The 72,089-nt window shown below is 47.3% G+C and overlaps 1 protein-coding gene across 1 annotated transcript; it reads right to left on the bottom strand.

The window, feature by feature from the left end:
* Positions 1-32,923: 32,923 nt before the first annotated feature.
* Positions 32,924-68,021, bottom strand: LOC119449732 (zinc finger homeobox protein 2). The gene is made up of 2 exons (XM_037713015.1): positions 67,976-68,021; positions 32,924-39,900 (listed from the first exon to the last, which is right to left on the bottom strand). Exons 1-2 carry the CDS (start codon positions 68,019-68,021, stop codon positions 39,395-39,397), a joined length of 552 nt encoding a protein of 183 aa, XP_037568943.1. The 3' UTR covers positions 32,924-39,394.
* Between the last annotated feature and the right edge of the window lie 4,068 nt (positions 68,022-72,089).

The raw sequence follows: 72,089 nt of genomic DNA, 5'->3' as shown, positions 1-72,089 counted from the left end.
AACCATCACGACGCCATGAATCCGGCCCACGATGAAGGTGCAACATCCTCAGTCGCCGCGCTCATTCTTCCCGAATTTGTCCCTCGGATTGTGAACTGTGGTTCATCCACATCGAGGCCCAGTTCCGCCGCCACCGAGTCAAATAGCAGGTGGCCAAATACTATTACGTCGTAAGTGCGCTCAAACCGTCCGTGGCACCTCTAGTGTTCGGACGACAACCTAAAGCGGTAGCTGTTCCAGCGCACCACCAACTCCGAGTCACGTCAGAGACAGTATAGCTAGTGTCATCCGAGGAACTTTGTGACCGGAAGCCGACGGAGCTGCTTCGCCGCATGACACAGCTACTCAGAACCAGTTCATGATCACTCGACTCGAAAATCTGCCCGAACTCTCTCTGCAACGCCTGCCGCTTCAGGTACGGATGATTTTAAGCGTCTCGCTTAATAGGACGTCTATCGAATTAGTAGGGCTATTTTTTTTATGCGAAAGCATCAAATGGTCCATTGAGCGAAAAAGCCGGCGTCTGTCGTTGGACAAACGGAAAACGGTGCCTAAATTCTGATTGGCTGCGACGCCACGTCACGAGCGCTCCTCGACGGAGCAAAGCGGGCGAAAGGAAACCTGCTTCCGATAGCGCGCCAAGTGTTGCGTGAGGGGCGAGGGCATCGCCGCGACGCCACGTCACCGTCGCTCTCGGAAGCCTGTGTTATCCGCGCGTTCCTTGTCCATGCAAGCTCTCGCTTGCGTTCTAACTACGGTGGCTAGATGGCGTAGTTCTAACTGCGCCTCGGTAAGGCCAAAGGAAAACGCGCCAAGCCAACGCGTTAGCCAAGCGTCTCAACGCACTCGCTTGCCCGCGGGTTCATAATTCGAAGGACCGCTCAGCGGCGTTCAATTGGACATTAATGCTTTCGCATTCACAACTCATAAGGAGTGCTTAGTTGTCCTCGAAAGTTTTACGTACACTGGCTACACGAGTGTAGCTAGTGTAGGAAGTCGCCATTTTTTTAATCAGTGTAGAAAAAGTGTAGCTCCGCCCACCTACACGACGCCATCTTTATAGCAGAAGTGTTGCATGAAAATTACACTTTCGAAGAAACACCGTAGTTTCTATGAGTGTGTATGCAGCAGATGACAGACAAACAGGCTGGCGTTGCAAACGCGTGGCACCATTTTGACTGCGACCGTCGGCTCTGTCGTGTATATATATGGCGACGACAGTGAACGTTCGCTGCAGGGACGCCAGCGAAGTGCTAGAGCAATTGTGTGTCAGTGATGAAAGTGATCTGATCTTTAAAGAAAATAAAATTATCTTACTCACGGATGGTGCGTATTCAGACTCCGCGCTGTATTTATATGAATGGAGAAGTTGCCTTCGTGCGCTGCGCAATCGCGATGTAGTTAGCTGCAGTATGTCGTTGCTGAAAGGAAACGAGGGCATCGGATTTTAGTGCGCAGACAATGGCATATACGCAGCCAGTGGGTACGGTGTCAGGTGAAGTGCGATGCCAAGCTCTTTTCGTCTGCTGAGGCAGATGACGACGCGCAGTCTGCTCTGATTGGCTACAGACCAGTCAGCCAAGTGCAGCACACGACGTCATAGCCTCCGCCCGACACTACACGCGCTTGCACGAAAATGCACGATCTGTAGGCAAAAAAAAAAACGGGCAAGTTTTCACTCAGTCGTGCAAAGCTTAGGCACGGCGAAACTGTCGATCCTCAAGTCTTACTGGCTGCTGCTGCTGCTGCTAGGTATTAACTGGGTTGCTGCTAGGTCTTAACTTGGTTTAACTTAACTACGCATGTATTATCGAGCGATCATTTTCGGAGGTACCTTCCCTTTCGCGTCATTTCGCGTGACTAGCGCTGGTCGTGTCGGCGCCTACGAGGGACAGCGTTCCTGGCATGCCACAAACGCAGGCAAGCTAACCAAGGTTGGCACAGTGCCAAGAAAGCCGTTGCTTGCCGACGCCGGACGCGTTAAAGGCTAGCCGCTCGATATCTAGCGAAAGTTGGCACTAGACGCAGCCCCTTTTATGGCAAACTCCGAGGCCAAGCGCATCCACACTGGGCGAAAGCTATGCACAGTGTACGGGCGGCACGCAGGGCTGGTATTTTGTAGCGATGCCTTTCCGGTGCTAATGCCTTTTCGCGCTTATCGCGCTTTATCAGTGGTCAGAACGACGGTCCGCTCGCGTTATCAACGGGATCAGCCGGTCATGAGCGGTGGATAATAAGACTAGTACAGAATAAGTCATAAGGCATCGCTACAAATACCGGCCCAGCAGACGACACGCCGGGATGACGTCATGATGCATGCCCAGTAGCGCGCAGCTGGCGGGTGCTCGGCGGAGCCGTGTCTGTGTCAGGCGAAGCGAGCGCGCACCTGCGCCGGTGGTTACTAGGCAACGTGAGGTGACGTCATCGCTACTCCTTCGGCGCATGCGCGGCTATGCTACGCGGGCGGCGTCGGCAGCAGCTTTGCGCGTTGCCTCGTTGGTGCTGCTACAATTTCTCTATCTTGCTCTCATTTTCTCTTTCCCTCTCCCGAACATGCTCTCCTTCCCTCTCCTTAACGTCCCATGTCATGGCCACATGTGCACGGCACGGAGAGGAGGCGAGGCACACGCCACTCCGCGAGGTGGTTGCTAGGCAACGCAATAACGTCATAGCTCGGCAAGGTTTTGCGGCAGCAGGCGGTACTTTTTACGGTTAGCTAGAACAGATTCGCTGTTAAAAAGATCCCTATTGGCATCGATGGCAGATAAGATCATGGACGTATCGCTACCCGCGATGAGGGGACCACCAGGCGGCGTCGACGAGTGCAGCAGCACCCACATCGAGCTCCGCAATATCCATGTTTTCGTTGGTTATAGTTCCAGTAACCGACTGAAATTGTGTTTCATCGTCACCGTGAACTTCTAGGGAACCCAGGGACACCATCTTTCTGGGCCTAGGTACGTTTTCGGTGGCTCCAGCACCTTGAGAAGATACCAGCCACGCAGCGTCGGAGGTAGCCCGAATCAGGGCTAAGGCACGGCGGTTGCCGCCGCGCCGCGTCGGTGCAGCGTCCGTCACACGACACCGACGCATATGGCGTCTCAACACCTCGCCTCTGTTGCGGCAGGCGACTCAAACGGTGCGTCGGCTCACCGGAAACTTCCCACAGAAGAAGAAGACATGGATTTCTCAGAGTCCTTGACTTCTCGGAAACCTACTTCTCCGACGCTTCTCCCGGACGCTGAGGATCTGCGGCCAACTACGAGAGAACCCGACGAAGAGGGATGGCAGACGGTGCTGACGCTTCGTCAAAAACGACAACAAGCGAAGGAACGCCTACAGGTGAAACGGAGCGAACACTTCGCAGAAGGAGCAGAACAAATCCCCCCCCCCCCCCCCCCCCAGCTGCAGACGCAGGGCGCGACGGAACAAGCTCCCACCACTGCCGCGGGACGACTTCAAGATTATTCTCCGTCCACACCAAGGACTTCCGTTGAAGACTCTGACCAGCCCAATGCTAGCAGAAGCAGTGATCGCAGCCTGCAACAACAAAGTAAGGGGTGAGCAATTTATACTGCGCATAAAACAAGGCTCAAACATCGCAATAGTTTCGACACCTGAGCAAGAGACTGCTGATCTCCTGCGCAAGATCACAGCCCTCACAGTCAATGGCAAGAAGCACGCGTTCAATGCCTACGCTGCCACCGTAGAAGGCGCCGTCAAAGGAGTCATTCATGGACTCCCCCCGCATACGCCCGGAGAGATAATCAAGGCAAACCTCCGAGTGCGAACACAAGGGATAGAAATAATCCAAGCAAGAATGCTAGGGGACTCCAAGAGCGCAGCTATCACTTTCCTCGGAACGGTCCTACCGCGGTTCGTCTACTATTGCGGTGGGGAGATGACATGCCATTCATACCGCAACTCGGTGCAAGTTTGCAAGACTTGTCACAGTGTCGGCCATCGCACGGACGTTTGCCCATAACCGGACACGAAAGTGTTAACAATCTGTGGGGTTCGCGAGCCTGAAGACACACACGACTGCTCACCATGATGTGTCGTCTGCGGGGTGCCCCTTACAAAAATTTTTGTAGAAAGTCTATATAAAGTGTGTAGACATTTGTCTATGAAGTCAACAGACTTTTTGTAGACATTTCTTTAGACTAGTCTACAGACAGTCTATGGACTTATGGCCATACACTAATTGTAGACTAGTCTACAAAATGTCTGAGTCTATAGACTGACTATAGACTGTCTATAGATCAATGAAATTTCACTTTTGTAGACAAATGTCTATAGAATGTCTATAGAAAAATGTCTATAGGCTTATATAGTTTTGCTTTTGTAGAAATAAGTCTATAAAATGTCTATAGACAGATGGCTATAGACTATCCATAGACTATTCCTATAGACCAGTCTATAGATAGTCTATGGACTTATGGCCATACACTATTTGTAGACTAGTCTACAAAATGTCTGAGTCTATAGACTGACTATAGACGGTCTATAGATCAATGAAAATTCACTTTTGTAGACAAATGTCTGCAGAATGTCTATAGACAAAAGTCTATAGGCTTATTTAGTTTTACTTTTGTATACATAAGTCTATAAACTATCTACAAACGCCTATAGAGTATCTATAGACTATTCCTATAGACCAGTCTATGGACAATCTATAGACTTATGGCCGTACACATTTTGTAGACTAGTCTACAAAATGTCTGATTCTATAGACTGACTATAGACGGTCTATAGATCAATGAAAATTCACTTTTGTAGACAAATGTCTGCAGAGTGTCTATAGACAAAAGTCTATAGGCCTATATAGTTTTACTTTTGTAGACATGTCTATGAAATGTCTACAGACTATAAACTATTCCTATAGACCAGTATATAGTCTGTCTATGGACTTATGGCCTTACACTTTGTAGAATGTGGTACAGTCTGCCTACAGAGAGTTCCTGTAGATCAGTCTATTGCTAATCTATAGACTTCAGCCTTACAATTTTACAGGGTGTCCCAGCTAACTTAAATTTAGTGAAGCTGTTCAATGAAAAATAATATTAAGAAAAGACACTGCAATAAGATCCGATTTTAAGACCTATGGCGTGCATTCGGCCGTGAATTCAGAGGTCTGACCTGTAGGTCTTTTTAGGATCATATATCTTGCACCGAGTTGTTTTTTAACCTTTCATTTTCATTGACCAGCTTGGCTAAAATTACTGGGACACCATATATACTAGATAATACACCACATTTTGCCAACTATGTTTCGGCAGGCAATGTTATTCTATAAACACTCGCTGCTGGGGTTTGCTAATAAGCAGTTTATTGGAAATGTCTACAAAAATTTATTGTACCCAGTATGCATATGGGAACATACATAGGGAACTGTACATAAAAAAGCATGCATGCAGATGGAAGCAGTCAAAAATCTAAAATGTATGCAGCCGTGAATCATTATGTAAAGCTGCATGAGCATTTGTGCAATTGCACATTGAAGAAAGTTTAGTTGCATGCAATGCATTCGCTTGAATGAAATCTACTATCTGCAAGTTAGTTAAAATTTTTGTTTACATATGGCAGCAACAAAATTTTGAACGTGTATTATGCATGTGCATCTGTTGCTTCCCATCTGCATTTATGCATTCATGTTAATAGATTATTAATGATCCTGAACCAGCTGCACTCTCATATGTTGCAGAAACAAATATTTCAAGCAATTCCACTAGTGCAGACTCATGCAGTGCAACAAAGAAAACACGTGCACCGATATTGAAATAACTGTTTTTATTGAACGATATAATACATTAATTTATTAAAATGCATGTCTTATGCTATCATCAAAAGAGAATATTTACATATTTACAGCTGCTTCCCCTTGGCAAGCATGGTTTCCAGGCTGGCCTTGACCTTCGTGTAAGCCGTTCCGAAGGTGCTGCAGGTGCATGCTGCAAATATGTAGATACAACAATGTGAGGCAAAAATAACAAATGTGTATTTTTTGTACGTTCATTAAGCAGCTTAATATATTCGCTCAAACCGCTTAAGTCAATCCTTAATACGGTTTAACTATGCCTAATGGCTGCTTGTCAATACAAAACAGTACCATCGCATAATGTTTCACTCTACCGTATGGTGAAAAATTAAACTGTGACAATTGCTGCTGGTGCCAGCAACAGTATGTTACATTTTTTGACAAGGCCATATGACACGTAATGTACTTAATTAGCCCAAATGACATCTATATTAATTGCTGAAACTAGGCTACCCAGTTGGACTGCTTACATTTTTGGCTGGTAATTAAATATACCCGCGCGGAATGATATGCTCAGAAGAGTGACTGGAGTATTGAACGTATCATGCCAAAGATTGTAATTTATTTTCCTTAATACACATTTAAATGTCTTTCTCGTACTCTTAACTGATACATTGGCCATAACTTCAATAGAAGGCAGATGGATTGATTGTGTCAATATGGTCACTTAGTTTCCTATAGATAATCATATCTTTCTGGAATGCTGACACGGTTGCAAGTTAGGTATACCACATGAGCACAAGAAATACCCCGTGAGCACTTTCTGTGTTGTGGCATGACACATATGCACCTTCTGGGAAACAAAACTGAAACTGTCATTACAATGAATGCTATCACAGTAAATAATTGAAGGCGCTCTATAACATAAGTATTTTTTCTAGAGTTTCGAGGTTCAGGACACTTACGTAATGCAAAACGATTGAGTAAGAAATGCCCCCCCCCCATGTCAGCATGCTACACTTTCATTTCTTTTTCAGAAAATCGTACCTATTTGTAATTTTTTGGGAGGTGAAATGCTTCAAAAATATGTTTAAGACAGCGATTCTCTGGAAACATTGTATGGAAATAACAAGACAGCATACCTATGTTGACATTTTCAATTTCCTTGGTGTTTTTTCAACCTTTCCCTGGCTGTTTTCATGAAAATTCCCTGGCAGTCTATGACACCCGCAGTTTAGGGGCAATAAAAATATTGTGGTTTAATGCTTGCCAAATTACTGCCAGTACATAATTATAATTATAACGAATAACACGTCAGTCACGTGAAATGCACTATTAGATTCAGCTGAATTGAAGCACTTGTTTAATAAAGCAGACAAGGGCTTGGCCAAGTTCGTAATTCATGGCAACACGAGCACAGCACAGAAAATCCTCAAACTCTCCTCAAACCAATGGTTTCAGTTTCAAACGTGTAAAGGGTGCTTCCCCGAACCACTAATTTATTGTTTTCCAATTCTTTCGGTTAAGTTGCGAAGCTGCGATTGACTGGGCTTATCGCGAGTTTCGTGCTCTGAAAGCTTTTGCGGTTATATATATTTATACTGGTTGCCAGGAGCCCCATAAATACTGCTACTTTTTACTTACGAAAACGGCAGCACACGCTGCTGATGCATGACCCGCAAACACGGCCTTTCCTCTGAGTACGCTAGCATTTATTCAACTGTACGTCTCTTTTAGACAATTCATCACTCTAGCATAATTTCGAGGTATATACATAAAGCGCTTTAGATGAGTTTTATTAGACAGGCAGCGCAGCGTTTATGGCCGCCGATCGAGCGCCACAAAACGAGACCTGCCCACAGTACGCCACTTAACACACACAATCCGCGCTTATTTCTGCTCAGTATCCACGTTAAACATGGTGTATTTCCTTTTTCACGGACATTGACAATGACGGTAAAAGGAACAAGCGCGAGCGATCGCTTGCCGTTAAACATGCCCTATTTAAAGTAGAATTGAGAACCCGAGCGCGTTTACAAACCAAACGACAAATCGACAGTACGCCCGAGTCGCCTACATTACATGCAGCCGGTTCGCGCTACGAAATACGCTCACCTAGTCATGAGCTAGTGACGGAAAACATCTTCGTTAAAACTTACCGTTCAGTGCAGTTGACGTGTGATGCCACAAAGTCGAGACGAATACACAGACACAAAGGTGCAGGCAGCTCACCAGCAGCAACAAGCGTTGACTTGCCTGGCGCAGCCGTTGAGAATTCGAATCGACGCGGAGAGATGGCGCGCCGCCGTTGCTGCCGCTGCGCATGCGCAAATGCTGAGGCCGCCGACGGCGTACGTGCTCCGAGAAACCCGAGCGCCCCTTTGCCCTTTTCTTTTTTTTTTCTTTTTTTTCCTTTTTTTATGGTCGCGCTCTCTCTCTCGCTCTCTCTTTCTCTGCGTTCCATGCGCGCGAAACTGGTTGCTTTCACCTTTCAGTTCTTTCCATGGAAGAAGGAAATGCTTTGGCGCGCTGTATTACGAACGCTGTGGGCTATCGCATGGAGCAAGAGCGCACACTTGGATGAACGCAGTGTTTGTAAAAACCGTTAGCACGCAAGTCAGGCGCTAGCATTATGGCCAACGACGATGAGTAATGCAGTGCATTTCTAGCATAGCTTCCAACATACTGCCAAATAAGATACCTGCGCACATGTTAGTGCACATTTGTCTGTTCCAGTGATATGTCAAAGCAATCAATACACTAATGACGCACGCATGTGGTCGGCCGCACAGGCATATAGCGCCTGGAAAGGACTGGGTGGGCTCAGAGTATCTGGCGCACATTGTAAGTGAACGAGAAGCTTTAATGAATTTATAGCGCGGGATATCAGTCTGCGAAAAACCACGCGATATTAGTGATGCAGCCTAGATATGGGGAGAACCTAAAGAGTATCAGAGAATCAGACGACACATAAGGCGCACACCTCATGCGCGACATCGGTTCATCGCACACTAGCAAATTCTGCGTTGTCAGCTATACACATTACAAGTCTCTGTGATGTTAGCTTGATGCCTGTTTGTAATCCGCTTCTTGCTAAAACTGGCATTCATAACATCTATTTACATGATTGGATCGGCAGTTTGTTTTCTTTATTTTACTGCCGCAAACGTAATGCTATGAAAAACAACTGTAAAGATTGTCTTGGGATTGCCGAGAGCGACTACGGAGGTCATATAATGTGGTGAACAAATGCGGAAGTATATACACCATATCTATAATAAACTCTACAAAAAGGCTTTAAAGAAATGTCAGCAGTATATACAATCCCAGTGGCTTATATCAAACGTTGCTCCGTATTATCCGCCTGTACCTCCACTTGGTTACAGCGTACACGGGTTGGGCCGAGTTTAACGACTTTTGTATATAGACGGCAAGTAAATCTGAATCAATAAGACGTTTACAATATCGGCTGTCCTTTAGTTCATCTCACAGCTTACTGCAATCGGTATACGGTCTGTTCGCTCGAGTTAACATGATCTTTGGTGATGTCCCACCCTATAGCGTTCATCGGGAGGGATATAGGAAACCATTAAAGAATAATTTCCATCACATAGAAGTATATATTCCGCCTCCGTGTGGTTCGCAAGGAAAAATTATCGTCGGGGATGCATTCCCGACTAACTAGGGTGCCGGGCCCAGAGGTTACATGTTAAAAACCAGTGCAATACTGGATGAAACTCGGCGAGCAGACTCTTAAACACCTAATTATCTGGTAAAATAATAATTAAGAACTGCGTAATTCAATGACAGAGATACCATGGTGACCTTTACTGCTTTTCTCTGTAGACATTCTATAAAGTGGCAATCGGCTAAATAAATAGCAAACAGAAAAACTTTTGCGTATAAACGGTGTATATAGACCACTGATATAGACAAAAAACACAATTTAACGACTTTTGTCAAGACTAAATTTATAGACGGGGAATAGATAAAAGAAGTAGACACCTTATCAACTTTCACCTATAGAAAATCTGTAAACCAGGCGTATACAAAAATAATCAACACCTTATCGACTGTCGCCTATAGACAGTCCTTAAACACAGAATCAAAAAGAATAATAGACACGGTATCGACTTTGGTCTATACGTAGTGTATAGAGCGGAAGATCACAATAAGAAACAAACAAATAATTGACTTCTTTCTGTAGACCGACTATAGAATGGAAGTAGACAAAAAGAAATAACAATAATTAATTTTTGTCTATAGACAATTAATGGACAAGAATAAATAGAGACTGTATCGAATTTATTTCTATAGGTTGTCTATAGAGAGGAAGTAGACAAAAATAAACAAACATCTTATCGATTTTTTTCTGTAGACAGACTATAGAATGGGAGTAGACAAAAAGAAACAAAAATCTTAATAACCTTTGTCTATAGACAGTCTATAGACAATGAATAGACAAGAATAAATAGAGACTTTATCAACTTTTTCTAAAGATAGTCTATAGATAGGAAGTAGACAAAAATAAACAGACAACTTATCAACTTTTTTCTGTAGACCGACTATAGAATGGGAGTAGACAAAAAGAAATAAAAATCTTACTAACTTTTGTCTATAGACAGTCTACAGACAATGGATGGACAAAAATAAATAGAGACTGTATCGACTTTTTTCTATAGATAGTCTATAGAGAGGAAGTAGACAAGAAGAAACAAACACGTTATCGACTTTTTTCTATAGACTGTCTATAGAAAGTGAGTAGACAAAAAGAAATAGAAATCTTATCAATTTTTGTCTATAGACACTCTATAGACATTGAATGGGCAAGAATAAATAAAGACTGTATCAACTTTTTTCTATAGACAGTCTATAGAGAGGAAGTAGACAAGAAGAAACAAACATCTTATCGACTTTTTTCTATAGACTGTCTATAGAATGTGAGTAGACAAAAATAAATAAAAATATATCAACTTTTGTCCATAGACAGTCTATAGATTATTTATCAACAAAAGAACAAATCTATAAAAAGGCAAAGTTGTCTACAAGTAGTCTATAGACATTCTACAGACAGTCTAAACTCATTTTTGTAAGGGGCAGCACCTCACGGGCGACCGCAGCTGCCAGAAACGCCTGAAGTGAACGCGACCAAAAGGTAGACCGACGAGCGCAAAGCACGGATCTGCTCAACAACACCGTTCACGGTGGTTTGCAAATGAAGACGAAGAATTGGAGCTCAGCGATTTCCCAGAGCTCTCTCAACGGCAAGAAAGGACCCGCTCTGACCCTTGGCAAGTAAGAGAATCAAGATCAAGATCGCGATTGACGTCGAGTACCAGACGGCGAAATCATCACAGATCTAGGTCCTCATCCTGGGCGCGCAATATCAAGACTCCAGCACCCAAACAGAAGAGGGCTCCACAGGCTAAATATCACACAGCGGCCACAGACATACAACAGGTAAGCTGGGCGCGAGTACTGTCTCCCACTGCCGATCCAATAACTCAGAGTCCAGCATATCAAAAAATTTTAGAGGAGAACAGAATGTTAAAAGCTAGTCTTGGAGAAATTCGAAGGGAGCTAGCTGATCTCAGGCAAAGGAATGGCTCCCATACAAACAAACCCAAGCCAGAAACCACGAACGCGATGCCACAGGCGACAGGAAAAGGAGATACGCTGGACAATATAGCGCAACAAATACAACTTCTTTTTGCGGAGTTGTACCAGCTCAAACGACAGGTAGAAGACTCCTCTTCCCACACCACGAAAGAGGGACCGAACAAACGCAGGAATGCCAGCCCAGGAACTCCGACACGCAGGCCCAAACAGATAGCGCTGACCGACAGCGAAAGCACTATCGATGGCTAATCACCACACGAGAGTAGCCGAAAACGTCGAGGTCTGGCAGTGTAATTGCAGGACTCTTAGAACGAAACACGCAGCACTTTCGCGTTTCATAGATGCGACGCCTGTTCCCCCGGATATCACATGCCTACAAGAACCCGGTAAGGGGATACCGAACCTTATTGGATAAAATATGCACACGCACCCTGACAATCCTCAGATAGTAATGCTGACACGGGCGGACATAGTAGTGAGCGTGGACTACGTCCCTAACTGCAGTATCCAACACCAAGTCCTCACGGTCTGGCCATGTAAGCGCGGCAAACCGAAAACAGTTATTGCCAACGTCTACAGCCCACCAAGAGACAGGAAGGCAAAATTCGCGTTCTAGTTATGGACACTTTGCGCAAAGTGAAACGAATAATAATATTATAGGGTTTTACATGCCAAAACCAGTTCTGATTATGAGGCACGCCGTAGTGGGGGACTCCGGAAATTTCGACCACCTGTGGTTCTTTAACGTGCACCTAAATCTAAGTACACGGGTGTTTTCACATTTCGCCTCCATCGAAATGCGGCCGCCGTGGCCGGGATTCGATCCCGCGACCTCGTGCTCAGCAGCCCAACACCATAGCCACTGAGCAACCACGGCGGGTAGTGAAACGAAACGACCGGGCGGTCATCCTAGGCGATTTTAACGCTCCGCACTCTGATTGGGGCTACGATTGAGATACAACCAAGGGCCCAAGGCTAGTCGACCTCGCGAAGGAGCATGAGCTGGTCTTGCTCACGAGGCCTGGCGAACCAACCAGTACGGGAAACAGCGTAGCAAAGGACAAGTCACCGGACCTAACTTTCGGAAACAATGGCGAGGCGTCACCTGGACCAACCTAGGGGAAGACCTCGGCAGTGACCACTGTATAATCAGTGTTTCAATTAATACAACGCGTGTTCGGCATAGATTAGGGAAAGCCACCATAACCGATTGGGTAGCTTACAGAGAGAAACAGAGGCAAACCGCACCATGTGATAGTACTAGAGAATGGACGGAATTCATGAAGGCCATACACAGAAGTACTACACGGGAAATTGCGACAACGGTCGAAACACCGGCAGTCGACGGGCACTTACTACACCTATGGGAAGCACGGAGAAGTCTGGAAGAGACAGAGACATAACAGAAAGCTCAGGATCAGGATAGCCCAGCTTACACAGGAATCCAATGAGTACGCACGGCAGCTACAAGACACCAATTGGCTTCATCTTTGTGATACACATAAAGTAATGCTTAGCACAAAGCGAGCATGGGCTATTCTCCGGAGTATGATAGATCCCGCAGGAACAAGGACCCCCACAAGCCGAACACTGAAGTTAATCGAACATGAATACGATGGCACGACCGATGCCCTCATTGAGGACATTAAAAGCATATACACAGGAGTGCATGACACAAAATCAATGCAATACAGCTATAAGGGACCTGACAACGCCGAGCTGTACGAGCCCATAACAACGGCAGAGCTCTATGCAGCCGCACAATCTTTCTGGAAAAACACCGCACCGGGTCCGGACCAGGTTACGAATGCGATGCTGCGCAACCTGAGCCGGGAGTCACTGAAGCAGCTCACGACCTACTTCAACAATAACGTATGGTCCGACGGCGGGGTGGTACCGGAAGACTGGAAAGAGGCTACAATCATACTCATACCAAAACCGGGTAAACCTAGAGATCTACATAACCTCAGGCCAATATCGCTCACGTCGTGCGCAGGGAAGCTTTTTGAGAAGGTGATCCAAACCAGACTGAGCAACTACATCGAGCGGCATGGACTTTTTCCTGACTCTATGCTTGGCTTCAGGCCACATGTTTCGGCACAGGACGCCTTCCTCATGCTCCGTGACGAAGTTTTGGACCCGCTACAAAACAAGGAAGCCAGGATAGTTGTGGCACTTGATGTCAAGAAAGCGTTTGACACAATATCTCATGAAACGATCCTCGAAGGCCTCGAAAACATAGGTTGCGGAAGGAGGGTGTTTCGGTACGTCCTTACCTTCCTTCGCGAGAGGAAGGCGACGATTGGTATGGGCAGCACTCGCTCTGACATCTTTGCAACGCCCAATCGAGGGACTCCACAGGGCTCAATCTTGTCACCGTTTCTTGTCAACGTTGGGATGAGGCGACTGGCCCTAGAACTTGAACAAGCACGAGACCTCGGATGCACAATCTATGCCGATGACATTACGCTCTGGGCACACCGGGGTTCCTATGGAGAGAAACAAGATCTACTACAGGAGGCTATAGACAAAGTGGTAAACTTCACCAAACACGCGGGTATGACGTGCGCAACCGAAAAATCTGAGTTCATGAAAGTACGTAGCAAGCGTCGTAGGAAAGTTGCCATCCCAAGGATTGACTTAAATCTGGATGGCCGCGCCATTCGCGAGGTCACCCACATGAGAGTGCTGGGCTTACTTATACAAGATAACGGCAACGTCGATGCCAAAATTCGGAGTTTAAAACCAACCGTTCAGAACGTGGCACGCATAATCTGTCGAGTGGGACGCAGCCGCAACGGTCTCGCGGAGGACGAAACTATCAGGCTGGTGCAATCGTTTGTGATTAACCGCATCACCTACGGCCTCCCTTTCCAAAACCTCAACAAAACTGAAATGAGGCAAGTGGACACCCTTATCAGAACGGCATACAAATCTGCTCTGGGTCTCCCGAACACAGTCAGCACGGATCGCCTGGAGCGCTTGGGTATATACAACAAATATGAAGAACATGCCGCCGCAGTTCTGATATCACAAAGAGAAAGGCTGAGCTCTACGCCGCAGGGCCGGTCTAACCTTCGACGGCTGGGATACGAACCTCGACCCCTGTTCTGCGGCGACGACACAGACTTGTCTCGAAATTTGAGGGACCACCTCTACGTCTCACCCATTCCACGAAACATGAATGCTAAATACCACGCAGGCCGCAGACAGGTCAGGACGAGGGCTCTGCAGAAGCGATTCGACAATGATCCGGCCGCCTACTACACGGACGCGAGTGCAACTACTCGCAAAGACTTCTACACAATCACCGCAACCAACCAAGTCACTACGATAACTGCCACAGTGAAGACTACCTCGGTATGCACAGCAGAGGCTGCAGCCATAACGCTGGCCATACGGGACGCCGACTTTAAGGGTCAACCGGCTTACGTGCTTACAGACTCGCAGGCAGCGTGTCGACTCTTCATGCGGGGAATTCTACCGCGCAGCGCTACAAGAATACTGGGCTCACGCCTAGACCTGGATCACCGCATAATGTGGTGCCCAGCGCACAGCGGACTGGATGGGAACGAAAGGGCAGACCGCATAGCTCGAGGAAGTAACAACCGAGCGGCGGCCAGAACCCCAGAGGAACCTCCGTCCGCAGTGCGCGACATATTGGAAAATCAGAGAAGGGAGAGACGGACATTCAGCCCTCCGCACTCCAAACTAACCAGAATACAAGCGCGGGACTGGCGTCGCATCCAAACGAACATATACCAACACCTATATCTCCTATGCAAGATGCATCCGGCGCATTACACAGACACCTGCCCGTGGTGTGGAGCAAAACCCACGCTGGCTCACATAATGTGGGACTGTATGGCTAGGCCGGGAGATATCAACTCACCCCTTCTAAGGCTGACAGACTTCGTACGGCAGTGGGAGGCACTGCTCGCAAGCGAGGAACGGGAGAGCCAACTGGCCCTCCTGGACCAAGCTCAGCGAGCCGCTAGAGCCAGTGGAGCCCTGGACTGAGGGCCCCACCCAGACCTGCCGTTAAACCTTTTACCTATTTAATAAAGTTTTTTTTTCCTCCTCCTCCTCCTACCCGCGATATTCACCACACTTGCCTGTAACGTACAAGCACCCGCCGTGGTGGCTCAGTTAGCTAAGTCGTTGCGCTGCTGAACACGAGGTCGCGGCATCGATTCCCGGCCACGGCGGCTCCATTTCGATGGAGGCGAAATGCAAAAACGCCCGTGTGCTTGCGTTGTAGTGCACGTTAAAGAACCCCAGGTGGTCAAAATTAATCCGGAGCCTTCCACCACCACCGCTCATTCTCCTATTTTTCCCCTTCCTTTTTGTGGCACGTGTTAAAGCTGCCTATATATTGCAGCTTCTACACAAATAAAACCAGTTGATAGTTTGCGCTCTATCCGTTAACGTCTCTTTTTTTTCCTGTATTTGTCCGTGTGTATGCGCAACGCTTCCCGATACAGCCCTCCACTACGGCGTGCCTCATAATAGGAACTGGTTTTGGCACGTAAAACCCCAAGAAAGAAGTAACGTACAAGCTTCCAATCAGCCGCAGTTTCAGCAGTGTCTCGACGACGTTGTTGTAGCTTCGAACGCGCAGCTAATCGCCCATGTGACGCTGTGACGCGGGTATCCGCTGGCCACGTCATCGCCGTGTTTATCGCTCACATTTACGAAATGAGTCCCGCTCTCCGTCATACTTTACCTGTTGGTATCGCACCAAGTAGGGCTCTCATTCTCGTTAGTGCCGTCCGCCTTGCGACTTTTCGTGAAATGGCCGGGCCAGTCACTGAAGACGGCAAGTGTCATAGGCCCCATGACGAGCCGTCTATTATTACGAAAGCAATTATATGGACACTCCAGGCGCATTTCTGTCGTCGTCGTTGCCGTCACCGTCGTAGCTGTGCGCCGTATGCTGTGGGTGCGAGTGAAAGCGTGCGAGGGGTAGTCAAGAAGGATGGCGGCCCGATCTCGCGCGCGAGGGAGGTAGGCGGGGAGGAAGTGCGCCGTATCCCATCGCGTGCAAAGCAGGGCCGCTATTTTGTAGCGATGCCTTTAAAGTAATAATGCCTTTCCGCGCTTATCGCGCTTTGTCAGTGGTCAGAGCGACGGTCCGCTCGCGTTATCAACGGGATCAGCCGGCCGTGAGCGGTGGATGATAAGACTATTCCAAAATAAGTCATAAGACATCGCTACAAAATCGCGGCCCAGGAGGGGCGTTCTACTCCGGCGGTGGCTACGTATGGTGTCACTGAGCTCGGCCGCGCATTTTGAAAGTAATCTGCAGTGGGTACAGAGTGTCTAGGCGCGCCGAGAGCTGGTGGCTTCGTGTGCGCTGAGTTCTCGCCGCTTAGTTCGCGTTGAAGCGAGAGGCAGCACGAAAGTAAATTCCCTCGCTGTTTCTGCCACTCTACCTGGCACCAGCGTTTTGACAACGAGTGTCCGCGGTCATCGAATGAGGTGTGTTCATGTTTGCCTGTGCGCGCGCAACACCAGGCTTCTTAATTTAGTTAGTGATAGAATCATTGCAAGCTTATACGGCCGATAAAACTACTATCCTTACTTCGTATAGCTGTTTAATAAATTGCTATCGCAATCGATGCTTCGCCTTTCGAACGAAACTGCGACATTTTTTTATATTTTTTTTTTCACTGCTGCCTATATTGCACGTCAGCCATATTGCTCAGTGGCTATAGTGCTCTACTAGTGAGCATGTGGTTGTGGGTTCGATTCAGGGAAGCGGTGGCTGCATTCCATTGAGAGCGGAAGCAATACAAAGGAAGAAGCGGTCTCATACGAAGCGCAAATGGTCAAAATTAATTCGGAGCCCACTGCCACGACGCCCGTCATATCCTCTCGTGCATTCTTGAAGGGCGAAAGTCCATCCGCGTTTTATTTTTATTTGTTGTTTCCCTATGAACTGCGGGGGGAGAGTGGGTCTACACTGTCTGAAGCTTCTCTTTCGGTGGTCGTCGCAGGTGCCTTCTGTTTTCTCGAGAGTGACGAGATAGGCAAGTGACCCTTCATCAGCCTTCGCGAAGTCATCGAATTGACTTATCTTTTGTGAGCCCAAATTTGTGTAAACTCACATGATAAAAGGCAATTAATGCTCTCCTGTAAGTATGCGTCCAGCAGAACGACGTTGAATGCCACATATGAAGAGAAATCGTCGCGACGGGCGTCTATATGGCCACAAGGTATGCGCCAAGAACAATTTTGGGCTTTATCACTTCATGAGCTGATATGAAATGGTTCTTTAACTGTACCGAATAACTGAAATAATGCGCAGGTAATTCTTGTAGCAGCCCATTTAGCAGAGGTGAATGTCATAAAGTCCGTGTTGCACGGCATTTATTTAGTTAACAAAAGTACTGCCGATAGTGCTTTTAACGAGTAAATTGGCGAACATATCTGAATAGTGCAATTAAAGACGCGATGTTCAGAGTGTGTTCATTTAGCAGGAATTATGCCTTTGCATCAGCTCCGAGATAGTATTCGCCACATATATACTTCGAAATTCACAGGCCTTCCATGTCGTTTTGTCTCGCAATGCGTATACGGAAGTCTCCTTTGGAATACACAGAGAGATATAGAAACTCCCATTTCCCTTTCCCAATGCTGAGCAGCAGGTCAGCACTTCGATTCAGACCGACCGCTCAGCATTTCTATCACAATAACCATCTCTTCTCTGGAAAACCATACGTGGAATGCTGATGTATTTCACTGCGCCTTTTGTTTTCGGTTATTGCAAAATGAGCACTTTCCTGAGGCATTCTAGCAAATTAACGTGGCCTCCGCATTTAATGGCCTCAATTCCGCAACTGCGAAAGCGCGCTGAAGCGTCGCATTAAAAATTTAATTTGTGAATTTTCATTGAATAGCTAATTACTGCACATAATGTTCTATGACGAAATCAATGAATAATATGCTTCCGAAAGCAATCATGTTTATCGGTAATTGACTGTATTCTGGACGTTTTTAAAAAAGTTGATTTCTACTGAAACGGTCGTTACATCGCATGCGCCCTTCATGCAGGAATTGATTCCCTGATGCTCACGTAATCGTTCTGACATTGTCATTCCAATAAATCGGGTATACAGCGTCTCCCTTTCAAACGTGTCAACACGCTTCGCGGCAAGACAACGGGCGCAACGAAGTCCCCCGCTTGCCGAGGGGATAAGGCCAAAAAACGCCGACTCATTCGAGGCGTTCATCTGCAGCTCGTAGAAGCGGTGGTTGCCTGTTGTGGCAGCGGCCGCGCTGTGGGCTCGAGCAGGTCAGGGATGCCTGGCAAACGACTGCGAAATGAACGGTTGCAGCCGCCGTCTGGCAATCGAGCCGGTGTGCACGCGTGTACAGAGTGTGCGTGTGTATATAAGATGCGCGTGCGCGCCCATGCCGGACGGCTCTCGGGTTGATTTTCTCCGGCTTTATCGTAATGATGTCGTGCTATGAGCAGCTATAATTTTCTTCTTGCTGAGATTGGCTTTGCAATACGCAAAGGTACGAAGGAAAATACACCACGCGAGCTGCTCCCGGACGTCACAAATCCTGGTCAAAATGGACATTCTGGCGTTGCGGGCTCATAATCCTTGCCTGGCGATGGCGCTGTCATTTGCTCGGTGGCTCACTGTTATTTTCTCGCATGCGGCAGACACGCTCGCAAGGGGAAGGAATTACGTATTCAATTAAAGCTCTCGTGCAAACGGTGAAATGTGGCGAATGTAGTGATCAAGAATCTGTTTTTCCGTCGTGTTTCCTTTGTGTAAACAGTGGAGACTGGACGAAATAAATGATACAGGAGCTCCAAATGTTGCACAATGCAGAACTATCGATAGTTATGCCCACTGCCTAACGATCCCCTCGGCTTAGTCCTGCCTGCCCCTTTATGCGGTGTTCGTTTGGATTCGCAGAGGCAAGCTGAAAGTGCCCCGCGCCTGTTTTCGCCTAACTATACCAAGGAGCGTGCGCCGATGGGCTTTTGTTAACTCAACGACGTATGTAGGAACATTCCCTTCTATGTTTTTGCCTCCTATTTTCATTTTGCGTTCATTCGAGGTGATAGCCATGGCGAATACATCGATGGTGCCTTTACCACGCCGCGTTCCTTGACCGGAAAATTGTATCCATGGGTTGAGTCGTGAGTCTCCACTTATAGCGCGTAAACGTGTGGTCGCGGCTTAACGAAAGAGCCGGTGCACACAACACTCTGTTACAGATCTGTCCACGCACTGAACTTTAATAACTTGGCCGAGTGTTGTATACCAATAGCTGATGTGTTTGTAACAACTAACACAGATAATCATGCAGGTTCTCATAAAGTGGTACTATCTTACAGTTACCTACCCCCTTCCCACCAGGCAAAAATGAAAAAAGTATAGATGCATTTGATGTCAAACGGAAACATAATTAAATGCGTGCTCACAAAATCCGGGCGCACGTTTCCTTTAAGCTGTATCCGTTGAAAGCATCTTTCTGAAGTCGCGAACTATGTCAGCTAAAGGTTAAAATATGCCTGCAGTTATTATCGCATACTGACGCGATCAACCGCTGCTCGGACCGCCAAATTCTCATCTGCAACACGGAAGTGTCACTGCGCGCATGTATACGTAAGTCGGACGTGCACAATTTACCGGCTTTTCGCGTCACTGTTTACGAGTTTCGAGACGTGTTCTTTCTGGATAGGAAGAGTTGCTTTTTGTAGCAAACAACACTCGCAGTTCAATACGAAATACTTTTATTGCGATTGCAATTATATGGACACTACAAGCGGATTTCTGCCGTCGCCGTCGCCGTTCCCGTGAGGTTCCGTATAAAGTCCAAGGGTGATAAAATCGTCACCGCGCGCCGTATGTGCGAGTGAAAGAGCGCGGGGGACGCGCGGTATGACGGAGAGCGAACGCACGGCGAAGAGCAAACGCTACTTCCGTCGCGCGAAAGGCCGTGGGGGTATGGAAGGAAGGGAAGGGGGGGGACGCAGTGTTGCGGCACCAAATGGGTATCTTGCAACCGGGCGCAAGGGGTACTGGCCACTCAATTTCCCATGCGAAAGGGGGAAAGCGGGAAGGCAGCGCGGGAGGAAGGGGAGGGGGTAGCGTCTACTCTGCCAACAACTGCGCTTGTACTTTGCGCCGGTGCGGGCTGTCGCGCGCACCGTATCTTGAAAGCGATCTCCACACGGCTCTGGCCTTTGTATGCGCTAGCTGTGCATTCGCCGCTCAGTTTCCGTTGAAGCGATAGACCGCACGAACCTTCACTCGCTGCGGCGGCTGCGTTTGCTGTCAACGCTTTGACAGTGGTTGTCTGCGGTCATTGAGTGTGATCTATTCATGTTTGCCTGTGCGCGCTGACTCCACACTTGTTAATGCAGTTAGTAAGCGAATGTGTCCAAGTTTAGGTAGCCGATAAAACTACTATCCCTACTCCGAATAGCTCTCTACTAATTTGCTATCGCAATTGATGCTTCTCCTTTAGGGCAAAACTGCGACATTTTTTATATCAGCATGAAGCATCTAATATTTCGGTGTACCTCCATATAAAGTTGCCTTTGTACATAAAAAAATTTCTTACAAGGTTTGACCGGGCTTTATTGGACAATATTGCTTTTACTACTCGGAAAAGTTTTATTGCCCCTAGTGAATTAATGTAACGGTAGTTGTGGAACCGCTCAGGACTTGTCCTAATCATCTTGGAGCGCGCAATACATTGATCCGTTGTGTATTCATCAACGGAGTTGCAATCTCATAAAGCTATGTATTGTCCCTTTTATTCTTTATTTTCTTAAACTTTCTTGCTTTATTTTCTATTGTTTCTCTTCGTTCCTTTGTTTGTTTGTTTGTTTGTTTGTTTGTTTGTTTGTTTGTTTGTTTGTTTGTTTGTTTGTTTGTTTGTTTGTTTGTTTGTTTGTTTGTTTGTCATTGAGGAGATCTAGCGCCGCGAGAGATTGTGACACAGAACTTCTTTATGATAAGTTGCATCCCGCGTCTGACAGGAATAATTTGGCATTACCCGAAATTCATCGCAATTTCATGAAAACTGCTAGCCGTAAAAGAGAGCTAAATGCTGGGCCGCAAGGCGGTAACCTGACGTCCAGCCTGGAACGCTAATCCTTGTATATTAGTACAGACGCGTCTTGTTGTATTCATTCTCGGCGCTTTCGGACAGCACCCACTTACTGACGACTGTAATCTCAGTCACAGGGCTGCGTATTTTACTTCTACTTCAATGTTACGATAGACCTCAGCTCATGCTTTCTCCTGCATGCCACTCAGCAGATGTTGCCTTATCAACGTTTTAGGTGCGGCCTTGCAATATGCCGGACAACCTTGCTCCAAAGCCAAACAACAACACGGTGATTAGGAGTTGACGGAAGTTCTGTACTTCCGGTCGCTTTTTTTTTTTTTTTTTTTTTTTTGTCTATACTCTGTTTTTACTCTGCACACGACATGCTTACCAATCAACGCGACCGGCCGGTCGCGTTGATTGGTAAGCATGTCGTGTGCAGAGTAAGAACAGAGCAGAACCGAAAAGGTACTTCTTTTCAGATCTCTCGTTTTTCTGTCGTGTCTCTTGTTTTTCGTCTGGTGCAGGTGCACAGGCGAAAATAGCTATTGAAAATGCAATTGGCTGGGCTTTTACTGCAAAGCGAAAGCGAAGAGCTGCAGGCTAGAGCTTCGTCTGTTTCCAAAGTAGTACAGATATTAACACCAGTGAAGTCTACGCGACCGCAGTGTTATGCAACGCCGTTCCTTAACATGGATCCCCATGGCTGTACAACTCATAAGCAAGTGCGGCAAAATAATTTAACATTGAACTCTGCCATTGGCCACAGCTAGTGAGGTATGTGGGATATTTTGGCTATAGAAATGCTCTTTTCTTTCTGCCTGCCATCGTCGACCATGTTGCCGTGTTAAGGCCATGACAACAGCATATGTCTCTCAGCGGTGAGCACTTCTGGGGAGCGTCGGTATCAATACTGTATTTAGTATAGTACAGTAAGCGATGGTGCACCTAAGAATACCGAGCGCCTCGGTTCTGCTTGCGGAGTCCCTAATGAGCGGCTTTCTGTAATCATATACGGACAAGTCCAGAACTGGTATGTAACGGAAATGAAAAATTCTGGTGAAGTACATTTCGTGCTATAACAAGATCTCGCACTTCCCAGCACCAACACATTTTCTAGTGGGTGAGAACGCTATAGAACAATATCCCCATCGTTTTGAGAAGTGAGAATTCACCATCCGTGGCACTGAGAAAATACGCGAAACTTGGTTCGATAGCCCAGGTCAGTTTATTCAAACAGAGGATAAAGCTTGCCGCGAGCATCACGTGGTTCTTGTACGTTATTTCGTTAGTTCACCTCCAGTGCGGTAACCGGAAAGCCGGAAAAGAAAACAAACTGCTCAACGACCATCATTGTTGTGCATTTCTGTTTGTTTGGTGTGTGTGTGTGCGTGTGCGTGTGCGTGTGCGTGCGCGCGCGTGTGTGTGTGTGTGTGTGTGTGTGTGTGTGTGTGTGTGTGTGCGTGTGCGTGTGCGTGTGCGTGTGCGTGTGCGTGTGCGTGTGGTGTGTGTGTGTGTGTGTGTGTGTGTGTGTGTGTGTGTGTGTGTGTGTGTGTGTGTGTGTGTGTGTGTGTGTGTGTGTGTGTGTGTGTGTGTCAGCCGACAATTTCACTCGTGTTAGCGTCGATGGAGGTCGTCGTGGAGGCTGTGTGGTACTTGTCTGTTGTAGCTATAGCCTGTGCCAGCGGCTGCGTTGTGCAGCGTCGTGGTGGTTACGCTGAGCCACATATGTAGTGGCAAGTATGCAAGGGCTATTCTGAGGAAATTCCTTCCAATAGTGGCGTCAGCAACATAGTGTCAGGCAATGTAATAGTGGTATACGGTGTATACACATGGTACTCAAAAGGGTAAGGTCGTCGAGGTTACCCGCTGTTAGTGTCAACTAAGTATCACCTACGAGCAACTTACACAAGGACGAAGGGCAATGCAGGTTCATTATGCCTACATAATGAAGCAGCGCTCGAAAAACACGGACGAGAGAAGAACACAAGGACCAGCGCTGTCCTTGTGTTGTTCTCTCTGTCATTGTGTGCTCTCCTCCGTGTATTTCTATCGCTGTTTTGCTATGAAGGTATCATACCAACTAGCTCGCACCCAGACCCTACTAAGTCACCTAAGCGTGGTCAAGCCTTAAAGTAAAATGACAAAAACGAAGATAGAGAGATGCTTATGGCACCAACTGGCTTTTCGGTATATGTCCACAACAAGAGACAGGTTCACATCAAGATGGAGGCTTGAAGCAATTAACTGTGGTAAAATGTCCCAACGAAAACAAGTCAGGAGTTGCGGCCCTGACGAAGACAAGTCTCCGTGTCGAAACGTTGGCTTGAGCGACACTCCTTGGCTCTACCACTGTTAATAACTTTTTGGTATATGGTCACAATATAAAGAGGGCTTCACTGACATGTTGTCTATTTGCCGGATAAATGTGCCATAAGTTGCAGGCAGTGACCAACAATAAAAGAGAAAAAAGTACACCTGTCTTCAGGCTACTCCTTACCGACTTTTATTGGCCGAGCAGGTAGACGCTATTCAACCATACACGGCGGTATTCCACTACATACAACGCTATGAAACAGTATACAAGGCTGTGAAAGTATATACAACGCTACACATTGACCGACATGCAGACAAAGACACGAAACAAAACAGTTCACGATGCGAGGGGGTGTTGTAGGGGAGCAAGCTCCCTGTTTTTATTCTCTTCCGCTGCTTCTTCCACGCCCTCTACACGCAAAAAAAAAAAAAAACACACACACACACAGCGGGGTGCAGACACCAACGAGCCCTGAACACAACTACGCGAAACTGCCGCACGTTGTTACAGATGTTAAGGGCACCGCGCCAAGGTGTATGGGGCCATACCGGAGCCAGTGCAATACCGGGCCGACCTGCGACGACTTTTGCTGCTTCATTACGATGCATAGTAATGTCTCACAGTGCTATTGATGTGCATAATCTGTTTTGTAGTACCTTAGAATGCATTTAAACTGGTTACGATTTATTTCTACGTGTATTGACGCTGAGACACCTTCTCTTCTGTGCGGTGCATGGGAGGGTGTTGCTGACGTCTGTGATTGGTACGCTTCCACTTGTTTAGGTTGCGGTGGCTGGTCAAAAATCGCGGCGGCGTGCAACGGAAGGTTAAAAATACCGTTAAAATAGATACTCGGCGAAGAATAATTGGCAGAGCGATGTTGTACGCATGTCGAAAGGGCTCGACAATGTTATACTGCCACGTAATTTTTTTAATGTACTCAAATAAGTACATACTCCCTGGCAGCTCCAGGTAGCCAGTACCAGAGCGATCGCCTAGCAGCCATCTTCTTTCAGAACGGTGCAGCCTCCGATTATTCAGGAAAAAAAAATCAGTTTAGTTCGGCATATTAAGGCGTCTTTAGCGCGCACACGTCACTTTGACGTGATGAGTGCCCGCGGTTTTGTGACACCGCGTGAAAGACAGGCAAAGTGGGGGTGGCCCGAAAATATTTTTACCTATCATGGAGGGCTGATTGCATAATTGGAATAAAAACAGTTTGGAATGGCTTTATGTTACAGCGCCCTCGGATTTATTCCCTACTTGGCACAATAGGGCCGTTTTTACGCTCTGTCTTGGCACTGTGATTGCATGACGAAGAACTGGCTAATGGAGCAGCCGTTAAGCCCTTTCTTCGGTTGTAAAAGCTTTGGCATATATTTTCTTGATGGAGGGTGTGGGGAACTCTGCAGCTAACCAAGGAAATTATTTTATAAAGCTTGAGCTGGTACTTTGGCAGTGCGATACGATTTGTTTCATTATTGCAACATTTACTCTCAGTGACTATGCTTCAGGCTGTGCAACTGCCAGGCTAATCCTGATGGCACACCAAGCTTCCTTCCACCTTGGCACCAACTGAGGTGTGGCAACAAGACAAATCAAATCACTAGTGGGCTAGTAGGGCCGCACCCATAAACGCATGATGCCTCCCACCGAAACCCCGTCACTTGACAGGTTACATACACTATTGGGGAAATGAATTGTGCATTTTAAGTCTACTGGTTTACAGGTATGCAGATAGACTGCACTGACTGCTAACCAAATGTAGATGCTGCATTATTGGTTTCCTTGAGCTCGCTGTCTGTCCTACTTGCCCACTAGAACACCTGTGCAGACTCTCTTTTTTGAAAAACAGACATCAAGGCAAAGCTTAGACTAGGTATGCTATTTTGACTAATTTTCCTTGAACCACTTATATGTGACCTCCTATGATACCGCTGCTGCTGTGTCTGCTTTGAAGCTTTTTTTTAAGCTTCTGTTCCCTTATTGTTGGGTTGGAAAGTCGGGTGAGGCTTGGGAAGGTCAGGTACTTATGCCCGTACTTGCTGAGTCATTTACGTCCCCTCTTTGCTTGTGTCCATTGAATGCACGCAGTAGAAAAAACTGAGTTTTATCCTAATGTTTCTTACAGTTTATGCCCTGATTACGGGAAAAAACAAGCTGAGAACACAAACAGGGTGCATTCTCGTCTACCATTTCAAATTGTATTCGAGCGAGTGAATTGTTCTCGCCGTTGTATGCCTCTTTATGCGTCTGTCATGCTTAGGCTGTTTAAAGGGTTTATTATCTACAGTTTTGCACACATCAGTCTAATAAATGGCGCCTCTGTGCATGTGTCTCCGTAGTGGCCAGCACTGTAGCTAAGCAGCACTGTAGCTATTGCAGTGCACCAAGCCTTGTTTTTAATGTAGCTCCTCTACTGTGACTGATAGTATGTCTGTGTGATGGCCTTGGTGGTGCTGTTCGCGTGTATTCTGATGAACATTTAACTATTAGGTGGCACTTTCGCTAGCAAGATTGAAGTGGGTCTCATAGCTATAGCTTTAAAAAACCTGGTTGAATGACATGCTTCTGTCTTTCACAAAGAGCATTAAATATTTTCATGGTTGTTTACCGTCTTACATCGGCAAATCATAGTTCTCTCAATAAATCACAATATTACTTCTGCTTTCTGGGGTTTTACGTGCCAAAACCAGTTCTGATTATGAGGCACGCCATAGTGGAGGGCTCCGGATTAATTTTGACCACCTGGGGTTCTTTAACGTTCTCTCCAACGCAAGCACACGGACGTTTTTGCATTTCACCTCCATCGAAATGCGTCCGCCGCGGCCTGGATATCTCAATATTACCGTATGTGGGACATATTGAAGGAGTTGTATTCATGTCTAAACACTTGGCAGCTTTTACCTGTGAACATCTATTTATGGTGTATTTTATTACCACAAGCTTTTGTTTTAAAGGTACTCAGGCACTTCATTGTGATTATTCCTTTGAGCGTATCTGATGAGAAAGACGGGAAGCACTTAATGTATGCTTGAGATCGCGTATTTGACCAGAATTATTGCGATACGTTTGAGTTCCTTGCAGAATAATTTTTCACTATACTGCTGCAGGTTCTTAGCATATTTGTTAGCATATCCAACTTGTTCTTCATAACCAAAGTGATCAACAGGGATCGAACGAGACATGTCTCTTGAGCCAACGTTTGAACATGGGGACTGGTATTCGTCAAGGCCTTGACGAAGGGAAGCCTTTTTATCGAACCATTGGCTTTAGATTCACCTATTCTTCGGCCACTGTTGATCATCTTCAATCACCATCTTCTTTTGAACATCTGTATTGTTTGGACTTATTCCTGATTAGAAAATTTCATGTCATTCTGCCGTGAGCGCCAAGTCACCAAGGCGACAGCACTATTACTGATGAGATAGGTACTGGCTCTTTCAACTTCTTCACGAATTGCTCTGCTCACACACGAAGCACTGTGAGCAGCACTGGAGCTGTTTCTTGGTTGTTTATGTCTCTTGGCAAAAAACTAAATCCAATCGAGTGTGTGAAATTAGATTCGTTAACAGATAGAGAAAATAGATTATTGCATGCGTCAGCATATACATATGTGTGTCATAGTGTAATAACCTCTATAACGTGAGGTACATCACACACGCAATGTTACACTTGTGCAGGACGCTGCTATATACTCGGGCATCTGTGATACGGCTTGTATATACTTATCAATACCTGCTGAAGTAACCCATTCCACTGGCAAGAACAGATGCAGCAAAAAACTTGGCATGCTTGCGTAGAATACCACATGGTTCTCGCTGAACATGCCAAGTTTCCAGCCCACCCATCTGCATCGTCTGAACGACTCCATCTCTCATCTGGTTTTTCACGAACCAAGACAACTGTTCCATGCCGTCTGTGGCTTGTTGTAGCTTTTACGAACGTTTTTGTTTGTCGCATCAGAATTGTCACATATGCTACATGTGGCAATTGCGGTAGTGGCGGGAAAGCCATCGAACATGTTCTCTGTCACTGCATTCATTATAGCACACAGCGCCGGTTGCTCACGACCATGCTTGCACGTCTCGACAACTGTACGATTTCGGAGTAGGCGCTCCTGCAGTGCCGACATATACTGTATAGACGTCAAACTAGAAGGCGATATGAAGCTCCCTGCATTAAAGTGACAATTTCAAACGACTCTAACATTCCCGCGTTCTCTGTTGTGCATGCGCTTTCCTTTCACGCTTTACTTGTCATCTTTCTATCGCTCCTTAACCTGCCCCCAGTGTGTCATAGCAGACCGGACGTTTCTGTTCCGGTTAACCTTCCTGACTTTCTCGTCTCATTGCTCTCTATCTCTCTCTAATCCTATTGTCATCACCATCATCATCAGCCTATTTTTATGTCCACGGCAAGACGAAGGCCTCTCTCTGCGATCTACAATTACCCCTGTCTAGCTAGCTGATTACAAATTTCCTCATTTCATCACCCCACCTAGTTTTTTGCCGTCCTCGACTGCGCTTCCCTTCTCTTGGCATACATTCTGTAACTCTAATGGTCCACCGGTTATCCATCCTACGCATTACATGGTCTGCCCAGCTCCATTTCTTTCTCTTAATGCCAACTACAATATCCGCTATGCCCGTTTACTCTCTGATCCACACCGCACTCTTCCTGTCTCTTAACGTTACGCTTAACATCGTTCGTTCCATCGCTCTTTGTGCGGTCCTTAACTCGTTCTCGAGCTTCTTTAACCTCCAAGTTTCTGCCCCATATGTTAGCAACGGCAGAATGCAATGATTGTACACTTTTCTTTTCAACGACAGTGGTAAACTCACAGTCCGGATTTGGCAGTCTGCCGTGTGCACTCGAACCCATTTTTATTCCACTGTAAATTTCCTTCTCGTGATCAGGGTCCCCTGCGAGTAATTGACCTAAATATACGTACTCCTGTACAGACTCTAGAGGCTGACTGGCGATCCTGAATTATTGTTCTTTTGCCAGGCTATTGAACATTATCTTTGTCTTCTGCATATTAATCTTCAACCCCACTTTCTCGGTTAAGGTCTTGAATAATTTCTTGTAATTTGTCCCCGGTGTTGCTGAATAGGACAATGTCGTCTGCAAACTGAAGTTTGCTGAGATATTCGCCGTGGATCCTCCCTCCTAAGCCTTCCCAGTCTAATGGCTTGAATACTTCTTCTAACCCTATATTCAACGTCAAACCTGCAAATAAAAGAAAAATATGAGTCATAGCAGAGGTGTCTGTGAATTTTTTAGCCCTTGCCTTATGAGGCCTACTGAACTCTCGTGATGACAAGTATACCTAGGTAAGTACAAAATACTGACCTGAGCAAAAGCTAACTGCAATACCACGGATCTCGAATTTCAAATGATTTACTCGTAACTTGCACTGCAGTTATTTTATTATTGTGTCAGTAGCAGAGAAATAAAAATACCGAGCATGTGAGTAGATGATTTATGTGACACTATACAGCTCTATTTCTAGCAAGACAGCATTTCCCTGAACGTGATCTGGGCTCATGAGAGAAAATATCATGTAATGCATGTACAGCTCGTGTTCTTCTGTTATAGTACGTACATTGCTTCTTTTGTTGGCAAGTTTCATTAATTAATATTTTAATGTTCCAGCGCTACATTGTGATTGAGTGGGTATACGCAGAAACTGCTTTTAATTACACTGTTTGCAAGGGAACAGTGTAACTGGCTCGTGAAATGATTCAGAATAACACATTAGCCCAACAGCTTACTATTCTAAAGCTTATTTCTTCTACAACGGGCTCTTTTCTGTCAATCCTCCCACCAATATGCAAAATGATGTCAAACCAACTAGCCCAACAGCTTAGTATTCTAAAACCCCAATATAATATTCAGGCCCTGCAGGTAGCAGGTAGAAAGATTAGAAGGAAATAGAAAAAAAGAAAGGGTCAGCCAAGTGCCTACGGTAGACAGGGTCAACCTACATGGTGGTTCAAATGTTGCTTTTATCTCCCTATTCTGTTTCTTTTTCATGTTCAATATTGACTCATTTCGTATCTTATTCGTATCGTATTCCGTAGAGAATAAAGCTGGTCACTGGCACATTTCTATGTGTAGTACAGATGGCTATACACAGGCCGATTCGTTATATGAGTGATATTCTGTGTGTGAGCTATTCGGGCATGACAGCAGCAGTAGCAGCAGAAGCCACGTGTACGGTCAACAAAGTCCGGGAGAGCTTGCAAAAAAGCTTCGCATTAAAAACAAAAATTGGGCAAGCGCCCATTACAATGCAAAGATTACTTTGACCGTTGTCCGCGAGTCATGTGCAGCAAAATGCGAAGATGTTCGTAAAACTCTTTAGTATGCAGATGATTAGATCAGAGTTTGGGATAGGTGGTCTAGTTATCATGAAGTGACACACTTATGCTGTGTACTTTGAACTGAAGTTGAACTGCGCTGCGTGTTTGGACCTATCATCCAGGTTAATACGTGGAGGACTCTTGCAACAGTGGATGAAGAGTACAAAGTGTATATAATACCGAAACGTTAGATGTCGAGTGAACTCTCTGGTGCGACATTGTTATCTTTATTACCTTTACCTTCATTGTCATGTTTAATTATGTTTATCTTCATTATTATTCACTATTTATTTTGTCTTAATATGGGAAACACGTGGAAATGAAGTAGCCGAAATACTCTCTAATTCAATCAGTTCAGTTATGCATCGCTTACGGTGAAGAAGCAACCTATGTATAACTGAACTGACCAGAAAAGAATAAAAAGAACCATGTGTGGGCAGATGGCCGCAGGTGCTATAGCATCCTCGCAGAACTGTGGGCACCTGAACTATACCAATGCAAGAAAGGAAATCGAAGAGCACTTTAGCATTATGATGCAGATGCAGAAAGATCCCAAGAAAGGAGAGGTGAAAGGTAAAAGCATCGCGGCGCGGCTCCTAGCAGTATTGGCGAATGGTCGCAGTTTTTGTGCTTGCGCGTCCTTACCTTGGCTTCTTGGGGCCAGCTTGACGCTGCCACCAGGCGCACTCTAAGCTGGAAGTCCGTGCACTCTCACATTAGGGATCGTGCAATCCTGCAGGGCTCCTGCCTTTGGGTCTTCAGAGGTCGTCGGTCCATGCGACTTAAGATAGCGCTGACAAACGGCATCTCGAAACGTAAACGTCCGCTACTGATTCTTACACTCGCTGGGTCATGTGTGATGGTGCTACTACATATATCAAAATTTCAGCTCTAGCTGTCTATACGTGCAGCTCCTTACAGATGAGCACGAACTGTATACGCTACGCAATACAAACAAACAGCAACCAGCATGGATGGCTTCTCTCTAGAAGCACACTTGTGCCTCACTAATATAAATGCTTCGGTTCAGCAAAGTGAGTCGCCCAAAATAATGAGTCTTTATTCAAACAAACAAAATTATTTCATAATATAAAGCTTTAGTGAAAGTCTGATTCTGCACTTAGAGGTGTAGTAGCATTCTAATTAAATGAAACCCTGGTTTTTCCTTTGATAGGTCTTGTCTAGGGAATTACCGGCCATAAATGCTACCAGCCAAACAGGCGTCCTATACCTACAGCTTCCTGGCAGGAATATACTGCGGAGCAAGTGCATTCCAGCCAAAAGTTCTTGTAGAGCTTTCAAGCATAACCTGTGTGCCGTTTTCAATGTAGCAAAAGTTGCTTGGCGAGTTTTGGATCTTTTGATGACTAGATACACGAGACGTCATTTTACTATACAGATGTGTGGGCTGTTCTTAGGGCATTACGAAAGGCGCATTGGATGTATATATTCACGCTGCAAAACATAAGAACTAGTGAGGTCTTAATCCTCTCGTTCAAGGCTCTTCGGCATTCGAAATGTAGGATGCGTAATGCCTGCTCGTGTTTAGTCGAAGTTACATTCAAACCGACGTTGTCCATATTAACGAGACTAAAATGCATGGGCGTGGATGGACTTAGCTCACTTTCACCCTGTTGTTGTTCGGATACCAAGTTTTCGTATTAGGGATTCACTGCTAAAGATTAGTCCCCACAAAATGTTCTCTAATTCGAGTGCCGTGATAGCGACACTATAACGAGGGTCGTGATACCAAGAGCAACTTTATGTACCGGGAACGACAAGCGCGGCAGTACCCAGTTTTCGGATACTAAAGATCGCAAGCCGGTGTTTATTTGCCACACATTGTGTTTGAGCGTTCCTTTAAAATTGTTGGATATTTGGAAAAATCTTTGACACGAAAGTATTTGATATCCACAAATTCCGTCAGGCCACGAACTTCATCCCCTGTTATACTTCCTTGGGACTGTGTGTTTATTGAGAAATTCAATCCATAGACAGACGCTTCTACAGCCACACCTGGATCCAATTAGGCGGTGAAATAGAAATACTGTAAAGCGAAATTCATTAACAGAGATGGAGTGCATCTGATGTGTTGAATAAGAAAAAACGTGAAGGTAATTTTTCATTTCCTTTTTGCAGCGTAATAATGGTGGTTTCTGAACGAGCAATTTGAAAGGGTAAAATATTGTTTTATAGTGTTAAATAACCATACGCGATATTGACAGTTTCCGCTCACGAAATAGAAAAAGATAGAAAGAATGCCGGTGTGGTTGACCCGTTGTTGTTATCCGGGTATTTACGAGTTCACCAACTGTTAGCGATACGTATATTGTTGTCAAACATACAAACCAGCGTTTGTATATTCTTGTGCCATTAGCATAGGTGGCACAAAACATCTGGGGCCGAATTCACAAAAGTTTTCGTTCGTAAGTGCTGCTTGGCCATTCGCCAGCCGCCTTCGCTAATGATATGTCCGACACCACGATTGGCTGACACCTGCTTTAAAGAAAAGTTTTAGCGTAAGAACGTTTTTGTGAATCCGGCCCCTGAATGCTTTCTTCGGTATTCGATATTGTCTTGTGAAATACATTTTTCAATCTGGTTCACTGTCCAAGTTGTATCCTGTAGTCCTGCGCGCTAATTTCTGTGATCATCGCGTATCTGTGCGTTAACCTTCTCGTACCATGTATACTTAATGATTGAATCAAGTTGCTTTCGCTCACAAATTTCAAAGACGAAACAACAACCACAAAAAAGACGACGACAACACAAGGAGGGTTTTCTCACATAGGACAGTTTATTCCAGAACTTCAAGCCAACTACATGAGCTGTGATGTAAAAACCTAGAACCCTTTCACCATCCTCAGCATCGCAGTAGTTATTACTGACATTATTGTCGCTGTTATTATGTCTTCTACGTGACATACCAAAAATATACCTGCAGTGGTTACGTATCCCAGAAAAACCATTGAAAACATTTCGAAGAATAAAATGGGAGCAGGGCTTGACCAATGAATTTTTTGTCAACATTTTTGTTTTGCATCACACAGGAGGGACGTCCAATATGTGACAGCAAACAAAACAGTGCATTTTGTATTAAATGACACGGATTGAACCATTCGTTTTAAGTGACAACCAAAACAATCAAAGTGCATATGAACACCTCAGAGGGCAAACACTATTCAATCATGAACTTAGAAACATCCGAGCAAGTGTAGGGCATATATTACACAACAAACAACATGAATACCCAACAGAAATCAACAATCAGGACCGGGTCTAAAATTGTGAAGTCCTTGAACTTCTCTGGAAACGTTAAAACAACGCTTCCTGTACTTTTTTTTTATTTTTCTTCTGATTCACAGGCTCACAGCAGAGCAAGTATCAGCTGCTGACTGTAGTTAGTTGGTGCATGGCTGTGGTTCTCCTCCCGATATTAGACACACTATAGTGTAATCAGCTCACCACAAAAAAGTTTGAGGACTATTTACAACAAACACTGTGATGATCAAGATATATGTATATGTAAAAAAAAAAGAAGAAGGTGGGACAAAACACCACTCAAAACGTAACATGTAGGCAACGGGCAGTATCCAAGCACCCGCGGTTCGGTCAGACGTTTTGACATTATACTCAACGTCAAAGCTGCATTCTAGACGCAGTTTTATGAAACAAACAAATAAATCCCGAACTATGGTCAAGATCAATGCAAAAGTGACGGTACGCAACGTTTTCCGCCTCCCGTCCTCAAGAGACTGAGGCCACGTAAGCTGTCTTCAAGAAAATGAAAGGAAAGTGTTGAGGTCGACATCATCCTACACTTTATACTATATGCTTCTGTATATACATATACGTATGTATACATATATACGCGACACATGTACATACATGTTGTGATGCATATACATGCACATAGGAACTTCAAGATACTATTTCTTTACTTGGGTTTGAGGTAGTAGAAACTTGCTTGGCGTTCAGGGCTGATAAACCCACAGAACGGGCGGAGGTTTCAGGCGCAGGCCCGACGGCTATCTATGCTGAAACCAAATCTATGCGGCTTCAAGGTGGCTCTGTTTGTGAGTGTTAACTGCATCGTGCACCGGTTGATCCGCAGGCCAAAAATAAAGGACACTTGCAACCTAATGTGAAGACACTGTACCTGTTGCAACTACCTCGAAAATGTGCTACCGTAAAGAACAAATGAATAGATACGATGGGAGACGGGGGTGGCATCGATAGAAACCGGATGCGAACCCTGACTTAACGCTGCGTTCAGTCGGGCTTAATACGTATATAAGTTGGTTCAAACCTGTTGCTTCCGTATTTACGCGTCTGCGAATTATGTCGGCCGTATGTACACCATGGCGTGCATCCTTGGTCTCTTCACAGGCTTACTTAGTTAAAAAAACTACAATGTCTGTCTTGAAAACGTCTCCTACAAGAATTACGTAAAGTGGCTGTTGAATGGCGGTGTGTGGATGAAGTAGGTGTGAATGAGGGTGTCTGTGTGAGACGGCGTCGCGCGCATTTCTTGACCCGTGTTCCTGAGGTATTGGTCGACCATGAGACGCGCGCCGAGCCGTTCGGGAGTTTCAAAATCTGTCTTGGTTTTCGCCGGCTTGCGTGCCTGAACCCGTACGTCATACGCGCGCAAAAGGGCGCACGGAGGCCGCTTTCGTGTTTTCTTAGCTGTGTATGGGTTTATCAAGGAAATATAAAATGGCAAGCTACTTGGCAGCTAAGCAATCAATGCAAACTTCCCTGAAGTGCTCTTGCTATAGAGGCTCGTCACTGGCCCGGTACGGCAAAAGGCATTCCGATCTCGACGATTGCACGTTGCTATAAAGTGCTGTCTCGAGCGTTTACTCCGTGTCACATAAACGGTGCACAGAAGTGACATTTGTTCGCGAAACAAGAGGTATGCCTTTTCATGGTTTTCATGTAAATTTCGCGTGTCATGGGAAAGCTTATGCCTGCTTGCCTGCCTGCGGAAAATATTCTAGTCGGCTAACTGAAACACCAAAGAGGTAGACGTTGTATTTGGACTGTATAGTTATTTCTTGAACCTTCAAACCTTTAAGTGAGACTGTCATTCATGAACAACAACATGCATTACAAGCACATACTCCACGCTGTACGTATCACGACGATGCTGCACCTGTTGGAATACACACACTCCGGCCCAGCGTAATGATAAGGCTGAACGGCTTCCTTTGCGTAGAACACTAGTGACCCAGGCTAGTAAGTCACCAGAGAGACTCACGAGCGATTTTTAAAAGCAATGCTGCGAATTCGTCATCAGACAAGCAATTATCAATCCTTCTCCGCGCCTACATTTTACTTCTTCGATTCTTTACTTCTGTATTATAGCAAAAAGAGAGAGAGAAAGACTTCAAACACAAGAGTCGAGTCCTTTCGACAGAACGGGTAAACTACGTGCTCAATGAAAGCAAATTTTTCTATGAGCGCGAATAACTCACAGCTCGCACCTCGCGCATAGTGAGAGGTCTGCCCCGTGACACTTTTGCTCGCATATTGCAATGCCTGTGTTACCAACGAACAGCCTTATGACAGTGCACAACTTACTGATCACACAACCACCAATAGAAAGAAGAAAAAACAGTAATCTTACATCCGGAAGGTTTCAAGTGAAATGAGACCGCTTTTTTCTTTTTTTTTTTTGCTTTAATTTCTCAAAATAAAACTTCATTATGGCTGCGCCCAAGCTGTCACTGCACGCATGTGCGCTGCAGAACAGTGAAATTGTGAGAGGAAATTTTTATTGCGCCGATAAAAGAGCTTCTACATTCACACCACGTCGTCGCAGTCACTTTGGTATTTGCTGCTAAACACTTGCATGTGTTTTCATCCAGCTTTTGTGCAACTAGCAATACTCGCTATTCAAAAGTATGACAACGTGCGGGACAATAAATATAGGCTAACTAATGTAGGACAGTTTAATTGCTGACAGGCCATCGCCATCTCGTTGTTCTTAGCAATTATTACTACTTTAGCAACAAAAAAGCCATAATCTGACCTGTTTTCTTTTCTTTTCTTTTTTGCCGGAGGTTCTCTACAAGAACTCGTTGCACAGCGTATTCTATCTGTGTATCTCACTTTAGCCTGATTCGCCTGTATCGAATAAATTCTTTCGAATATCTGTGGAATTCGCACGAAAAAAAAAAGCATTACACGTGCTTTTAGAAAGCCATAATTTCAATGCGAAAATAGGGAAAAGAGACATCTATCATATCTTGCTTGCACTCGATATGCTGACTGCATAGTTCTGAGGCACATGACTATTGTCGTGGGGGTATGCATTGTGGTTAGACAGCAGGAAAAATGGTTCCGTTTCCAGCATGTTGTTTGGTGCTTGGAAGCAAACGAATTCCTCCAGAACAACGCAGACGGAAGCCTTGATTGTTATCGACATGGCTGCCTAACAGTAAAAAAAAAAAAAAAAACGGATATACGACAAATACCTTCTTCAGTCCCTTTGAAAAGCCAGTGAAATTTGTCCGCAGCGCATTTGCATACGTAGCGTCTAGCAGCATGCTGAACTAAGGTGCGCATTTAAGTAACAAGAAACAGATATGAAAAGAAATCAGCATCGTTAGTACCAATGTAACCCGTTTCCTGCTAAAATGCGTTAATTCCGAAAGGGAGCAATTTTCCTTCAAGAATGCAATGATAGATCCATAACTGAACCTACGCCACGAAGTTAATAGCCAAGATTGTGGCACAGAGGTTCGTATCTTCGAAGGCTTCTTTTGCATCACTCTTTCCATACATTTCGTCACGTTTCGTAGCAAAATAAAGAAGCCTCTTCGCTTACCAGACAGACTACCTCATTCAGACATTACCCAGACATGTTCGGCAAGACTATGTTATGTACAGGTCTCTTGACGTGTGTGTTTCGGTTTGGAAGAACAAAACGTTGGCAAGCGCCGGCGAAGACTTGGGGAAGGGGTTTCGACGACCACCTAGGAACTTTCAAGTGTATCTGTGTTTGTATGTGTATGTATAACAGCACAATACCTCGCAACTGTTTCTTCGATGGACAGGGAACAAAACGCCAACGTCGCGAGCTGCAATCCGAGCAAGCTGAACAGATTTAGGGCACTCCCCCCCGCAACTGAAGAAAGCGAATGGACACTCCGGCAACTGAAAGCGCCGGTGAGTGTCGGGCATTGCAATGCGCTGCTTCGCGTGGCGAGCAGTTCACCCGACAGACGGCGCGAACGTCGTGTCACATGATTGCACGCTGGGGCTGTTGCTCGGGCTTGCCGCACGAGTGGACGCGGGAGGGGATTCACTTCACTGTGATGTCATTGTGGTGCAGGGTTTTCAGCGCGCTTTTGCTTTGCCTCTACAAGGACTGGGAATCCACGAGTGTGTATTTTTTTAGCTTGTCCCAGGATGCAACGCGGCACGTATAAACAGGTCCATCCTTTCGGTAACAACAGGAGAATCACACCTCTGCTCGCTTCAAACATAATCACAATATGTGGACATACAAAAACGCAGTATGCATTTTTTTGTTTTGAGTTAGGAACTGTCATCAGCACAATTAATGTGCTTGTATATATATTTATATATACTATATATTTTGCTTTTGCTTGTTTGTCTGCCGACCTCAAGGGACGTTCTCGGGCTTACCAGCTCTGCTCCCTTCGCCAGGGTCAAATACTTCTAATGCCACACTACAGACAGTCTTGCCTGCAGTTGGCCAGGGAGCAAGTAGTTCAGTGAAGTCACTACAGAAATGGAGCGTCACCTTTACAAGGTAATTATTTACTTGCTCAAACTTTAATACTAATAAGCGAACAATTTTCAATATTAGCGTTTTCAGAGTCACTACCTGTTTTTGGAACGTTTTGCAAAATATGGTTCGAGACCTGCAGAAAAAAAAAGTCAAATGGCCGAATCGAACCCCTTGTAGCCTAGGTCCAAGGCAGTAATTCGCAGCTGAATAATTCTTCAAACATAATTATTTTCTGGTTCAAATATAATCACGCTCGGCTTGTTAACACAACCGAGGTGAGAAAGGGAGCGGAGCTTGTAAGCGGCGCAGAGAACTTTACCTCTTGACCAGTGATTTTGCTTTCGCCTTTCGAAATGCTGCTCACACGTAACAGTGCATTTCGCAATAGATAGGAACCATGTACGAGCGTCCAGCCACTTCCGACCCGTTCGCAGTGTGTGCGCCGGACCGTCAATGAGCGGGACTGCTAACGACTCAGACCCACAAACAGGGCAGGCCGAGCTGCTTCTAGCAACTACTTGTCGCGAAAAAGTTATTGCAAAAGTTTCGAACCAACACTTGATTCAACATATCACCGTGGCTTTGTACACACCTAAGAACGCGGGGGCCCTCGCGGGGCAAAACACGCCAGCAATAAATGAACAAAGACGAAAAGTTGCCGTCAGAAGTGGTAAAAGTTAGCAAGGAAAGAAACAAGACATCTCGCGATTCCACACGCCGGCCTTCGTTCTAACAAATTAGATGTCGCTGCTCAACACACACAGCAAGGGCAGGCTCACGGACATGCACGCACGAACACACGATACTTGGAGGTAGTCGGCAAGTGTTGCTCCGCGATCAACGTACACTGGCATGCGCACGAACGAGAACGCGCGGGAAGGCAGCCTCTCGTTTGTTGCCGTGGGTCGCGCCAGAGGGCGCGCGCAGGCGCTGGGAAAGCCTGCAGAAAAAGTTTTCCACAAAAAGTTCGCTGCGAGACACCACCACACGCGTATGCACACAGAAATACACATTCACTCGCACGTGTGCCGCACTTGGGTTTCTCACAGGCTAATTTCGACAGCGATATCTCTCGAAGCAGTGCACTGGGGAACAAAGTGACTCTCTGTTTTCCTTTCGCAAAAATCGCCACAAACAAAGCAAGAACACTTGGAAAGAGATTTTTCACAACAGAAAGGCAAGGAAGAAAACGACGTTACCCGTTTAGAGCCAGGAAGTCGTCTTTCCACTGGATACGCGTTTGTACAACAGCGGGGTACACGCTCGTTCTACGTTCTCTTCCTTGAACACAAGAAGGGAGTCATCGTTGATGGACAACACACCTAGAGCGCCCATTACTTTGTAGTAGAGGGAATCAGACGAAGGGACTCGGCGCGCCGCCACTAGCTCTACGTGTTGGCGCCACTTGCAGCGACACCAGCAGACCCGTGCGCTTCGCACGGCGTCGTCGTCCGGCGGGCCGGCGGCGGTCGGGTGGCGCGTTGCTAGTTGTTGCCGGCCTCGGACGCCTTGTTGGGGCTCTTGCCGCAGTGGCGCTCGCTGTCGCAGTGGAACTTGAACTCGCGCGCTGTGTGAAGCCGGTCGCGGCAGCGACGGCACTCCCACGCGCGCTGTACCAGTCTGAGGAAAGGCTTGAAGTCGGCGCCCACGTTGGGCGGCTTGCCGGCCGCGAAGCACGCGGCGCGCTGGTGCGCCACCACCAGCGGTTCGGCAGGGAACACGAGCTGGCACTTCTTGCAGACGAATCCCACGTCCACGTCCACCTCGGAGGCGAGCAGCAGGTCCGGCTCGGACACGAGCCGCCGAAGCTCGTCGCGGGACCCCGGTCCGGGCTCCGGGGACACTCGCGCCACGGCGGCCGCCGGCAGGGCCGCCTTGGCGCTCACGTCAGGCACGCACGACGCCGGCAGCGCCAGCAGCGACAGCGGCGTGCCCCCGTACATGCCGCCTGCCGCGTCGTAGAAGGGCGCAGCCGCGCTGTTGGCCGCCGCTGCAAGGATCGACACACACGGTGTCACACACACACACATTGGATGAACCGCGAATTGCACGCCGGTACGAGTACCGCGCATTTCATTTGCCTGTTCACACATTAATGAGGTGAACAGTTCTTTTCGAGTGGCCGAAACGTATAGTTACGTGTTTCCTGCTTGCGGTTATTTAAATGGGCAACATCAACTATGATGCAGTTTTAGAACACAACGATAATACTCGTCTGTGAAAAAAAAAAAAAAAAGCAGAAAACGAAAGAAAAAAATCGTGGCTTGAAAGGCACTGGAGGCGAGCGACTGTCCACGAAGACGACACGTTACGGGAGTCTAAAGCTAGCCAAATGCTATAGGAGAGATGCGATGCATAGGCAAGCATGTCAGGCATAGTTGCGCGGCGAGCAAAGCAATGTGTAACGGCAGCATGTACTAGCGACTCTCCACCCTGGTGATGGCCGGCGTCGGTGACACCGGGTAAGCTCCCCCCCTCAGCAGTCAAAGACCGCTGGCGTGAGATCGCACGCAACCTAAAAGGGAGAAACCGATCGCGTTCAGATGCGACTGTCTGGCCACAACAACGTCGGTCGGGCTGAACGTGTCAAGCACTTGACACGGGCCTCCCAGGTGAGAGAGGCCTTACTCGGTAGAGGGACTGGACCGAGAAGATCATGCGCCCCAGCCGAACGACAAAACGTCGTGCGTCCCCGCCGAAGCGAGCGAAGAGCCCCGGCTGCTTTGCGTCCCGCTGTCCTGTCTACTAGGCTCCCTTCTCTGATATGACAGTCACACGAACATGACAAATGTGCCGGTGGTTTCATCCTTGCGAACCCCCACACCGCCGCCTCGCTCTTGTCGTTTCATTCCTTTGCCTACCTTTGCTATCATTCTTTTCCTGCCTTTATTTATTTTATTTTATTTTTATTTTTATTTTCGCGGCAACGCGCCGCGAGGACCGCCACTGTCGTTTGCACCGTCTGTCGCGCACCGCTCCCTCCATCTCTCTCGCCCCCTGCAATTCCGAGGTGGCACACCGGGTAGCACACTGATTTAAAGAAAACGAGAAGAACGGCGCTTAGTTCGCGCAAACAAATGCCATGCTGCGATGGCAGACCGATGCGCTACGCTCATTTTTGCTCCTTTTCTTTCGGCTTTCCATCAACGCTCGGATGAGAGCGCCGTACTAGTCGAATAGCTAAAGCACCCGCCGGTCCAGAGCGGTCAGTCGAAACAAAAATGGATGCAGATCGGTGAACGCTGCGAAGAAACTTCGCGCACTTTCAAAGCACACTTGTCGAGCGCCCGCTGCCACTTCTTGTGACCACGACAGAAATGTTTATGCATGCCACCCGCTCGTCGGTGACGTGCTCTGGTGCCACCGCTCAGCCAGTGCGGCCGGGATTGGAGAAATGGCGGCGACACGCTGAGCTCCGAGTGTCAACGAAAATAAGTGACTGATAAGACTTTAACCGGCTCGTTACCTGAATGTCATGGAGCCTAGGAATGTTATGCCGTCTAAGAATGTGTCCTGTTGGGTGTATTCTGCTTCTCCTGCATGCTATGGTTGAATACTGCGCGGATGCGCGCACGCGGAAATGTAATTATAAGACTTTTCGGATAATGTTGGATGCGCACTTCTGCGTCTCCTGTTGCACTCGCACAGCAGTAAAGCGGGGACGTTCGTTAATATTTATTGGTGCGCTTACGCTTGTGTAAAATGCCAAGACAAGGCAGCATTGCGGCGGACTGGTTGTATGAAAAGCTTAAGTTGTTCACGAAGAATAACAAACCTAAATTGTTGTCCGACATTCATTAGACGTTAACCGTTCGCCAACTAATTTCTTTTTGTAGGTATGCCTACTTTTCTTTTTGTTTTCTCTTGGTGGTTCAACAGCACATGGACAACTTGGATACTGTGAACAACATCGCCAATTCGTGTCCGCTAAGTCGTGCTATTGCAGTTTTATTTATTGTTTGTTTGTTAGTTTGTTTGTTTGTTTTTGTTTGTTTGTTTGTTTGTTTGTTTGTTTGTTTGTTTGTTCGTTTGTTTGTTTGTTTGTTTGTTTGTTTGTTTGTTTGTTTGTTTGTTTGTTTGTTTGTTTGTTTGTTTGTTTGTTTGTTTGTTTGTTTGTTTGTTTGTTTGTTTGTTTGTTTGTTTGTTTGTTTGTTTGTTTGTTTGTTTCACATCTGATAACATATTTAAAGTAAGTCATTAGACATGGTCGAGAAGTTCTTGCTTTAAAATATATCAGGCGTGGTGGCTTAGGAACTATAGTGCTCTGTCGTTCTTGATTGCGGTTCGTAGTGACCATATTTCGGCAGGGGTGTAATGATGACACATCCTTATGCCAATATTTTGGCGCACTTTATAGAACCCCCGCTTTATAATATTTATCTGCGGCTCTCCACTCCAGCTTTCTCTCGTAGCCCGACCATAACTTTGAGAAGGTCAAAACAACCATTCAATGCAATTTTACCAAGTAGTACTGACTTAACCTGCAGGGCCAAATAACGCAATGCCAAACTCTACAAAAGTAAAACGTTAAAGTTATGGGTCACATGTACAAGACATAATTGAATCATGCATAAACAAACAGCGTCTACAACATACCACACGATAGCTCCGTGTGATCGTGGCATTTCATGCCTTCAGGACTACGATAATGTTTCTGAATTCTAGGTGATCCTCGGTAATTCCATGTAAAAATTGCAAATGAGCTAGACAAGCTTAATTGACAGCGCTGGTTCAATAAACTGGGAAAAGGCCCAGAAACCAAGCCATTTTGCTTTCCTCCTATTTCCAGATCGAAAATAATCGCACATCAACATTAGATCTCCTGCGCTGTTCCTTGCCTTTGCTTTCACTCTTACTGGCCAACCTGACGAAGAGATAATGGCTTAAAGCAGGAACGTTGGTCCATTAAAGCGTTCCTTAAGTGAAACCTGGCTGCGGTTGAAGAATCAATTACGTACGCATTGAACCATTAGACATGATTCCTACGGTCTTATGAGTAAGCTATTAAGATGAACGAAAACAGAAGCAAGCATAGAAAAATGAAAGAAAAAAAGGGGGACGGCGCCCATTGCGTTGTCATTATTATTGTGCAAGGCCGCAACGACGCGGCTGCAGGTTCGCCTCTAAACCAAATGATCACGGACTGGATAATATTGCCCCAGAAGGTAATGAAAATTAGCCAAGATCGATCTCTCTCCTTCTACGAGTTTCTCGTCCGATACCGTACTTCTCGGGTCTCGCGTGATTTGGATAGGGAGCGTTCGTTCGGTGTGGGCGTTATTATGCAGATTGAGCTCGACGTATGAGCGTTGAGCGGTAAATTATGCCCCGTCATTTTTTTTTTACCACTTCTAAGTGAAAGCGAGAAGTCGCAGAAAACGCAACAGCATTTGCCGAACTCCTGCTTCTCGCTCACTATAAAGTCTCGTGCGTCGACCAGTTAATTGTAGGCTTCGCTTAATGCCGGCTACGGCGGTTTCGTCAGTTTCGTTCCGACTGGTTTACGATCGAAATGGGTTTGAAAAGGCCAGCACTCGCATTTTATCGCCCTTCGTGTGGTTCTTTTGAAACGCGTATGAATCTTTCCTTTTATAACCATCCCACCGTAAAAGGTGCTGTTGTTTTGCGCTTTGTTGATTACTAGGCCAGGGCATTTTATTTGGCAACGATTTCGCCAATTGCAGTATAACGCAGCAACCGCTGGGCAGTAAAGTTATTTTTTCATAGTTCTTGGACTTCTCCGGACGTTTTCTACTGGTTTCCCAGAAACGATTTGAAAAAGGCAAACTTTTCTTGCCGGCGTATTACTTTGACAGTACTGCAAACGAACGCATCCCCCCTCCCCCACAGCCCACCTCGCACGCACACACACAGGCAGACGAGGTGCGTGAGTGCGCAACGCGATGTGCCCACGTAACTGATTTCTCCGTAGCGGACGTTGAGACACGCAACGAAAAACAGAGCCGTGTTTTCATCTTGTACGCAAATAAACTCATTCGACGTATCAAGGTCTGCGGCATCCAGTGACATTCAAACCGCAGACAGATCTCCAGAATGGACTCTATCATGGTTGAGAGAGGAAAAGTTAAAGATAAAATGAACACGAGGGAGGCAGAATTAAGAAGGCACCGCAGCAGCAGCGCCTACATCAAATAAACGCGAAGACGGCGGCGCGCTAAATCAGCAAAAAGCGGCCAGGCAAAAGGCATCGCGCGCGCGCGGCAAGAAAGGGCGAGAGGGAGGGGACGTCCGGCAGCGGCGGCGGATCCCGTGAAGTCTGAAACCGGTCCTCTGAGGACGGACAAAAGGCGGAGACAAGGGATTTTCTTCTGCGCTCTTCGCTTTCGTATAGAGAGCGTAATGAGCTCGAAATGATGGAACGGTTGGTGGCAATCTTGGAAAGTCGTGAACGAAGCATTTGCTTTAACGATGCCGATCGTCGGGAATGTCGCTGGCTGCTTTGCCTTTTGCTGCCTCAGCCGCGATTATTTCGCCGCCGCCGCCGACGTCCGTGTTTACTTCTTTCCATTCCGGGATTCCCTTTCGGTTTTATTTTTCTGCTTTTTCATCACACGCAGCGGCCGCGAGACGCCCGCGACGGAGGCATCTCGATTTAGCCCACGCTCGCTTTTGTCTTCGAATCAGCCGACGCCCAAAATGAAGCGAGCTCGCGCGAAAGCGGCGCGCTTTCCTCCACGGTCGGGGCCCACGAGAAGAACGCCTCCCACCGGCCTGTGGTGCTTTCCCGCCGCCGCGTCACGCGCCGCAGCACGCTGCGAGCGACACATCGGTGCGCGACCCTTGACGCGAGGTCTTGCGCTCAAGACCCCGTCGAAACAGACCCGCGCTGGCACGGCCCGCAAGGCGACGCAGTGCGGCGCCGCCGCGCACTTGGCCTCACCTTCGGTCCCAAGGATCAATTACCCCGCGCGCACCATGCGCGGAGCGGGTTTAACTAATGAAGCATCCTGTTTAGCGGCGGCCGGGGGGCGCCGGCGGCGCGCGCACGGACACCCAGTGACAGCGGCGCCGAATGGATGGCGGCCGCGGAAAGCGGATATGGGAACGGGATCGGACCAGATTCGTTACCATGTAAATGAGCCAGGCTGGCTAATTGCGCCACGCCGCACGGCGGCCGCGTCTCGAAATTAAGGCATCCCGTCGCTTTCAACGCCCCGCAACGTGTGCTGCGGGCGCGAAGGTCGACCCGTCGTCGGCATGAGGCGTCGCCATCGCGCGATAAGCACGCTCCGCATTATACGCGCCCAGATATCTCTCGGCGAACAATCTCCAGTGGCCCAGCGATGCGTCTTAATCCATCACGCGAAGGCATCTCGAAGCAAGACGTCTGCAGTTTTGGCAGCCAGCCCGCTCCGACATTCTTCCCGCGCATGCCTCTGCCGAGTTTGTAATTATCTGTAAGCTAAGTAGTTATTTAAATTCAGCCGTACTGACGGCTAGCCGCAGACCGGCAGCTGACGCGCCGCTTCCCGCCACACGGCCCTCGCGCCGCGGTCGCTCGCAGCTGCGGCGGATGCCGCTGTGCCGCAGCGCGTACGCCACCCGCGCCCAGGCGAGGAACGAACGCCAATTGGTCGAGTAGTGGCATCGGAATAACGCCAGCCTTGCGCTGCCTTCCCTACAGCCGCCACGATTGAGCAGGGCGCACCGTCACGTCTGCTCAACGAGGCAAAATGAACTCGGTTCATGGACAGACTGAAATTAATAAAAAAATTATTATCGTGCTTTAATTTTTTTTTTCCTTTTTGCCCAAGTGCACGAGCTCAGGATGTTCTCTTTTACAGCTGTTGCCCTCTTGGAAGCAACTCCCATCTGCAATTACGGTATTAGATTGGACAATCCAGTGAGTAACTAGTGGCGCCATATTACACACGCACATTAATGGTGGATGAAATCAAGTTATGCTCAGGACAATAAAAGACGAGTATAGGTTGTTGTGAATTCCGACGAGCATTCTTGGAATCCGAGACCGCATCAGGTGTGGTCACTCTTCCTAGGGTGCCTCGATGTCAGCGCCACCTCGGCGTGCTATCGAGACACCCTAACTCTGTCGATATGGTGCTTTCTGAGACCACCTGTTCGATTCCCGGCTGTAGCGGCGGCATTTCAAAGGAGTGGAGTGGGAAAAAAGTATGTCTCCTGGGATTCCGGTGCACGTTAATCCACAGCCTTCCTTCGCTGCGTAAGTCGTTGCCTAACTAGCCTTGGAACTTAAACATTACTCAATGAACCAGCCAAGAACCGTTCACGGCTTCCTTTATTCTTTTCATTCTTTCTCTTGTGAGGGAGAAAGAAAGACGGGAGCTTTAGTGTATGCATATTTTATGCCCTATAATGTGTTTTTTCTCTGTCACCGTTGATCGTTTTGAAAAATATACCCGGCCGTGCTACACCACTGCTGCTGTTCCGACTTCACTTCTAACGAATAAAGACTGAACGACTAGCTACGGGACCATGTCTACATCAGCGTACCGCAAGAAGTGAAAATGAATACATGTACCGGCTCAGTCGTACTCTCCTTTGTAGGCCACATAGGCCACATTGACAACTCGTGAAAAAAAAAAAGAAAAGGAAAAGGAAGAAAAAGAGCAGCAATGAGTCAAAATTGGGGCTTCAAAAATAAGAACATCAAACACCTAGAAGCAGGACATGCGTAATTTTTGTTTATTATTATTTAAAGGAGAGACAGACAAAGAACAAGCAAGTGCAGACTTACCTAACAACAGTGCAGTTTATAAGCAGTTTCTAGAAAATACAGCATGCCACTGTTATCTATGGGAAGCTCTTCACGCATAATAAAGTCATACTGCACCATTTCTGCGAAAAATGTACTATCAAGTGGTTTTGTTCTTCGTTTTACGGTCCGTCTTTTCAAGTACCGAACGTCGCCTAAGACAACGGCCAAAGGAAAAAAAAATCTAATTATCCCACCCCCAAAAGGTATAACCCTTCCTTTTTTGTTTCCCCGCAGGTAGGAGCAATTAAAACCCCTATCAAGTACGCACACAGAGAAGGTCCTAAGCGAAAAAGGACGTCTTTTGCTCCTTTAATATAATGCAGGTTTCCGAGCCTGCATCGTGGCTGAGATGCACGAGAAAAAAATCATTAATTTCTGCAAATTAGATTGCCATGCCGGGAGATTTGCTCCTCGTAAATGACGTCCAAACTTCATTGACTTGTTAATTGAGATCGTTAAGCAGCTTTAGAGATAAATTTGAGAGGACGAGAATAGAAAAAGAAACTGCAAGGGAAAAAAAGAAAAGTGAAAGGCCGTGCACCATCGCGCAGCACTAAAGGAGGCGCAGCTCTTCCGTCATCGAGGCCACCTTCCCTGCGCGCCACCGCGGAAGCGTGAGCTCCATTATCGGGCTTCTTTTGTCTTCGGCGATCACTTCAGAAGTTCAGATGAAGGAGGGTAAAAGAAGTGTGGTTGAATGCGGCCAACGACCCACTTGAAGCGCCCGCCACCCTCACCTGGTCTTCCAGGAAATGAAAACTAGTATTCAGAGCATGCACTCTGCGCGCCGCCGCCGCCGTCTCTTTAGTTGGCTCGGGTGAACATCGCAACACTTCTGCTCTGGGAGGCGCCCGCAACGGTGGCGGACGATTGTGCGTCCCGTTTTTATTATTTTTCCTCGCTGCTTCACCTTTTTGTCACGGTCAACCACCCACACTTGACAAAAATAACGCACAGTATATTACATTGTATGAGCCTCACTGCTTCTGCAATGTATTATTAAGTCCTGGTTTTCAATTATGCTAATCTACAATCCTGATCTTTATTAATTTACGGATTCATGCACGTTCAGTCAGTCGCCTAAAAGGCCTGAAGCAACAACAACAACAACGTCAACAAAGTATTGCACAGCCGCTTGACGGGAGCACGAGGTCACCTGTGAGTGGTAGACCATGTGAGGTCAAGGCATCCGTTTTGTTTGTTTTCAATGAGCTGATGTATATTTGAACTGATACGAAGCCAGCCGTCGCTTACAAGACGAAACAAACCGACATGCGCTAGACGCGTACGTGGACAGCGAACCGAGCTTTGCCTTTCTACATCATTCCACGTAAACAAACTTCTGCTAGCTGTACAGCTAGAAAGATGCAGGCTGAATAATGGTAACTTCAGATACAGTTGTGCGGCTGTTTCGTAAACATGGATGCAGTGTCGAACAAAGCGGGAAAAGGAAGCTGGCCTTCGCAAAACGTAGCGCGTCACCCCGCACTCCACGGAGCACCGGCCGACGGCACCAGACGCCGAGTGAGAAGGACTCGCTTTGCATGCGTTCTCGCGGCGGCAGACACGACACCGGTGGGCCAGGCAGCGGCCGGTATTGCACAAGAGGGTCGGGCCCCGAATTAAGAGGACGCGGGTGCCCATGCTGGGCGCCAGTTGAGAATCGATCAGCAGCGGGCGTTTTCCGCAATTACGACCATGCGCGCCAATCCATCGCCGCGCAGGTCATGCGAGCCCACGCGATTCAAACGCACAGGCATGTCCTCCTCGGCGGGGCACACCTTGGGCGAGAGGCAGAATTCCTGCTGGCCGCGGCGGCTACCTCAGCGGGTTGTTAATTGGCATGGCAGGTCGTCCCGTGGCAGGCGATACGGCCCTGACCTCGACGACCGGCTGGGGCTGACCCCGGCCGGCTCGCGGAGAGACAACGTGGCCCTCGATCGCTGAACTCTTGTCGCGCTCTTGGACCGGCGAGATTTATGGACCACCCCCTCCGCACGGCCCCCACCCTCCTCTCGGCCGCGCGGCGTTTTCGAACGAGCTGCGTACAAATATACCACCACCGCCGCCGCCGCGCTGACGAACTCTCCTTCTCGCCCAACGCGCTTGGCGCTTTTTGCTTGGCAAAGGACAAACTTGGCCTGCCCTCCTCCCATTAGTTACTTGTCAAACACGCAAACGGCATTCCATCGGCCCCGGAGGGCCGCGCGTGTCCGCCGCTGGATGAGTGATGCCTCGGCGGTGTTCCTCGCCTCGGACTCGCCTCCCCGCCGAAACAAAAGACGGATCGAACGACGGCCCTCGCCGGCGTCGTCGCTCCTGTCGCTGCTCGCGGTCGGTGTCACGCGGGGCTCTCCTGATAACGACGCCGGGCCTGCGCCGGGGCACAAATCTGCCCGGGAGGACAGCAGACTGCCGGGGCAGGTGTGCGGACGGAATGTAGCGCCAATGGCGCGGCATTCCGGCCGCCGCCAGATCACCCAGATTACCCGGGGCCCTCCGCGTGCGCCATGGTTCGGCTGTCGCTACACGAACCAAGGTGTCCACCCCAAAAAACGAATAGCTACGAGTCCGCGCGGCAAACAGCTAGGCCGGGAACGGACGCTGGGAAAAAAGACTCACTATCTTAAAGCACCGACGTGATCTCCTTACAAGGGCAAGATGAAGCCGATAAAAGCGACTTCTTTCCCCTCGCGTTATTGTTACTCAATCGTCTCAGGCAGTGTTGGCAGTCCAGAAACGACAGCCACTCTGACAGTGTCGGAGGAATACTGAGCCCTAAATGAGGGGTGAGTTAGCGATCAAGCTTCAGGGCACGGGAAAACAACTAGCCTTGACATGTTACGATAAACCATCGGGGAAGAAGCATATGTATATATATAGTTCTATCTCAAACCATTCCTATTCCTCCCCCTGTTAAGCGTGACATCTTTAAGTACAGTACATGCCTACCTAGATGGCTAGCCTGACAAAAGTAGTAAATGTAGATCACAAAATAGCACTGTGAAACAAAAACGGAAAGAGATCTTTCGGAGAACAGATGTACTAATCGACACAGTGGTGCTAGTTTCGGCTACTGCTGAGAAATCGAGCAAATCGCGTGGTTCTTTTAACGACCCGCGCAGTCAAGACGGTGTTTTTCACAGCCTGGCCTGGTCCTCCACGTGTTGTCAGAAGCGCGCGGTGTGAGCCACATTGCTCCACCCCCTGACGCCCATCTCCGACGCGCTGCAAGCGAGCCTCCCTTTGCTACGCGCCTTTCCTGCGGTCTACGTAGTACCTGCGTGGTGTTGTTAACTGGGAGGATCAGCGCCTCCCCAAAACGTCACCGCGTGGGCCGTAATTTATGGACCAAGGTGCGTTCAGGATACACCACTCGGAAGAAGAATGAACGCCTACCGGACAACTGCAGCTGCAGAACAAAACGGCAAAGAGAAAGAAAAAGAAACGTACGGAACAAGAAACGCAGCGCTGACTGTAGCCTGGTGTCATCGCCTTTGAAAGTCTCGATTTTAATTATTTTTTCGAGACATGCCTACAATACTACCACGTTACGAAAATACTTTGTTGCTCTCAGCCTTAAACTGAATAACGTTAAAAAATAATAATAATAACGGAGAAATGTGCTGTGACAGCCGGCTACAACAAAGGACTTCCGAGCGTATATCATCAACAGTCCTCTTAAATGTGCAATGATCACACCCAATGTTCATTGAAAAGTGCATTACAGAATGTTTTACTCTGAACCAGTACATAGGATCAGAGCAAACAGAGTTCTTACCCTGAATTTCCAGTTCAGGGGGCCACTGTGAGCACAGTGCTTTAAAAAAAAAAAAAAAAAAAAACACCTTCTTATCATCTCTGACTCAATAGAGATCTGGAAGCACCGAACGTCTTATCTTGCACGCAAAATCGCATTGTTGCGCCCATTCTAGGGCGCAGCAATGGTTACGCCTAGCACTGGCTACGTGCGCAATTTCATTTATACACAGGGGCGTAGCCCGAGAAGGGAGGGGGGGGGGGGGGGTACCCCGAAACACGAAAGTTTTGTGTACAAGGATGACTGGCATAAAGCAACGGGCGACATCACGGCAAGAAATGGCACAGATAGTGCAAAGTCAACCTAGTCATAAGCAAGGGCTTCTACCGAACTATTGAAGCCGTGGGGAGGTGATTGCGCCAGAGGTTGATATTCCACAACACTGGTTTATTTCATTTATTTTTTTATCACTTCCCCCAGGTGCCGGCCACCTTTTCACAAAAACGTCAAAAATCAATATAACCACCGCGTTATTTATGAAGATGAGAGCCCTGGCTATTGCTTCCTTCCATTAGCTTCTCTGAGGTACGGTGGCAGCGCGAAAACAGTCGAGGAACAAGAAATGGGCGAGAAACCCTTTGCTGACGCCAAGATATCAGGCATAAATATCCGTGCCCCGTGCAGATGCCTGTCGTCAGAGCTGGCTAGCTTCAGACAACCCATTCTAGGGGCGTTAAAGTCAAAAGGGAGCAAGCGACGTAAGAAAAAAAAAAAAGCATAATGGCCGTAATCGCTTCCTGTACCACGTAGGACATTAAAGTGCACAGAAGGCCATCGCTCTCCTCTGGGGAAGACATCTACATATCTACGACTATGAGTGATCCGACAGGAAACGCGCGCAGTGGAACGCGTTACGCGAGTAGTAGCCGGGCTTTGCCAAAGCCCACCAGGCACAGACGCCACCCCCGACTGTTTCATACGCCATTTTTTCCCAGAAATAGGGCTTCCTCTCTCCAATCTTCTCTCGTCGGTTCTCTCTGTTCGAGTTGGGAGCGGTATGGAACAAAAGAAGAGAAATAAAAGAAACAACGCAAGAAGAAGTAAAAAAGACGGGGAGGGGGGTCGAAGGGAAAACAAAAAAAGAAGGGGAGTCAAACGAACGCGTAGAAAAAAGCTGTTTCCCGTTCTCCCCGCCCGCCCTTTCCGCCTGCTTTCTTTCTTTCTCTCGGGCACTGGATGACGTGTCCTGCCGGGAGAATATATCAATTTTATGGAACGCGGTCTTGCCGAGACTGACGTTATATCGTGAGATAGTTCAATTCGCACAGGATCTGGTCCCATACTAAAGTGGCGAGACTGGGAGCGAAATAATAAGGTGAAGAAATGTTGAAAAAAAAAAGGGGGGAATCGGGAGAAGAATATAGCGAGAAGTAAGAGCCACGATGGGGAGTGACCTAGAGGAAGGAACTGCTTCGCTTTCTCAACTGCATTGAGCTGAGCAAACACGAAGGAAATAAAAAGAAAACAGAAACACGAGTAATGACGCTTAAAAATACAGTCCTGCAAGCTCCTGTGGATTACGGCGAAACCAAATCAACAGTTCTCTGCAAACGTGCACAGTGCACAGAACACGTACATCAGGGGCTGAGTGTGGAGACGCCGCTTTCTTGCAGAAAAGTCTCGTTTTCATGTTATCAGCAGCAGTTCGTCGAGTATGAAAATATTTATCTTTCGGAAACGCTCGTCAACTAATACAACAACCTGAGTACCTGTGTAAGTTCAGTGCAATTTACTCGTATAAATCACTATAGACGTTCCAGATCCATCCTCGCTATTCACTGCGTAGTGGGTCCTTTCTGATTTTTATTTCTTTTCTTTACAAGAACGCATGAGTAACCTAGTCATACGTAGCCTTATTGGAACACAACGTCAGCAACCATCGCTCTGGGTCATGACATCACGATAATGTCGATGATGTAAGATTTGTGCTTATGCGGGCACGAAGTGTGTAATATGTTTGAGCTACTGAAATAAAGATGTATGTATGTATGTATGTATGTATGTATGTATGTATGTATGTATGTATGTATGTATGTATGTATGTATGTATGTATGTATGTATGTATGTATGTATGTATGTATGTATGTATGTATGTATGTATGTATGTATGTATGTATGCCAGGTCCGGTATTTCGAGAGCACCTTTAGTATCGAATTAAAATATTTGATAAGTGTTTCGCAACCTTGATAATTGCAAAGTGGAATCATTTTACGTGTGTGAAATGTGTGGCAGTGTTTCTACAACTTCTAAAATGTGCGTCAGCACTCGTTTAATAGCTTAAAACCGCTGGTGAAACAATCGCATCCTTCCGCTGCGCAGCTTACAGAAATAGTTTCATAACTCCCTCTGTGAAAAAAAAAATTATCCACTTTGCGAACTAATATCACAGCTGATGTGCAGCATCAAGCTCAACAAGTGATCGCGTCGCGACTAGGTTTCACTCCGAATCGGCGCACAGCCACTTGGATCGTATTTCCCTTCGTTTCAGAGGAGAGCTCAATATTTCTACACTAAATTATTTAAGGACGCGTGCAGAAAGATGGGATCGCCAGAGTCTATACTTCAGTCCACCTCCTTCAAGTAAGCTATACTTCAATGAAATAAAGGACAACGAATTCTACGCTTGACCTCGTGGTAAGCTCAAACAGCATCCAAGGACGTGTTCTTGTTGTACGGATCCCCCAGTATTTTACCTCGGGCCCACCCATCTGTCCGTACAGCGCGAAAATGTATTTCCGCGGTAATCCACCCCGACGGCGCTTCCCAAGAGATTAAATTTTTCAAGATCGCCACAGCGGGAGCAAAGGGCCCACGGAGGCCGGCGGCGCGGACGTGCCGCGTACCACTTGTGGATGTCCAAATCGTTAGAGGAGCAAAGCGTGGTGGCATTATTCAGATGTGGAGCCGGAGCTCTTGTAATGGCTCGCTGTGGTCATGTTGGTTGTCGGCTCGACATGACCAGGGAGTGAAAACAGTCGCGCAGTCACGCAGCGATGGCCATCGATCGGCGCGGGCCGAACGCGTGTCGTGGTGGGGGCCGCAACGCGTGAGCCGCCACTGTGGGCGTGACGCGGACAGTGATTCCGCCGGAGGCAGACAGCGCGGGGCCGCCGCCATTCGGACTGCGTCGATCATCGCGGCCCCGGGGTCTCGAGTTACACGCAATTAAAAGGCTACTAAGCGGCCGATCGTCGGGCCCACGTGCGTGCGCCGAAAGGACGCGTCTCGAGCGGCGCGATCAACAAAGGGTGCACCTGGGCTAATTGCGGGGATGCGGGGCGCATAATGAGGCGGCGTGATTGCCGACGCCACAATTATCCGGGACCGCGCCGAGCAGCCGCCGAGCCCAGGCGTCGGTCTTCGGCTGGCTTTAATTGCCCCCCCGGACCGGATCTCGGGCAAAGCGGGAGGCGCCGGCCGAGCCATTGTTGTTCTCCCGCAAACCGACGCACGGGGACACGGACGCCGCCCCTGGGCGATCGATGCCACGCGCAGCCTCTCGCCACGGCTTCGTTAGGAGCGAATTAACGGCGCCCTCATTAGGCTTCCCTGCCCCGCCCACGCGCAAACAAAGGAGAAGAGCGCCGAGCAAAGCGCCCAGGAAAGGCGAAGAGGTCGAGCGCTCGATGCTCGGCAGTGGCTCGGCACCGACCGTGGGAAGACGACAGCGAGCTCGGCGGCTGCGTTAAGAGTGCAGCTTGCACAGCGCAGCCAGTGACCGCTGCGGCGCCGCTGTTACACAGTCTGGTCACCTTGACAACGCACGCGACCACAAATTCCTGCACTACAGCGCTGAGCGGCCCATCGCTCCGACTCGCGGCACACATCGCCCTTCGCAGATGCTGGACACGGGGGGCGTCTGTGTAGTGTCTGTAAAACGAGTTCGCCGTACCTAAGAACGGGCTTGGGTCCGCGTGGTCTTAACTCTCCAGTGGAAAAAAAAAATAATAATAATAAAGAAGGCAGGAAAAGAAAGAAAGAAAAAGAAGAAAGTAAGAAATATAGGCCTACCCACGCCATTAACGCTCAGGTTTTGTTGTTATCGTGGTTACAAACCGCCGACTAACATAAATAGAGTACAACTTAATAGTTAACATTTCTAACAATTATACACGTTTGAAGCAATGTTTGCTCCTGCGGATACAAGGCCAAGCTGTACCCAGTCGATGCAAAGCGCATGCGCACGTAAGTTTATTTTCCTGTATTATTTTGCCAACAGTGAAAATATGCGTATGCTATTTCCAAGCTCTTATTGTATCATCATTTAAACCGTTATAAACAAAGAGCAATGATCATATTGTACTATGCATGCGGACTGGTGCACTGAAGCACCAAAATACTTGAGCTTTTTCACGGTAACCGTAGTTAGGAAACATATGTAGCCAGGTGTGTATATCAATCAGTCTATATAGTCTGCTGAAGCTTCCCGCCTTTGCTCTTCTCTTTTTTCTTTTTTTTTTCTTTTTTGCAGGTGACAAAAGAAGGAAGCTTATTTTTATATACACGTCTTCCAAAAAAAAAAAAAAAAAAAAAGATAAGTCACGTTGTGAATACGCGAGATGCGCACGCATTTTATTCACGTGTGGGTAAGAACTGAACTAAACAAGAAAGAAATACAGACAGAAAAGGATTCTGGCTACTTTAGAACAAAAAAAAAAGTGTCCCACAAGACGCTTTTTTTTTTTTTTTCGTCCAAAACTAATGTGGCCGCGTCAGTAACTAACTGCTCTGCCACTGTGCATCTTAGACGCACTGCATGTTACGGTGAAGGGGACACCTATTGGGTTTGTGTCTAGTGTTTCTTCTTGCGTTTCTTTTTTTTTTTTTTTCCTCTTTTATTTTTCTTCGGCAGCATACGCGTAGGTTGCTCCTAACGTCTGAATTCGCTATCTCATGCACAGTGTTGACATGCAAAACATATTTATTCTTCTATTGAAAGCTCGACATGCTGTATACAACTATACATTTGTGTATATTCCAAGCAGTCACGAAAGGAACCACGCTCTCTTTTTCAGTGTACGGATAATTAAAAAAAAAATCTGAAGACACATCAAGACCTTCATATGTATAGCATTACATTCAACTCGCTTCCTAATTGAAAATTACAAAGAGTAATGAAAGTATAAATGACTGGTGTCATTCACTGCCAAGCCTCAAGACGGCAAGGCCCGCCAGAGAGCATCGCGTGCTAATTTTAAATTCTTCATTATCACGTATTCATTAAGGCTGAAGCAGTTATACACGCCAAGGGCTCTATTACGGGCAGAGTCTTTTCTTGCTGGGCTCTTAATTGGCTCGCTATTTGTGCTTTCCTTGCGGTGGCCCACCGTACAGCGCGACGCACGCAGATAACCTGCGTCACGCGCAGCTTCGCTGTGTTCGTTGTTGGGCGATGCGCCCATTTCGCACGTACAGTGGTGTTGTAGTAATTCATATATATATATATATATATATATATATATATATACTTCCAGGCAACGACACTCGTAGTGCGTCCAGTTTTCGGAAACAATAGATGAGATTACAGAATAAGGAGATAAGGTGTGGGAGGGGAGAAGGGGAACGTATGGCGTGAACACCTTCATTTCTGCGCGCTCATTGGATATATCTCGCTTCCAAGCGGCCAGGCGGAAACAGTACAACTCGTTGCGTGTGAGAGATGGGGACGCTTGGATAATGCGCTTCGGGCAAGCGCGCATCATCAGGCTATCGCGCAGGCCGATAGCGTACAGGTAACAACGACCGTAAAATGGCGTTCTCTGTTATCTTAATTATCGCCCTCTATATAGCTTAAAGGATGTGCGTGCGTGCGTGCGTGCGTGTGTGTGTGTGTGTGTGTGTGTGTGTGTGTGTGTGTGTGTGTGTGTGTGTGTGTGTGTGTGTGTGTGTGTGTGTGTGTGTGTGTGTGTGTGTGCGCGTGTGCGTGTGCGTGTGCGTGTGTGTGTGTGTTGTTAAACAGAAGGGTAGGCGCCTTCTCGGGCACGTCTACCTTGTCGAAGACGTGTCCTAGCTTGACATGCGATCGCAAGGCGAGAGCAGCCACCCATAGCTGGAGCCAGCCAGCCAAAAAAAAAAAAAAAAAGGGGGGGGCCGAGCCACTGTTCATCTCGTAAGCCATGAATCCGGTCGAATGGTGACCGCCCATATATCACCGCTTCGGTATCTGCGCAAGCGATGCCACGCCCCCTCTTCGTCTACTCAGCCTAATTAAAAATAACGACGTACATTGTCAGTAAAGGCAGCTCTTCGCAGCATCCAGTTGGTATAGTGACATAATTACAAATTAATTGGTTGCGTCATCCTCTTTGTGTTGCTTTTTGTCCCTGTATCGACTTTCTCAGACGCGAATTCGGATGAGCCGTCCCGCGACCACGAACTGCGTTGTCTGCTAACCGGTATTTTGTTACAGCTCGACTATGAATTTGATTTTGCTTGCTCCTTATAGACAGGTGCCGCAATGCTTAAGGACGACAAACCTGCACGAGCGACTCTAGCGTAGACAAGAGTTAACTGTTATCCTGTGCTGTGCTGTGAACAGCAGTGACTGTGTGCACGTGCTGTTTTTCTTCTCTCTCTCTGTTTCCTTCTTATCTTGCTACGTCACCCTCCCGCAACCTCCCAATGTAGGGTAGCAAATCGGATTTTTGTTCCGGTTCGCCTTTCTGCCTTTCCTTTCTGTCATATATATATATATATATATATATATATATATATATTGAATGGCCAAACTTGTTTAGAAGGATGAGAAGCACAACTTCGTGGTTATCTTCGGTGTATTTGACCAACAGTTTTGGTTCACAATGAAGGCTCAAAGAAACTCACATAAATTGTCCTGACAACACTCTGACGGTTTAAACTGACTCAATGACGCAATGAGTTGTTTTGGTGTTGCTTAAAGTACTTTTTCTTACGTACGCGACAAGCAGCTTCATTTCTTAACGTGTGAATGTTTTCTCGCATGGACCAATTAATTATTGCACTCTACATATAACTTAAGTAAATAACGCGCTTCGGTCGTGTTCATTGCTGTTGCGCGCCAAGCTGCGCAACCACTACTATGCAACGCCCAATAATAAAGCTTCGAAGGAAACGGGGCGTCCAATTAAGATCACCCCCCGAAGTTCTCGCCCGATGATTTGGAAGAAAAAACGAATGTGGAACGACCACTACAAGCAATCTAGTGTCTGTCTCCTCTCAGTAGGGCGCGGTTTCCCGGACGCGAAGGGAACCCCCTGATGAGCTTGCTTATATACAGGGCTTATCGCAGCGATTAGCAACCGGGATCGAGCTTAGCACTTTCGCGCTTCCTTTCGAGGCCGTCTTTCTTAGCTCTCATACATAATTTCAGCAGTATGGCTAGAAAAGCGTTGTTTTACCGCACTGCCACGAGAAGGCCCGAAGAACTGTTCGGTATATATTCCTTCCTCGCTCTCTCCCTCGTTTCCTCTGGGTCAATTTTCACTCTCGCCAGCGTCGGTGCAGCCGGGCCCGGTGCAGCCCAGAGGGTGGGGGGGTTTCCTGACAAACAAGCGCTCCGCAAACTACCACCTGGCCATAATCCGCGTGATCCGATCAATTAAGCGTGCCGTCTGCCCTCGACGCTCGCTCACGGACGGCCCTTTCTCCCGCGCCCTTTTATCGATCCCCGGGCCCTTTGTCTCTCCCCGGCCGCGGGTCTGGCCAGCAATTAACTGCGCGCAAACAGCACGCGATCAGTAGTCCCTCTCGGGCCCCGCACCTTCCTAAACAGTATCAGCGCCCGGTGACCCGCAATCAAAGCCAAGAGGTGGAAAAACGAAAGCAACAAAAGGAGGGGCGACACGGCCGCCAGTTGAGCAGTGGCGCTTCCTTTGTCGCCAAGGCGGTTTAAACGGAGCTTAGCTCGACGCGTGTTGTTCATTACGGGCACCACGCATTGTTCCGCCGTGTCTAAATAACCGGCGAGCAATCGCGCTCGATGGGGACTGTGCGAGACAAAAGGCGAGAAACACGGGCCGGCACGCTGGTGGTGGGGAGCTGAGGCGAGATACACGCCATACAAACGGTCGTGCAAATAATTAGCACAGTGCAAGAGCACACTGCTTCCTCAGACAACTGTTCTTGCCGGGTTTAATTGGTGATGTCCCTCCCCTTCCTCCCGGTCGCCCAAACACTTGGCGCGAGACGCGGCCTCTTGTTGGTTACGCGCTGCGCGCTTCTTTCAACACCCGCGCGCGCATCACCCCACTCCCCAGCTCTTTTTTTTTTTTTACAACAGCTCCAATTTTTTTTTGTCCTTGTTTTTTATTCTCACCCATTGCCTGTCTGTTCTTTTCAATGTGAGAGATGCTAATTGCTCCGCGCCTGTTTGGAGAGCGTCTGTTTTTGTTTTTGTTTGTTTAACTTTTTTTTTTTCTTCGTGTACACGACGACGCGGTTGAACGCATACGTGCGCTCTTTTCGGAGCCTGCCAACTGCATATATCATTCGATTCTAACTGTCATGAAGGGTTCAGAAGCGTGAAGCAGGATAGCTTTCCGTGTTCTCTGGGCTCGCAACTGTTGCTGCGCGGGAGCTCGCTTTGAGCGTCCGCTGAGTACGTTATAACGTGACGTATACTTGTTCCGCGGCGCTGTGTAGACCACCGAAGCTTTAAATCACTCCCATTATCAGAACATGGTGCTTAGAAAACCTCCGGTTTCTTAAGCATTTCTTCTTTATCACGTTTCTCATTTTGTCCAATATCGGACTCCGTGATTAAATGGATGAAAATAAAGGACACGCCGCACACCGTTTTCTTTCCTGATACACAGGATTTATCGAAGACAGAAATCGAGCGTACGGAGACTCGTTGGGGCTTAAAATGAGACAGCCTCAGACAGATGCAAGCGTTTCGGAAAGTAAACGCACTTCCATTCGCCAGACAGTTCGTCAAACTCGCTTTGTTTTGTCTCTCAGTCGTACGTATCAAGTGTTCGTTTTCAGGAGAACGATCATGTTCCGCAGGCGTTGTTTGTAGGAAATAGGAAGAAGTGCTGGCCACCCTGAGATGCAGCTGCTACAGATCACTTTAAATACCTAAATCAGTTATTGCTTATGTGAGCCTTTGTGCTAGGTGCCGTGTCTAAGCTTCTTTAAGCATTGTGCCTGGATTTTACGTGAAGCCGCACTTTTACTCAATTTCGTTCATTCTTGTTTGCTTATTATTTTTATAGATGTGTTCGAATAGTGAAATTTCCGAATCGAATCGAATCGAATCGAATACGCATATGCGAGAAAAAATGACATTAGAATATCGAATCAAATATCAAATATTTTTCTTTTTTCATTTCTAAACAAAGCGAAATATAAATTTGTATGGAGCAAGCTTGCTAAAAAAATGACGCCTACAGTGTACATTATTTGACACGTGCATGCAATGCCGTTCACAAAAGGAGTTTGTAAGTGAGAAACGACCGCTTGCTGTTATCCCCCCTTCTACAGCGTAATCATGCTGACCAGTACTCGCTTGCATCGATCTCTCGCACTCGAGATTCTAATAAGTGTTGTTACCCCTTACATTCGAACCGAAATGAATATTCGGCAACTTGGAATAGTGAATTCTCGAACTGAATACGAGTCGAATAGCAAGAACTATTGAATTTTCGAATATTTGCACATCCCTATTTTTTTTATCATTCCATCCTTTCAAGGTAAGCGAAGCGAGAATCATCTTCATATCTGCCCAGTTATTTTCTTCTTACTGTGTTCGCAATAACTAGAGTGGCGTTTGTTATACAACATGCAGTTTAAGTAAAAATAAGTGCGGCCACAGCATGTCCCCCTGCTTAGGTGTTAAAGAAAACAACACTGAGAAAAGGGCATTCGTTATATTCCATAGAAGATTTACAGTTAGGAAATCCTCGCGGGGGATATGGAACGATTTGCACAATGCCACTTAGTCGCCTCGTTGGATTTCTTCTTCTTCTTTTTTTTTCATCCTTATGCGACTAGGTGAAGTGCAAACTCCCCATAAATTTACAAAATGCTATGTGACGTAAGAGCGGACCCCTCCCTCAAAGTTCGCAACACGTTTCGAGAATCGCTGCTCACGATTTGGTAAAGGAGCTGCGTAGAAGTTCCGTTTAATTTCGACCCTCATACTGCGAGCAACGTTGTTCTTGATCGAATACGGCGGCGAGCCAGGGCAGCTTCGACAACATATTTCAGCGGTCTTCGGCGCAGCGTGCTTCGTCGTCGCTAAGTATAAGGTCGCTCATTACAAATTCTTCCCTTTTTCACTAATAGACTTTCGCTAATCGTCTAGGCTACAGATGAATTAACGGCTTCTGATTGCCGCTACTTAAGCCGGAAATCTAGCCGAGAGAGCAAGCCGGCTCCATCGGGCCGCGCACAGTGGTGAGAGCGGCTGCTATGCAAGAGAGTATATAGGAGCGGGGCGCGAACCCATATGCAGTGCTGGAGTGTGAGTTCACGGATAAGTGGGCGCCCAAACTCTCACGCGTGCCATTGAGCCGCCGAGACACGGCGGGTTGAGGAGACGGGGGCCACGCAATATATTCAAATTAACGGCCGTCTTCTTTTTCTCGCCTTAATCCAATTAATTAACGCGGAAAGGCTCTCTCGGGGGTGACGCGGAGAACCGCACGGACCCGCGTGTCGAAGGCGAAGATCCGCTCCCAACTCTGGCGGGGCGATAATTAGAGGAACCGGTTAATTAATGCAACCTTTATCCGGAAAACGCACGAGACGTGTGACATCGGCGACCGACCGGCGGTCGGGCACTGTGGTCCACGAGCCCCAAGGACACGATCGCTACGCTTGTCCCGTGTCGCGGGAAGGAGACGCAGAAGTGCAGGTCGCACGCCTTAGCTTCGATGCGGTCGCGTGCAAATGCAATTACCACTACTAATTACTAAATGCCCGAGGTGTTCCTCAGTTACGCTCAAATGCGCCTGCGACTGTCGCTCTTGTGGTGTGTCGTCTTTGTCGGGCCAAATTTGTTTGTTTGCTATTGTAATTTTTTTTTAACTAGCACGTCCTCAGGAACATTGCGGACGTTGGATAGTGCGCGCGACGTGACCGCGCATATATTGACCAGTGAAGCAATTCAATCTTGTTGTCGTGCGGACGTTTCATCTGCTTGCCGGCTAGTGTATAGAGTGCAGGCGTACTTTCAGTAAACGGCTCTGCATAGTTACTCAGGACATGTCTCTGACTTCTGATTCATATACCCATTTTGAAGCATTTGCATAATTCCGTGAGCAAGAGTCCTTTTTTTCTGCATTAGGAACATCTCACACGACTCCTGTATTTCCAAAGCACCTGTGGTAATTACCTCAAAAATAAAATAAAATTTTTTGCTAGCGTAACCCTATTTCATGTTGCCAACGGCATCTTTTTGTTATTATTATTATTATTATTATTATTATTATTATTATTATTATTATTATTATTATTATTATTATTACTCCCAGTGGTTTCTGCTTTTGTACCGTACTGATTATCAGCTGCTATCACACCGATTCGGATGCCGTAACAACTTGTTGTCTTTGAAATTTTCTAGACTAAAACCATCCCAAGTTAAGCAATGTGATGCAGCTATATAGGCACACTTTGTCAGCGTGCCTAGCTCTGTTTTGTTCAATTAACAATACTGATTCACTGCCTCTTAATTTTCGGGAACTTCACAATTCAAAAATGCCGCCAATGCTATAGACAGTTTTTGAACAATCGGTATATGGTAACCCAAAAAAAGAAAAACCGCGAAATTTAGAAGCCGCGTATACATTTCATGTGCTTGTTCGCGAAACATCAATACCACAAGAGTATAGTGTTCTAGAGTATATTGCACGGGCATTAAAACGAGCAAGATTATTTGGTGCTAACGAACACTGCTCCGGAAAAAGATAACGTATCTGTCTTGCTTTAGCACAAAACGAACACGCTACACGGCATCATGAGAGCGAAACGTGGAAGCAGAAGGGGCGTGATGTTGGCTTGCTTTTCCGCTGAAGAACGTGCGGCGTATACTTACCAAGCGTATATATTATCACTGTTGCACAGCAAACAAGAAAATTGAAAGTGGAAAGTGCTGAGCATGACAGATAATATCACGAGGTGAAAGGTGGCACCCATACAATTTTGGTGGAATAAAGTCTTGCACTGGTGACGATATTGGGTGTCCAGGCAGGCTTATCCCGGCAAACCGAGCCATTTTCATGGGAGATGAAGAGGGCCTGCACATTAGTCCCCACTGATCCCAAGCAGATGCGCCGACTTAATATTAATCCGAACCCAGATGTCAAACGTTCTTCGCAGTCAGAACCAGCCAGCGAACGGAAATGCAAGATCAGCTGCTTCCGCGACGCCTGTCGCAATCCAACTATGCCAGTACCCTTTTTTACCTGTTCTATTACTTATTTTCTTAGTCTCATTAAAAGCATAAATGTTGTGAGCGCGTCAGAGCTACGGCGAAAGTTATTACGGTTTGGCATTTACTAACCTCCGGTTGCTGTGACGGTTCTTCGCACTGAAAGTAATTTAAACGGCCGCGCTGCTATCTAGGTGACTTTCTTCTTGTTCATTCTTTTTTTTTTTTTTAAATACCGTAAGCCGATTCCTAACACGACCGCGCACAAAGGACCACACAGAGCAAATGACTCCTTCAGACTCAGTCTGACAGTGAGCGCTGTGACTCGAAAGAGCGGCGATCTTTGCGCAAAGCTCACAAAGAGCGTGTCTTCGCGGTGACAGCCAAAAACGGACTGGGAACTAATCACATCTGTTATCGCGCGCGCACACAAGACTCCTGTGCACTGCGAGCCATCACCGTTAAACACGTTTCTTTTTCGCCTTAATTCCGAAACCGTCATTTTGACTTTAATTTCCGCTTTCGTGCTGCTCTAATTCCATTTCTCGTAAATATCACGCATGCGCTCGATTCACCCAACGACCCCCGCCCACCCCCTCTGCGAGGTTTCGCCGCCTATCCAGTACCCCCCCCCCCCTTTTTTTTTTTTCTTTCTTTCTTTTCTAGGTTTTTTTTTTTTTCTTTTTGTCTTCTTCTCACTTCTGAGTCGTTCGCAAAAGAAAACGTCGTCGCTGGCTTTCTCATTACGTCTTCTTAATTTCTGACGTCTTCCAAATGAACCTCGATGGAAGGACGCGTGGAGCGCAGACACACATCTCTCCGTCCGTCGCGGCTAAAACAGGTCCTCTGCGTAGCGCACCCTCCCATACAATTAAAGCTACAATCAGAAAAGCAAGACACAACGCGAGCCATATTCGTAGTAACAAATTTACTTGTTTTCAATTCTAATTATAAAGGATTCTTAGCCTCCTCTCCGCGACTCCGTCCTCCCGAGACAGACGCGAGCCTGCCGATCCCGCGATCTTCCTTCCGAGCTGACTCACCCCCCTACCTCCCCTTCTCTCTCCCCGCAAGCTTTCTAATCAACTCGTCTCGAGTTTAATTAAGAGCTGGATATCAGATTGCGTTGCTGATTACCGAACGCCTCCAGTGTGTGAGGCGTCGGTCGGCCGCTGCCTTCACCCCCCCCCCCCCCCCTCCTGCCGTTTTTCTTCTTTCCTAGTTATTCTCTGGTCGCGATATCTTTGCCGATACGTGTTAACGCCTTCTCACTTTTCACAGTCTTGTTGGCGCTGCCCACATTTAGCGGAGAGGGGGGGTCGTATGAGACCTTTTAATTACGGAGTCTCCGCGTCCCCCTCGCCCCTCTTGCGCGCGCCTTCATCGCACTTCGGCGGCGTTGCTCCGCGAGCTGTTTCCCCCTCTCGTTTTTGTTTGCGTTTCGGGCATCACCGTCCGCGCCAGCCACGAACTTTCTTGCTCTTCAATGGCGAGTCGAGAGGAACGAGAATCGCCCCAGGGTCATAATCCCACTTCGACACTCCGGCAAGGCGGAGAGGGGCGGGCAATGGTAAATGCACGAACGTGGACACAGAGGGGGAAAAAAAAATCACGAAAAAGAAAGAAGAAACAAACAAGCAGATGTGTATGTAGCGAGACACGAGCGTGCGGCCTAATTGAATTAGTTGAAAAAGAGCACACCTGTAAGTCGTCATGTAGAGGAAGAATGTAGTCGTAATTGAAAAGACTGGCAAGCGGCGAACCGACGAAAAAAAAAAAAAATACCACTGCGCAAAAATCATTGCCCGGCGAAACGCGAGAAGACAAAAAGGATGGAACCCGGTTTTAATTAGACACACTGATTGAACAACTTCATGTCATTCACATTCTGCTCTCTCGAAGCTGCCTGACCTGGGCGATGATTTATTTCACGCTGCGTACACACGCAGAAAGAAAAGTTAACGTAGCCACAAGGTTAAACAAAACAATGGCAAGAAAGCGACGTTGTAGTCCTGTATGGCTATCATATAGTAATTCCTGTATTTGATCCGACTCCCACACATGAAAGACATTGAACTTTGAAGACTGTCACCTTTCTGGCCTACATTTCGAGGAAGGTTGCTGTGAAGGCCCAGAAAAGGTACTTTTCGGACTGCAGCAATTGAGACTGACACCAGCGATGGAGAGATGCAAGATGTCACGTCAAGGCAAGACAAAAATACATTGAACGGCCACTTGAACGTGATGACAAGGGTCGGTACTGGAAATAATATGTATATATTGATCTCTAACTCGTAGACGCACCCGTTTCCTTATTTTTTGCTGAAAAGCACCAGCAGCATGAGTTTTGAGCAGCTAAACTAGGGCCTTATATTATTTTTAATTATATTACTTCTAATTCTACTACTATGGGTCAGTTTCGTGAGAGCGGCTTTGCTAGCTATTTCGATGGGAAATCACATAGAATAAATAAACCTAAGTAAGGAGAATGAGTTCGCCAGAAAACGTTCTGGTTGGGAACCCTGTGCTTGGGTTAGGGTGGTGAAAGGCAGGAGGAAAAGAAGATCACAACGCCATGCTGTTCTGGAGCGCCTATGGTCACGCTTGGATACCAGCAGCGCTGAGCAAGAGTTGGCCAAAGTAATGGGTCCGACAATCACTGGAAGAGAAATGTACCATCTCGAACGTGGTCCTTTCTTCGCATTGCAGTGATATATTAGCCAACTTGCGCTAGTGTGAGGCTTTTTTTTTTCGTTTTTTTTTTTTTCGTTAAAGAGTGGAATGCAGGGCGGAATTTTTATTCATTCACCTCCAGAGTTGAACCGACCGAGCTCGGGGACATATCGTGTAGCTGGGCGGAGCGAAGGACAATCCATTCGGTCGAAAAACACGAAGCCGCTGGACGAGCCGGTTGTATTACAACAATGGCGAGCGGGCCACGCCAAATCTCAATGAACCAAGCGAGCACTTCCGTTGGCAGGTTATACGAGCGCCGAGGACTCGGTGCCAGCGCGCGCAGACACGCAGCCCGTGCAGTCAGTAGCGTGAATTGCTATACGGAGCACCGCCAGGCGTCCTGTGGGCGGCGGAGAGGCCATTTTTTCCTCGTCGGGGAGCTTGTACCGTGTAAAATGCAGTTCCGGGAGAGGCTTCGCAATCGAGAGAGCGCTGCTACAATGCGGACGTCATCAGAAAAGAAAAAAAAATGCATGAACGGAATCGCAGCGATTCAAACAAGAGCAGCAGATCCTAAAGCAGCCGCTTGACGCTGTCGACGAGAGAAATAAAAGCTGAAAAAGCACCGCCGAGGGAGGAATGAACGGCGTCCGTGGGAACTAGCCCCATACGTGGCTTGGCAGGTCATGCGGATCGGCCGATCGCTGTTTTCCTTTCGAGTGATTGTCATTTTCCCCAGGAATGATGCGAAATCGGGTGATTCTCTCGGCTCGGCCGGCCGGTTCGCTCGCCTTCTAATGGTCGCCACGGGGAAGCGCGGCGCGCACGGAACGAGCGCGGCTAAGCAGCGTATCCGTATCCGCCGCGAATCGTGTTCGCGCAATTCAAAGTACAAAGACTTCATCGCGCCCTTCGAGAGCTCGGGGACGCACATCGATTACGGACAGCTTCGGCCAGATTTCCAAGATTCCGATGAGCTGCGTTTCTGGGGCAGGCGCGAGGCGTGCACGCGCAGCGCCAGGCGGAAGTCGATGTACGCCCGCGCCACTCGGGGCAGCCGATGGCGGTTCAACCCCCCTGCATTCAGCCCCCAACCCACCCCCTCTCTCTAAGTTGGTACGCAGCTGCGGTAAACACCCCGTCTAGCCTCCCTGCGATCAACTTTGTATCCAGCCGAGGTCCTACGTCGATACTTTCGAATCTGTTGCAGTCATCCTAACTATACGCGAGCTCGGGTGACTGCCGGCCTCAAATTTACTTCTCCCACCTACTCAGCTCCGTAGTGGCGATACTCCCCCCCCCCCCCCCCCCCCGAAACACACACACTCTAATCTAAGTTCACGACATACTTGAGCTACGATTGGGTGTGTATGGTATGATAAAATTTTACTACGGTCCCTCGGATTGCGCGTGTATCTTCAGAAAAATACAACACCTACTTCCACTGCCTTACTTGTCGGAACAATGCGCCTTGGCGCTCACAGTCAGTAAAGGATGCATGTGGAGTGTACTACAATGAATCGTACGCGCACTATAACTTGATTTTGCTCCCTTTTCTGAGTGGAACGGCACCAGGTTTCGCGCAGCAGTGTTGGTTATCAAAAATTTGTTGATTTAGTTGATGATATTGGAAATGGTGGCAACCTTCGTCGCCAGCTATTCCACAACATTCTGTTTCCAAATGAATAGACAGAAATGAGACTAGGAAATGAGCAAATAAGAACACAACACGGAAAATGACAAGCATTTAGCATCGGCTGCAGAGAAAGTTTGCGACATGACCGCAGGAGTCCTCCTAGTCATAGTTATATACACAAAAAAGTGAGTAATTAACTTTAATGAAAATCCACGTAATCTTTGGCAATCCGATTGCCACACTCGTTGAATAGCCGGCTGTACGCAAACTCCTACACTCACGCTGGCCAGGAGCCACGCACGTGAGTCTCAGGGACGCGGTAATCCCAGTCATCCGGGATGCTCGCCCCACGGACGCAGATGATGCCGCCTTAAGGATGTGGTCGAAGTGCTATCTGCATCCTCTCTTAGGAAATTAAGTGCTAGACGTGTATTTATATTGAAATATTGCGTATTTTTGTAAAGCCTTTATGCAGCAGCACAAAGTATATTGTCCTTCATGAGACAAGGAGTAGCTGACACTGAATTCGTTCGCCAACATCTCCTTTTTATCATGTCAATTAAAAAATGTGTTCCGTAAATTTTGCGCTAATTAGGCGCAGAAGCGTGTCTGGTTTTTTAAATGTGCGACTTAAATTACCAATGTGGGACCAATGACAACACACACACACGCAGATTTCCTGCCAATAAAGCGTTCTCTCTTTTCCCCTCTCTCATGTTGCTCGTGCATTAAGAAATGTCAAATTATTTCTACGATAAAGTACATGCGTTTCTGCTATTTGCTGTCGAAGGTGCTTTGAAAGAATACGGTCATTTCCAGACCAAGCAGAGCCAAGTTCTCCCGGTAGAGCTCTTCTGACTGCGCCATAACGCCTTCAGAGCATAACGAGCTGATGCAATTTTGTATCTGACTAAAAGACCACAGAAAATTGAGGGACTGACAGGCTCTCATATGTATACTAAAGCACCTATGCGCGCCGTCGTGCACTGAAAGACGCCACCGGACGCCACCGTTCTACCGTTTCATTCATTGCCGCGACCTCAGCGCCGCTGCTAGGCGTGAACACATTTTTTCACTATAACATGCGTTCAAAGGAGAAGCGCAAGCGAATATCATATAACCCGAATCAGGTGAGTTAATTGATCGCGCGGAGCGCCGTATTGACTTAACTTCTACTTAGGTGTCTTTTATTATTCATCAGCACACATATCCGCTATATCATCTCGTTATCGCTTCGTATGGCCCGACTATCTGTCATAGACGACCCACTCTTATCCATAGTTTACCAATTGAAGGCCACGGTCCGGATCCAGAAAGCCACGTCAAAATGCTCTCCAGTGAATGCCGCGATCACGAACAATATACGGGGTGATCATTTCCAAGTTTTGCTGAATTTTTAAAAATTGCCTATGGCAGGTAGCATAATTCTTGTCCTTGAGCTGAATTATTCGAAGAGGCGGACATTACTATAGCACAAAAGATCAAGACACATATTCACCTAATTAACTACTTTACGGCACATATTACAATTAAGGAATTGTAGCCGGTAAGTTTGCAAGACGTCTCCTCTTGAAATGAATCTCAAGGATGACACCAGTTTCGAGATATTATTTTCCCAAAGTGTGGGACGAAATATATGGGCGTTCCAGTTACTTTTGTGCTTCAATGCATGAAAGAGCGTTTTGTTTTAAAAAAGTACGCAGAATAACAATGCATTTTTACGACGAGTTTGATGGCGGATATCTCCAAACTGGTGTCATTCCAGAAATTCATTCCAAGTGGATACGCCCCTGCAGACTCACCGGCTACAATTCGTCAACTGCAACATGTGCCGTAATGTAATTAGGTAAGAAGTTAATTACTGATCTTTTTTTTTAATTAATTGAATATATGTGTTTCGATTTCTCTTGCAAATAATATCCGCCTGTCTGAATAGTCCAGCTCAAGGACTAGAATTCTGTTATCTGCAACAGGCGACTTTTCAAAATACCGGAGAACTTAAAAATGATCGCCCCATATGAAAGCAGCGAAGGAGCAAGCCATTGAATGGCAAACAAATCTGTCGGAGGAAAAACTTTTCCGTCCGAGTACCTCGCATCCCGCGGTGTGGTGGCCGCAGCTTAAACATGCGCCCGCACGCGGGCAACAGTGTGACGAGCCAAGCACCGGATATGCGCAGCAGCAGCTCGAGGTGTGCGCGTGTGTATATAGCAGCGCGAGCAAGCCGACCGCTGCGCGTACCGCGCGGCCGATCAAGTCGGACTCACAGGAACCGGTTCTTTCCAATTTCCGAAGAACGCCTCTCGAGTGCCCGCCCACTCGGTGCTGCGACCCAGCTTTCCGAAATTCCCTGACGTGCCTGACAAGAGCGTATCAAGGCTCCGTCACGTTTAGACTTGACCCGCAGTGGGCCCGTGGCGGCCACGAAATCGTGCGGCCGCCTGCTACCAGCTCTCGCGCCAACACGCGCCGCCGCTGCCTGTTCGGTGGCGTATGCGCGACGAGCAAGGAGGCCGCCCGCTGTTATGCAACCGCGGCCGCCGCCGCACATCGCGCCGACGTGACCGCACTTTCCGCGTGTCTCCTCCGCTCCGCCGTGTCCACATCGCGGCTAATTGTTTTGGGGACTACAAGCTCTGGCACCACCGCGTTCGCTTCGCTGGCGCCTCCATGCACCGCTGAGGGGTTGTTTGTTTACTTTTTTTTTTTTTTTTTTCTGGAGAAACGCAATGAAGCACCGGGAATCCGCTGCTTGATCTCTGGCGCCTTATTTCTTGACGCGAATTACTTGTCGTCGTTTCTTAATTTTTCAATTTTCAAGCTTGATTGCGTGCCTTCAATTTGGCTTACAGAAAATGCTTCGATGATACCTGGTCAATTGTATTGCTTCTTAATTCGTCCTCATCAAGTATTTAGTTCAACATGATTCCATTGTGTGAGGCGCATTTTTTAAATTATTATTTGCAAAGACTACCCACAGAAGAAAGTAGAAAGGGCACTAAAAGATATACACAGTTCCGTAAACGAATGAAAGTGCACAAAAGAGGCTGAAAACACGCACATAAGGTAAGTTCATATCTACACAGCAAGATAAATAAAGACATATAACAGCACAAGACGCGAGCTACATACATACAATATACTATACAACCCCTGATATGCTAAGAAAATGTAGTAGTGGGGTGAACCGCGACGCATTTAGTAATAACCTAAGATATTTGTTCTTTCCAAAAAGTTTTTAAAAGACACAAGTGCGTCTTTCTGTTGGTCTATTAATTTATGAATCAGCACAGTATGAATACAAGCGTAAATGATGTTCAGGACAGGGTAACTAAATGAAGTGACTATTAACAATCGGTTCTCTTGAACAGCTAAAGAGAAAGATCGCTTTCTCACTCTCTCCCTAACTTAGCACCCTTTACAGTGAAGCGAAGGGATACGAAAACAGGGAAGAAAAAAGATTTAATGGGGTCTGTAGTACTGCCACCGCGACTTGGAACGAACGGTCGTAAGAATCACGGCGATACTGGTGTATTGAGGCAATGGCGCACTCAACACCTGCAGCTGTCAGCATGCAGTCACAGTCATTCAAAAGAACCTGCGCGCGATGAAATCTTCCAGCAGCCAAAACGTACAATGTATGATATCAACTTTTCAGGGAAAGCACCATAACGGTTTTGGAGCGTTGGTAAGATAATCTAGACAGCCTGTTTATAGCCCCCCGGACAATAGAATGACGCGGGCCATCACGACCATGTAACAAGCGTGCAAGTTGCGCTGTCTGTTGGGTTGCTATGATGAACAAAAGGTCTAGGTAAGAGAAGTCATAACGTATGCGAACAAAGAGCTTCATATACGTGTTGTAATCGTATTAAAGACGCCACCTTTGTTAGCATTCTAGCTAGAATCTTGGACGCGGCAGACAAGCATGAGCGCATTCTGCCATCTGCACAACTCTAGGGCCATTGACATTTGTGGCAAAGTGTAGGGATGCAGAGGTACTGGCGCGTTAATAAACGCACAATTTTCCTTGGTTGTGTAGACCCAGGAGGAACACTACCGTTTCTCCGGTGTCGCAAAACGTTTCTCCACAGCCGGGAAAGCGGCCATAAGAAAAAGGACTATGGAGACCTCCAACTCACTTGCGGTTCGTGCATTGGGCCGGTCTTTTGTGTCAACGAAGACGGCGCCTCCTCGAGATCGAGCGGTAGTCCAGACGGGGATAAAATGCCTTTCATTCTGGCTACCCTTGTGTTTGGCTCTTCTTGGCCGCAACAACAAGCGGGCATCATTATGGAGATACACAGCTTATTGTGTATCCTCGTCTACGCGCAAAACGCCTCGCTCCAAGGACGGACCACTAACCCGCGACAGAGCATATCTCCCGTGTTTCTTTCTTTTTCATTCCAAAACGGTTCCACGAGATTCAAGCCAGGGGATAGGGAGAAAACAAGCACAGGCAAAGGTAGCTCGCGGGCGAATGGAAAGCAAGGCTAACTGTCCTTGTTCTTTTGTGAATGAGACAGATTTCGCCGTCCGTAAGCTCCCCTTAGCGCCTCGCTTCCCTCTTTTGAGGCAGAAACCAGAACCCTAGGGGGGAAGAACAAGAAAGATTGCCTCCGGAGGCCAAGGAGGAGAGCCGCGAATCACAACAAAAGTAGCCTCGCTCGAACTCTCGATATGGCGCAAAACAAGGCAGAAACCCCCAAAAAGTCCCGGGGAAAGAGGGACAAAAAGGGGCCATCGGAACAGGGGACCCGAGCCCCCCCTGCGCCGCTCAAAAGCAGCGTGCGCAGAAAGGTCCCAGAGATGCCCCGTGACCTCCTGTTTCTTTCTATGCCCCCAAGCGCGCTTCGGTCGAGTAAATCTCGCAGCTTTTGTTCTTATTAAGGGTCCCCTCGCTAGGCCGGGGCCACCGGCCGCCTTCGCCCCCTT

The sequence above is a fragment of the Dermacentor silvarum genome, chromosome 1 (genome assembly GCF_013339745.2).
Source record: "Dermacentor silvarum isolate Dsil-2018 chromosome 1, BIME_Dsil_1.4, whole genome shotgun sequence".
Classification (NCBI taxonomy): Eukaryota; Metazoa; Arthropoda; class Arachnida; order Ixodida; family Ixodidae; genus Dermacentor; species Dermacentor silvarum.
Note: the sequence above shows the minus strand (reverse complement) of the source record. Positions and strands in the feature narration are given on the sequence as shown.

Coding starts and splice junctions, on each gene's coding strand:
- LOC119449732 (XM_037713015.1), bottom strand. CDS start 68,021: ATGGCGCAGTCAGAAGAGCTCTACCGGGAGAACTTGGCTCTGCTTG. Junction 39,901..67,975: donor GGAGAACTTGGCTCTGCTTG/GTCTGGAAATGA, acceptor CGATCCTTGCAG/CGGCGGCCAACAGCGCGGCT.